Source organism: Sciurus vulgaris (genome assembly GCF_902686455.1).
Source record: "Sciurus vulgaris genome assembly, chromosome: 8".
Lineage (NCBI taxonomy): Eukaryota > Metazoa > Chordata > Mammalia > Rodentia > Sciuridae > Sciurus > Sciurus vulgaris.
In genome coordinates, this window is record NC_136468.1 from 125914034 (window position 1) to 125986122 (window position 72089).

General features: G+C 37.8%; 1 long non-coding RNA gene and 1 pseudogene across 2 annotated transcripts; one reads left to right on the forward strand and one right to left on the reverse strand.

Moving 5' to 3' along the window:
• Positions 1–18905: 18905 nt before the first annotated feature.
• On the reverse strand, positions 18906–23049 carry LOC306668137. The gene is made up of 3 exons (XR_013765753.1): positions 22941–23049; positions 22423–22553; positions 18906–19229 (listed from the first exon to the last, which is right to left on the reverse strand). It is a non-coding gene; the product is annotated as an uncharacterized lncRNA (long non-coding RNA).
• A 14394-nt stretch (positions 23050–37443) lies between these two features.
• Positions 37444–38045, forward strand: LOC306668135 (Parkinson disease protein 7 homolog; annotated as a pseudogene). Its single transcript has one exon. The product of its transcript is annotated as a Parkinson disease protein 7 homolog (transcript).
• Positions 38046–72089: the final 34044 nt, after the last annotated feature.

Here is a 72089-nt window from a genome sequence, read left to right on the forward strand (position 1 = left end):
AAAACTATAGCAAAGCTATGTGTGTACCAGGACAGGAGAGATGAAGTGCACTCCATTACTATCTCTGGAACTGCCCTGCCTTCTAATAGGCGTATTCTAGAAGGTCAGATTTGATTCAAGCATTACAGAACTTATCAGTAAGTCACATTTTGTAGTGTGAAGAGTCTAAAAGTTGAATTAAATAGAATTAGGAAAAAAAAATCAAACTTCAGCAAAAGATCAGTCATGACTTTCATGCATACTATGTGACTTTTCATTAGCAAAATTAAAAATAGCCACTGCAGATCATTGGCTTAATAGATCACTTTATAATTTTTTTTCTTTTTTTTTGCTTTGGGGTTAAAACTGTGTTCTTTAAATACTAAGCAAAAAAGTCACTAAAATGGACAATCTTCAATAATGAATGAGTGTGAGTAGAAACACTCCTAGCAGATACCCAAGTCTTATCCTTTCAACTTTATCTAACAAGCATCTACTGAATCCTGAAGTGGACATAAAGATGGGCGGCAGAATGGGAAATGGCAAAGAGGCTCTCAAGACTTATTTTGATGGTAGCACTACTATACAGTTGTGTGATCTTCTGCAAACTACTTAACCTCTTTTATCCTTAGTTTACTACCAGTAAAATGGAGCTATTACTTTCTACTTTATAGGGCTATTGAAAAAAAGAAGGAAGCTCACAGACCCAGTGTATCTCATAGTGAACTGCACAAAGAGAATACTCAATGAATGACAGTCATCATTACCTGCTAACCTACCACCACCATCACCATCATTTTCATTATCTTGCTTAAAACTCAAATACAGTGTATAAGCTTCTAGTGCAATTAGATATACATGTGAATAATGGTCTCACACACTCACATATGTCTCAGATTAACCTCAGAAACTCACACAATACCCTCACAGTGTCCTCTGACACTTATTAATATTCCCACTGAGGCATCTGACATACAAATAAGACTATCACTGTGACCTCTGACACTCAGGTTATATCCTCAGTGGGACTTCTGATACTGCATTATACGCACACTGTGCCTTCTAACACATAATATCCTCAATGGGGCCTCTGATACATAAACACTGTGACCTCTGACATTCACATAATAGCATCGCTGTGGCCTCTGACTCTCACATGATACCCTCAATGTGGCCTCTGACACTCACATCATATCTTCACAGAGGCCTCTGAAGCTCGTATAATATCCTCACTGGGGCCTCTGATGCTCACCTTGTACCTAACTATGTCATGTGAGACTCAGAACATCCTATGGCCCTGAGAGTTACATCATATCCTCACATGTCCTCTGATACTCACACAGTACACACTATGACCACCTTCACTCACATAATACCCTCACAGTAGCTACTGTCACTGACATAAGATCCTCAATGTGACCTCTGACACTCACAGACTACCCTCACTTTTACCTCTGCACTTACCTAATATCCTAACTGTGCTCTATGACACTCACATAACATACTCCCTGTGACCTCTGATACTCATATAATAAACTCACTGTGGCCTGACACTCATATAATACCCTACTGTGACACCAAACTAATATCCCCAATATGACCTCTGTCACTCGCATAATAACCTCACTGTGATGTCTGTCACTCATCCAATAGCCCCACATGGCCTATGTCACTGATATAATGCCCACAATGTCACCTTTGACAATCATATTATATCCTCACTGTGATCTGTGACATTCAAAAAATACCCTGATGTGTGCACAGACACTTTCATTGTATCTTCACTGAAGCCTCTGAATCTCACCTAATACCCCCTAACTTTGGCCTCTGGCATTCACAAAATATCCTCAGTTGGCCTCTGACACTGACATAATATCCTCAGTGTGTCCTCTCACTCTCAAATACTATTCTCACTGGCACCTCTGTATTCTCACTGGGACACACAATATCTCCACAGAGGCCTCTGACATTCACAAAATATCCTCACTGGGGCCTCTGATACTCACCTTATACCTCGCTATTACATATGACATAGAATATCCTCACTGTGACACTGATAGTCATATAATATCCTCACTATAACCTCTGACAGTCACAGAATAACTTCAGAGTGGTCCCTGACATTCATAAAATATTCTCACATGGACCTCTGACCCATAGTACCCTTGTTGACTCTGACACTGAAATCATATCCTGTGATCTCTGACACTCAGGTAATCCCCTCCAGGTGACGGCTGATAATACTCACTATGACCTCTGATGCTTACCTAATACCATCAATGTGGTCTTGGAAACTCACATACTAACCTCATAGTGACCTCTGACACTGACAACATATTTTTCCTGTGATCTCTATCACTCAAATACTACCCTTGGCATAAAATCAGGCACAATCATAATACCCTCAATGTGGCCCCTGACACTGACATAATATCCTGTTTTTTTCTGATACTCATAAATTTCCTCACTGTGGCCTCTGACACTCACATAGTATTCTCACATGGCTTCTGTCATGCACATAAAACCCTCAGTGTGATCTCTGACACTGATATTGTATCCTCCTGGGACCTGTGATACTCACCGTATACCTCATTATGGCACGTGACACTCACAGAATATCCTGACTGACTCTGACAGTCACAATATATTCTGTGGCCTGACATTCAAAAATATCCTCATTTGGCCATGGATACTGATATAATACCCTCACACTGACCTGTAACCCTCACTCTGACCTCTGACAGAGATAAAATATCCTCAATTGGCATCTGACACTCAAAGAATACCCTCACTCTGACCTGACACATAATACCCTAATTGTGTTCTATGACACTCTGATGACATCCTGTGATCTCTGACACTCACATAATACCCTCACTATGGCCTTGGACAAACACATAATACCCTACTGTGGCCCCTGACACTGACATAATATTCTCACCTGACATCTGACACTCAAAGAACACCTTCACTGTAATCACTGACACTTACATAATACCTTCAATGTGAACTGTTACACTCAATATCATTGTGACCTCCAGCACTCACATAATATCCTCACTTGGCCTGTATCACTCACATTAATACCCTGCGTGTGACCTGTGACTTTGACATAGTACCCTCTGTGGTCTCGCTTACTCATATCATGTCCTCACTGTGATCTTCTGACACTCACATAATACGCTGGCTGATGTGGTCATGGACACTTTCATTTTATTCTCACTGGTGCCTCTGATAGTCAACTAATATTCTCACTTTGGCACGTCACACTCACATAATATCCTCACTGTGAGCCTGATAGTCATATAATATCCTCACATGTCATTTGAAACTCACATAATGTCATCACTGTGACCTCTTTCATTCACTATATACCCTCACTATGGCCTCTGACACTCATAAAATATCCTCACTTGACCTGTCACTGACATAATATGCTGTGCCCTCTGACACTAATATTATACACTCACTTTGACATCTGACATAGCCATAATATCCTGAATTGGCCTCTGAAATGTACATAATACCCTCACTGTGACCTCTGACTCATAACTTGAATGTGACCACTGGCACTCACATAATATCCTCCCTACGTTCTGTGACAGTCATCTTATATCTTCACCTGATATCTGATACTCACCTAGAAACCTCACTGTAGCCTCTGCCACTGCCTCTGGCACTCATATAGGATCCTCACTTTGGTCTCTGATTCTGACATAATATCCTCATTCTGATCTCTGACACTCACATTACATTCACTGTGATGTGAAGACATCAATAATACATCAAATAGAATTTATATTGACCTGATATCAATAAAATTCACATCAATGAATCTATATTGATGAAATAATGCTGATGAATCCACATCTATGAAATATCAGGGAATCTACATTGACGTATCAATATCAATGATCTACAATGATGAATCAATATTGACAATCTACATAGAAGAATTGATATCAATGAATCTACATATATGTATTGATATTGAGATCTACAATGTTGAATCAATATTGACAAACTACATCAAAGTACACAAATGGATCTACATCGATGAATTGATGATCTACTCTGATGAATCCAGATCAATGAATCTACATCTATGAATACTGATTGATGAATGTACATATGAATTGATATTGATGATCTACATCAATGAATCAATATAGATAGATCTACAGTGATGTATTGATATCAATGAATCTACATCAAGGTATTTATATCAATATTTACCTAGAAGAATCAAAACTGATGAGTCTACTTTGATGTATCTATATCAATGAATCACCACCAATGAGTTGATATGGATAAATCAATACCTTTGAATCTACATGGAGGAATTAATGTCAATGAAACTAAATGATGAATCTATATCAATGAATCCATATAATTGAATCTGTACTGATGAATCCATAATTATAAATTGATAGAGCTGAATCAACACCAATGAATCAATATTCATGAACGATGAAACTACATCAAATATAATTATTGATGATCTATGTTGAATCAATATTGATTACTCTATTGATACATCAGTATCTATGATCTACATGATAAATTGATATCAGTGTGTCTGTTTCAATGAATCTGTGTTGATGAATCAATATCAATGAATCTACACTGATTACCTACTTAGATGAATACATCAAATCAATATCAATGAGTTACACTGATATTAATGTTCTACACTTATGAATCAATATCAAGGATCTACATAGTTGAATTAATATTGATGTATCTACATCAATATACTGATATTGATGTATCTACAGGGTTTAATTGATATTGATGTATCTACACCAATGAATCAATATCAAAGAATGTCCATCTATAAATTGATACTGAAGGGCTGGGGAGATAGCTCAGCTGGTAGAGTGCTTGCCTCGCAAGCACAAGGCCCTGAGTTCGATCCCCACTACCACACACAAAAAAAATTGATGAAGAATCTACATTGATGTATTGATATCAATGATCTACATTGATGAATTGATATAGATGACTGAGTTTAGTGAATCAATATTGATGATCGACAATGAATCTATATCAATGAATTGATACTGATGAATCAATATCAATGAATCTACATTAATATTGATGAACCTACACTGATAATCTACTTCAATGAATCAGCATCATTGCATTCCATCAACTAATCTATGCAGATGATCTACAATGATTAATGATATGATTGACATCAATGAAACAAGATCACTGATTTTCATGGATGTATGAAAATCAATGACCTATATCGATGAACAGTATAAATGCACCCGCTTTGATAAATTTTTATTGTTGAATGCACATTGAAGAAGTACACTGATAAATCTATATGGGTGCATCTACATCAAGAATCAATATCGATGATCAAATCAATGGATTAATGATACTGATGATCAACATTGATGAATTAATTTTGATGATCTATAAGGAAGCATCAGTATCAATAATTTACATTCATGAATGGATCTTGATGTACATTTTTAAGTCTATATTGATAACAATATCAAAGAGTCTATATTGATGAAGCAATATCAATAAATCTACATCAATGAAACTATATTGCTAAATTCATATTGATGAATCTGCATCTATGAAATGATACCAATGAATCTACACCAATGAATTGATGTAGATGAATCTAGAGTGATGAGTCAATGTTGATGAATCAATCTTTGAATATGTAGTAGAAGAACTAATAATGAATGGTAGGAAAAAATTCTAAAAGTACAAAATTTCAAAAACCACTTCATTTTCCTTGACACTGCAATCCTTTTAAAAAAATTCTAGGACTTCTCTAAGTTTATTAGAGCCCAACAATCTCATGTTTTTTTGACATTTAATTAGAATGTGTGGGGGCTGTTCGTTTAGCAAAGTTCAAAACACCAAACTTCCCAACTCTCACTAGCCTATGAACACTGACTGTGGTGGCAGCATGGAGCGCAGCACTGGTTCACACCAGTTGTGCCCTTTGGTGAAGGAACGCAAAGCACTATCTTCTAAAGAAGCAACAGTTGAAACAAAATACCTCCAGGTCACTTGGAAACACTCAAGCTTGTTCACAGATAAGAATCTTCTTTCTTCAGACATAAAGGATTATTATTTTATCTGAAAAATTTACTAGACCACTACACACAAATACTGAGTTCCAATAAAAATTTATTAAAAGAACAAATGAGAAAATGTATGAGTGGTGTTCCCTGTTAAGAAACCATGCCCAAACACATCTTTGGGTCTCCAAACCTTTTATTCTATTGCATATACACAAATCAAACTATGCCAGAGTTTAGCATTGAAGGGAGGAAGTGATCAAGGTCACTGAGGAAAACTAGTGTTTCAAAGAACTCGGGAAGGTGCATGAAAAAACAGGCACTGCTTCCTTGCTTTAAGTAAATTAAGAACACTTTCAATCAGCAAAGGAAAGGGAAATCTCATGATCAGATGCTCTAGAAAGGCAAAAAGCAGTAGCTCTTTGTTGACTCCTCTCCTACTGGATACATGGCTATTCCTTGGGCTACAAATTCCTTAACACGAAATAAAGGTTGAAACAAATGAAAGTTGAGGTTACTGTTGTTGGACCATGGCCTCCAAATGAGATTCCTATTTCCAAAATCCTAGAAGGGTGCCTGCTGTATGATTTTCACCACTAATGGTGTATCAGAGCACAACTTCTCAAAGGCCAGCATGGGCACGAATCTCCTGCAGAGCTGGACAGACCAGATATTTTGAACAGGGACAGGGCCACAAATTTGCATTTCTATCAAGATTGTCCAAGGGCAAACCATGCTTGAACTGAAAGGGCCTCAAGTGCTTTGGCCTGGGTGCTAAGGACTCTACAATCTTTGAAGTTGGTCACAATGCTCCCTGGAAACCCTCAGGAAGAACAACTTCTTCCAAGGAATGCAATAGACTGAACTTTCCCACAACTGGTCCTCTCACACTGATGGATATGTTTTCCAAAGAAGACAAAACCAGTCAAAGAGGTGGAGGTGCTGAGGGAGATATGATTCCAGGTACTGCAAGTGAGGTTGAGCTTTATCAACAGCCCATTCTCTCACCAGAGACAGCCTGTGTCCTCCAGGGTACTAAAGAAAGAAGTGACTGATGAGTGAACTTACAGCTCTGCCAGAGGAGCCTATGCTAAAAAACCTGCCCACAGGAAGTTTTTCTGCTAGAAAGTAATGGTGCAGTCCAGAGTTCAGCATCAGAAGGTCCCCAGGCCAGGGAGGGAAGGGTGGCTACCTGGGGCAGGTAGCAGGGCTGCAGAAGGGCTGTGATGCTGAGACTGCATTTTCCCTGTTACTCCCAGGGGGGACACTGGCGCCTGGGGAACATCACCAGAAAAAAGGAGGGAGACTCAGGGCAAAGAGGACATAGTTTTTACAGTCAAATTCAGGTAAGAACAAGGGGTGTGTGAATATTTAATGTGGAGGGTGGGTTCAATCCCTGCTTGGGGGTATATGAAAAGCAAGCAACATGAATGAAATCTGAGCTTTTATCTTAAGAGCAACCCTGCTTACTGGGTAACCCCAAAAAAGAGGACCCTCTGAACTCTGCAGGGATGTCCTGGTATAAGAATGTATCAACTGGGACACCCTGAACATCCTTCCTGTGACCCAGAAATGATATGGAACATGAGTTTCTAACTTGTGTCTCTTCATTTTTTGGGAAAATCATATCCACTGAAACATCACTATGGTCCCCAAAATGTGTATAGAACTCTTGGGTTGGAAATGCCTCATAAAGGAAAAATATTTCACCACAAATTAACACATTACACAGGAGGGAAACAATTTTCCTCTCTTTAAGCTTGTTGCCTTTTAACATGGAATTGACCTATTTTTTCAGGTACCTCTTCCAAACAATTTAATACTTCTATGCCACTAATATTTGTCTTTTACTGATATCTAGAAAACACGTTAAGATGCTTCATTTTCAAAAGAATATACCTAAATATTTTCAATTAACATTATTTCTACTACAAAAAAAGGCCTGTAAGTCACACAACATGTACCATAGAGGAAGGCTGATATAATCCTATTTGGTTTCACATAAATGCTTTAAAATATGGTTCCAACTTCTTTTTTTTTTTTTTTGAACAGTGCTCATTTTCTTTCAAATTACTTCCAAAAATGAAGGTCTCTCTGATGGTAATTATGTGTACACTTTAGCTTATACTTCAAAAAGTATTCCCCTCCTGGGATCTCTGATGGTAATTATGTGTACACTTTAGCTTATACTTCAAAAAGTATTCCCCTCCTGGGAAGTGACTTCTGTATACAAATCATGGAAAGCTACTCAGACAAAGAGGTGGGGATAATTAAAAGGAGCCAGGCTCAAATTTATACCTTAAAAAAAGCAGAAGCAGATGTCAAGTGACTCATCTGTATATATTTTAGAAATGAGTTAAAGATATGCATGTGCATTTCATCAGGACATTTAAAGAATTCCCAACTTTTTACTGTGGCTGTTATCAATGAAAACTTCAGAAACTGAGAAAATGAAAAAACAGTTTAACTTACATTCTGATGTTTTATGCTAGACACCATGACTCATTACAATTGCTCTAACCTCTTTAATGAGATGAAGAAAGTATTTCTCCATTTAGAAATAATTCAGAAATTTTTAGAAATGAAGGCAGATCATATTTTTTTCATCACATAAAATCTGCAAAGAAAGATAAAAGTAGTATTTTTTTCATTTACTACTTGAGCAGTAAAAACTTCAACTTCTCTAAAATGCCTCCCCACCTTTTTGTTTTGAGACTATCACTATCTTGAACTCATGGGCTGAGGTGATCCTTCAGTCTTAAAAAAACACTCTGCAAATTCCCCCTGATCCATCAAAACTTGATTGAAAAGTTCACTCCATGTTAGGAACCAAGCATCTTTCTATGTCCTAGAAACACAGAATTGATGGGTACAGCATTATCATGGTCCCACAGAAGCCCCCAATTCACTGAGAAAGACTTTTAAGGAGTTATGCCTGAGTCAGATTAAATACTGGGGCTGGGTGTGGAAGCATATTAGAGGGGCTGGAGATGGACAGGGTTTGTGGGTAAGGATGTGTGTTCTGCTGCAGCATGGTGTGCTTTGTGACTGCCAGAGTGCCAGGCAGAATGATCCTTACTTCTTAAAGGATGTGACATCTTAATGATCCTTCACCTCTGCCCCTTGAAACAGGAAAATCTATTTTGCACGGTGGATACATTCTCATGGGCCAAAATAAATTGAGAGGAGAAATTTAAGCAGAAATCCCAGGCTTGTTTCTTCAGGAAATGATATTATCTGCTAATAAATTAAACAGAACACTGTCTAACGCAGTAGTCATATATTGATTTCCCATAAGGTAACCACAAAAAATTCCAACAACCCATGTAAATACATGTGATTTCTGTTGCAACTACTCTGTGAACTCCGGTCACAATGACAGATTTTTACAACAAATCCTGGTTCCTAGAGTTATTGTGACAACGTTGCTCTTTGATTATGTAAACATGTCAAAGCATCTAGTCAAGTATGCAGTTATACCATGGATCAAATCACATGATGAAGTTAACAGTTCATAATAAGGACCAAAAAACAGCAAGCCTACATAACACTATCAATATGGGAGCCATCTGACAACCTAGTAGAGAGTTAAAGCCTAAAAGTAATCAAAGGTCACTGAATTAAAATGTCTAGGGTTGTTCGTATTAAATACACCTGTAGTGACAGAAATCCCCACCAGGTGGAGTTGCATCAAGTTTCACTTTGAAAATTCCTTGGTTTCTTGTACTCCCCAATTATTTTTATATCTGTTCAGATTCTGATAGGACTTAACTATTTGCCCTCTCAAAATTCTAATGTAACTGTTCACGTGTTTATAAAGCAAGTAATATAAAAGAAGTCAATCACTTAAAGTTGTTAAAAAAATTAGCTCACTCAAAAAAACCCAGAGCAGTTTAACAGAAAGAAAAAAAAAAAAATCACTCGATTAAGTCAGACAAGGAAGGACAAAAACCTCCAGAAGTAGAAGTACCACAGGCTGAACTCTGAGAGATCTCCAAACTTCCATCAAATTCCAGATTGCTTATTTTTTTCTTTTTCCAAACCACCACCAATACATTTCTCTGAAGGAAAATGGGTCAAAATTTATGAACTTTTAAAATGTGTAGGAAAAGACAGACACACTGCTCTAACTTCTGGGCATTCACAACAGCACAGGCAATCAGATCTGGCACACAGTTGAGGGTGACAAATTCTAATTAGTTACATGATCTGTCACTCAGAGGAAGGGGCTCTCACCCTTTCACAGAAGTAGCAGTGAGAAAAACAAAGGTGGAACACAGCCACAGCCTCCTAGCACAATCCTCAACAAGTCAGTGCCTGGTTGAAGATGGGTGCCCTGTGTACCATGCAGGAGAAGGATTCCCTAGCTGAGTCGAGGCATCTCGGGGGTGGGTCTGACTATTATCCAGTTCCCATTCAATGCAGGCCTCCACTGTCCTGGTCCTCTACACAAGCAGACTCAGCAAATTTGGGAAGAAAGGAATTCTACCTAATTACCCAACCCACTATTCCCTCTCAAGGTAACACAGCTGACCCAACCCACTGGGTGCAGGCCTCCACACCCATCCACACCCCCCACCTTATTTGGCTTATTATTGCCACTCAGCACTTTATTCTAATGTCATTCCCACCCTCAAGGAACAAGTTTTCAGCATTAAAAATTGACTACTAGTCTGACAGTAAGGGATCTAAGGTGATCCCTGCTCCACAATGAGTTGTGCTCTCATATAATGCCCTCCTTTAAGTGCAAATAGAATCTCAGACTTGTCTCTAACTAATGGACTATGGTGAGGGTTGATGGGAAGTCATTCCCTAGATTAGGCTACATTGTCTGGGTACTGATCTGGTGATCGGTAAGAGAGTAAGAGAAAACCAAAACAATTAATAAGGACATTCTCCCCAAACCTTTGCACATATCTGCCCATCTTCAACCCTCCCACCTCAGTTCCCCTCTAAGGAAATCACTATTACCAGTAGGGCCTTAAAAATTCTTGTACACCATCTATACATCAGCAAGCAAATACATGCACAAGGATATATTTTTCTCCCTTTTAAAATGTTATAATTGCCAATGATTAGGGAGGTTGAGGCAGGAGGATCATAGTTTGAGGCCAGCCTCAGCAACTTACCAAGGACCTCAAAATAAAAAATAAAAAGGGTTTGGGATGTGACTCAGTGGTTAAGTGCCCCTGGGTTAAATCCCCAGTACCAAAAAGAAGGGAAAAAAGAGTTACAAATGAAAGCATATTAAACATATCCTTCTTCATCCTTTTCCCTTTATCTTCACAGGTAGGGAGGACTTCCTCAGCCCCATACTCTAGACACTCCACTCTGACAAACAAGGGGTGCCAGTACAAATAGAGTTCACTCTCCCTTTTAATGACTGCACTGAACTCCACCATATGTATGTACCATGATGTTTTTGAATCAGTTTCTGACTAAAGGGAGAAACATTTTGACTTTAGACAGATTTAGGTTTGTATACTTATCACACCACATCAAGTAGAGCCAATTCCTACACGTGGAATTTTAATTGGTCAAAGGACATGTATATTGCTAATTCTGCTAGACCAGTTTTACCAATTTATATTCCCATAGGCAAGCAGTATGGATGCTGCTCTCCTCACCTCCTTGCCAAGCCAGACATTATCAGGCTGACATCAACTAACTTTATATTCCAATGTAAGATCTCTAATCACAGGTCAGTCTCCTCACCATCCTCAAGCTCCTCAGGTAAATCTGAAGTCTTTCCAGACAAAGTGGGATCCTACCTAGATCATGAAGGACACACAGGCTTTGTACAGAGAACAATGAGTCCCAGAAGGGAGATGAGGACTGGCAGTATGCTGGGACAGGAAAGCACGAGACATAGTTGGTGGCAGGCTAGTTGAGGAAACGAAAATAAAACTGCCAAAGTGGGGCCCTCACTTGGAAGGAGTTAGAGGGTAAGTGGAGAGAGCACTAGATTGAGGGTTAGAATGTCCACTGCTGGTACTTGCCCAGTGGTCTTGAGAAAAACTACTTTATCTGGGTGCCCGTTTCCTCACTTGCAACACCTAAAAGGCCAGTCCTTAAACCACTTTCTGTAGCTACAGAACTGTGTGTTCAAAGTAAATTTTAGTGTCAAGACTAACGTCAAACAAGCAGAACTGCAGTGGTAGAGGGGGACAGGTAGGACTTCCTCAGCCCCATACTCTAGACACTCCACTCTGACAAACAAGGGGTGCCAAGAAACTGCTGGGATTATGTGAAGTATGACTGAAAGCAAAGCCTAGATAGCTGAGGTCCTCTTCAGCTCCCAAAACTATATCAACTCCATGGTAAACAACGAGCCTTTAGCCTTCATTTCTATTCCACTTGACTATAACTCATCCACTCAGTCAACACACATTCCCCAAGTACCTACTAAACCTAGTATACTGTTGCAGGAGTGTTGGAAACAGGTTAATGGTACAAAGACCCTTCCTTCTGAGGTTCAATTTCTATTTGGAAGAGAAACAGAAAAATGAACCAAGAGATGTATGTGTCACAGTAATGAGGGTAGGAGGGAGAAGTATAATGAGTGGGGACAGACCACTCTACCCACAAAAACTCACCCAGTCCAGGCAGGGTTTCCACTTAGCCCTTTCAGATCCATATTCTCAGAGACCACTTGTCTCTTCTCTGAAATTCTGCAGCACTTTGGATCATATGTAATTGCCCGTGGCCTATTAGGTATTTTAAGTTACTGGTCTTTTCTTGCTTGGACCAGAAGCCTCTTGGGGGACCACATCTATCTGGGACAGCTATCCCAGGACTGCATATCTGCTGGTTATGGTAACACTGCCATTTTGGAATTGCAAATGCATTCTTAAGCCTTTCTTCATTTTCCCAACACAGTGGACTAGACTTTTCAAGTAAAAAAATTATATAAAAAGAGCAGAATCAAAGGAACAAACTCAACAAAACTGGATATGGTAAAAAGTAATAACCTCCAGGTGGAGACCAGGCCTTTCTGATAGAAGCTAATGCTAAAACAACTAGGCAAAGCCAAAACAATGGGGGAAGGACCTAAGAGTAAGTATGGGGGCAATTTTCCAGGCCAAGACAGTGAACAGGCAAGGATGTGTAGAAGAAAGGGCAGAGTCCCTGTCCCAGGAGCTCTCCCTGTTACCTCCTCCCTGGATTAAGGGTTGGGCCTTCTGTCCCTCCCCATCACTCACCCTAGCCTTTGACACCCTCAGGCAGAGCAATGCTCTACTCTTGTCACTTTCATGCTTAAAACTGTCACAGGCACCTTCACCATCAAAGGGCCCCTCACCCTCTTTTTATAGTAGAAAAATGTGGATATTTAGGTTTCTCTTTTTAATGTCAGGTTTGACAATTCCTACATACCATTTGTACTTCAATTAGCCACAACTAGGGAAGTACACAGACAAAAATCTGTGACACATATGTTCACACCAGTACTATTCACAACAGCCAAGAGTTAGAAACAGCCCAACTGACTGGACAGATGGATGCATAACTATAACATGTTATATCCATACAGCGAAGTACTACTGAGTCACTAAGAAGTAGACACATGCTACAATAAGAATTAACCTTAAAAATATCAGGTAAAGAAAGAAGCCACACACAGTAGGCCACACATCCTATGATTCCATTTATATGGAATATCCAGAACAGGGAAATCCCAAGAGACTTTAGAGATTCATAGTTGCCAAAGGTGGTGGGCGAGCAGCAGTGGGAAGCATCAATGGTACAGGCTGTTCTTCTGGGGTGATGAAAATACCCCAGAACTAGAAGTGATGCCTGCTGCACAGCACTGGACACACTATTACTGAACTAACTGTACATTTTAAAATGGTAAATTTTATGTTATCTGTATTTTGTCACATTGAAAACACTACTACATGATATTCCCAATTTCATCCATTTGCCTGCAAATGCCTTAATTTTATTATTCTTTATGGCTGAGTAATAGTCCATTGTATAAATATACCAAGGTTCTTTATGCATTCATCAATTAAAGGGCATCTAGGTTGGTTCCACAATCTGCCTATTGTGAATTGAGCAGCTATGAACACTGATGTGGCTGCATCTTTGTAGTATGCTGATTTTAAGTCCTTCGGGTATAGGCCGAGGAGTGGGATACCTGGGTCAAATGGTGGTTCCATTCCAAGCCTTCTGAGGAATTTCCACACTGCTTTCCAGATTGGCGACACTAATTTGCTACCCCACCAGCAATGTATGAGTGTACCTTTTCCCACACATCCTCACCAACACCTATTATTGCTTGTATCCTTGGTAATCACCATTCTAATTGGGGTGAGATGGAATCTCATGCTAAGTGAGATAAGCCAATCTCAAAAAACGAAAGGAAGAATGATCTCGCTGATAAGCAGATGATGACACATCATGGGGGTGGAGGGGCAAGAATGGAGGAAGGAGGGACTGTATAGAGGGAAAAGAGGGATGAGAGGGTTGGAGGGGAGGGAAAAATAACAGATTGAATCAAGCAACATTACCCTATATAAATGTATGATTATACAAATGGTATGCCTTTACTCCATGTACAGAGAAACAACATGTATCCCATTTGTTTACAATAAAAATAAATTTAAAAAAATAGTGAACAGTTTAGTTTAATAGTCTTATAAAGAAAAAGGTCAAAAAGTGAAATGTGTAAACTCATGTCCCTGTGGTTGGCAATTAATTGTGTATGCCCAGCTGTATTACGGCAGTTATCTGATCTACTTTGATGGACAACCTAAATCTTTTGATGAGATAAATAAAAAACCATGATGGGTCACCACTCTAAAGTGCAGTAACCCAAAGAACTGGAGAAATTTTTTCTGTCACAAAGGTACAAAAGGACATGTTGATGTACAAAAAGGACATCCCTTCATTTACTAAAGAAGATTCACTATTTTTACATCCATGCAGAATGCTTACACACAAAATCAATGATGATGATTCACTATTGTCGAGTCAAATTTGCCAAAAACAGCAAAACAGATTAAAATTCTGTAGAAAGTCTTTACATAATTTATAACCTCCAATATTGGAAATTATGCCAGGATGAAATACATAACAGCAAATTAAAAAAAAACATGCTATATAATCTGAACAGGATTTTTTAATTTACAGATTTAAAGAAAAAAGCACAAAAGAAAATGATATAAAACAGGTATTGCAGGAATAGATTATGGGTAATTGCTTGGAGGTATTTTCTTAAAACTGGCAGATTTTCACAATCATTAGATATACTTTGAAATCTTGCAAAATAAATAGCTCCTTTATTCCTTGAAAAAAAAAAAAACACTAGTACAAGTTCAATACACTTTTAAACTGTATTGTAAACCTGCATCTACTCATCTTTAAAATATAATTTGGAAAACATGAGCTATGAACACTGGAAAACAAAACCACACACAAACAGGTGAGTACACACTCCCACATGAGTGTGCATGTGTAGATGCAGACTCTCAGAACTCCTCCACCACTGCAGTTACTAAAGACAGCAGTGTTGAGGACCGTGAACAGCAATGTTTTACGTACTCACGTGTTACCCTGACAGAAAATTAGCCTTTACTTTACATGAGGTAATGAAAGTGCAGAGGGCAGAGCCTCAGAACCTCAGTGTGAAGGTAATCTCATTTCAGTACATATGTCTTGGCCGCATCTCCACTGACCCACAAGGACAGGCCAAACCATTTCCTCCTCTGCCTACCCAGAAGAGCACCACCACTCACACAGAACCACCTGGGGCCTCTGCATGTACAAAGCTTCCACCAGAGCCCCCCTCAAGCACTGTCCCTAGGTGTTCTCAGGCCAGCGGAGCCTTCACTCTGTTCCAGAGGCCCTGGGAGGGAAGGAAGAGAACTAGGACCTCTGGGATTCTATATAACCTGCCTCACTCCAGTCACTCTACCCACAGCAATCTTTCCTTAGCACAAGAGGAAAGAACTGCTTTCATGCCCCCAGCAAAACCAAAGGTGCCCCTCATTCTGTTGGTGAACAACAGCAAATGCAAACCTGCAAGCAGTAAGATCAGATCAGTGGAACCATTCTGATTGGCCACCACGGTGTTTCAAACACCAAAACATCTGAATGCATTCTCCAGGGTATCCTGTCCCCAAGGTGTCACAGAGTTCTTGTGACCAATGACTTCAGATCTGTAAGCTGACTCACTCATTACTCTCAGGTATTGTTCTTCCTATCATCATCTGTCACATAAAGAAAACCATGGCTGGAAAACATACTGAGAGAAATAAAAGACTTAAACACATACACCTCATTTGAATGACCCTCACTTCAAAGGTTTAAAAAAAGATTCCATATATAATTTCAAAGGTAAAAGTAACCTTAAAATTAAAATAACTTCAAATCACAGCACACCTAAATTTGAAGAAGGTTCCTTCTCAGTATTTGCCCTTCTAAATAGGGAAGGGGCTCTAGCAATGTGGGGACCAGTCAGGCATATGGTCCCTGCTGTCAGCTTGGATTCCTGTGATTTCTGAACAAAGGTCAGGGACATATGTTTTAGGTTTACCTTCATATTTCAACTGCAAAATGAGACATTCAGTGTTGAGTTATTTCTGTTCAGCTGACACTACTACTAGGGTCAGAGAATAAACACTAAAAATAGAAAAGGAAGGTGATGCTGACTAAACATATTATGCTTGACCTGACAAAACAAGGGGTGCTACTGCTTTCCCAACGCTTTGGCTCTCTGGATTAGCAGAAAAAGATCACTGGTTATCTTCATTTGTAAAAAGTCTGTAAAGATGCCCTGCAAATCCACCTGGTACTTGCCACGCCATAAAATAAGATCTGAGTTCATATTCACAAACCTCAGCAACAAAATATAAGGGTCTTAATTTGGCATGTGGAGTGTTTTTATGGCAAAATTTATTTTAAATCAAAGGCCTGAAGAACAAATATTTACATTTTATAGTAATCAAGGGCTGGGGAGATAGCTCTGTTGGTAGAGTGCTTGCTTTGCAAGCACAAGACCCTAGGTTTGATCCCCAGCACCGCAAAAAAAAAAAAAAAAAAAAAAAAAAAGTAATCGAAATAGAAAGATAAACAATTAACTTATACTGCACATGAAACATTTTCCACAAATAACCATAGCCTTAGCTCAGTTACTGAGTACTTTGTATAAATTAAAATTCTGCCTTCTTAATCACATTTGAAAAGTATAATGGACTCATGTTAAACTCAAGAGAGAAGACTTGTAAACAATCTTTTTTCAATGAAAACACACACCTATGTAAACCAGGTATACTGGAATTTCTTAAAATGAATCACTTGCACAGAGGCAAGATTAACACAGAAACAAGTTACCTTCTCTCACTCTGAGTCTGTCTCTTTGCTGAGGCTGAAGTCCAGGCTTATTTAGTATGCAAATACAGGTCATATAGGAAAGAAAGAAAATCATTTTTACGTGTAAAAGGGGAAACATTAAAATGCCATCAACTGGGATTTTACTTAGTGCTGGTTCAACTTGACTTTGATCTGCAATATCTATGTGGACAATTTCAACAGTTTTCCATGTGTTTGGATCCAAACTGTGTACTTATAAATGACAGAGAGAAATGAAACAAGAAAATCTAGATTATTCTTATTAGCTAAAACTATTACACTTACATACATAATCTCTATCTTGAATCTTAGCATACATTATGGAGAAAAAAACTGCAAATTATGTATCAAGTTTAGCTGTGTGAAATCTTGAGGGATCTGGAAATTATTAAGCCCTTAAGCACTGCCCAAATAAGGAGGACACTGAAAATGAACAGAAATCTGTCAGTATTTTTTATCCTTTTGTTAGTCCTTAGAAATAATTTATGTAACCAAATGCATCTAACCTGTGTTTACTCAAATGATATACAACTAAGTCTTGAAAGCTGTTAAATCATATGCTAGCATGGGAGCCTCAGAATCAGGCTTCAAGCAGCACCATATGCTCCAAAGCCTCTCCTGAATTTGTTTAACCCAAAGTGGTTTATTTTCAGTATGATTGATTCCTCTATACTTATGTTGGTCATATATTTCTGAAATTCTATGAAGCAATTCAGTACTGTTTTAAAACTGCCAATACACCTACTTGAGAGCTGAAAATGCCAGATTAACCCAAATAAAGGTTAAAACATACCAAATCATCTCATTTAGACCCTAAATTTTAGAGAATTACTATGAAAAACAACATGAAATGTCAAATCACTTGAAAGAAAAATAAAGTCAAGTACTGTAAATTAAAATTCAAAACTTCTATTAAAAGGCATCAATTACAAAATAGAACATTAAAAGAACAGTAAGAATAGAATTTACCACAATCATTAACTTGCAATCCTCTAATAGTATGTCCTATGATTAGAACAGTGTAGTTACCAAACTGGGGAGTGCATCAAAAATCCAACTATTGGAACCCACTTTAGAGCTTGTGACCCTTATCTACATTCCTAATGAGTTCCCAGATGCTACTGTTGGTCCAGGGACCACAGGTTCTCAGTGCATCCACCAAGTATGCCAGATGCCCTTCCAAGTTTCCCATCAAGCCTCAAGGATTACACATCTGAGTTGTCACTGATGTTCCTGAAGTATGCTTTGGGGATAAATGTGTATTACCTTATAATAAATCAGGAGCTTGTCAACATTTTGGTAAATTATTCAAAGTACCTTCTCCTCTCCCTCCTGACTTCTGGTCATTTATCTGATATCAACACATAATCCAGTAAAGTGGAAGAGGTGAAAATGAAAGCAATCAACTCTCCTATGTTAGAGTAGCTCTGGCAAATATACAGAGATGAAGGCAATCTACACTACTGGATAAAACTGAATTGGGGGTTATATGTGTGAATTTTGATGATCCACTCTCTCTGTTCCAGATAGAACTACTGATAAAAACAGCAACCTCACCGAAGTCGACTCAAGTGTCAAGGCAAGGGACTGACAGGGAAAGCCCTTTGATTCTGTCTGCTTGCTTGTCTCACCTAAATCTGACACAGTTTGAGGTGGCCAGTGGTTAGTCTAATGAAGGTAAACTTCACTTTGTTGATGACAAAATAAATTAAATGCAGTAACTACCTTTCCTAGGGATTTCTGTGTTGCAAGTGAAGGACTGCAACTTACATTTTCTAATGTTCCCAAGTCTTGTTTGTGTCATGACTCAATTTTAATGAAGAAATTATCTTTCATATATTCATTCTGTAAAAACCCAAGAGGAAAATGACAGTGATCTTTCACCAGTTCTTTGGGGCTTGGGCATACAGGAGCCTTTTCCAGCACAAGCACCGTGCCATGCTTGGACTCTACCAACAGATCTAACCTCAAGTGCAGAAGAATCATTAACTACTGGTTTTCATAGACTTGTCAAACAAACCAAATGCTATGTGCTTCTAAGGAATTTAAACACTCTTACTTGTCACGCAGCATAAAATGCTAATAAAGAAGTTGTGAGGTTTGGCCAGTAAATATGGCATTAAAAGGAGGTATCAAAAGCAAAATAAATTCAATAGGAAAATTATGAGACGAGACTGGAAAAAGCCTGTTAACCCTGGGGACATGTGGTGGAGCATGGACTGGTGGAAGGAGCACAGGGGAGGAGTCACTTATGCAGCAGTGGGTGGTTTTAGTTTAAAAACAAAAAAGCAGAAAGGCTGAAAATAATTACAATGTGGAATAAATAAAGGTGAAGAGTATGAAATATAGAAGAGTTTTACTCAAATGAGGCATAATGCAGAGGCAGGCAATAAAGCAAGAAAAATTTCAGAATATTATCTGTCAAAATATTCTGATCCAATATTTTACATCACAATGACTAACAGAACATTTCATAGCTAATGTCTTCAAAATACAGTTTGTACACAAGTGACACCAAAGGATACCTTAGATTATGAAGTACAAATAAGACATGGAGACTAACTTTAAAATAATGCTAAGAAGAATAATGTCACAAAAGGAAAACACTATAGAGTCAATTTAGCAAATGACATCAGCTATTTCAGATGTCTGTTATCTCCCTCTCCTATCATATGGCAACATAAATAAAATACTGTTGAAAGTACAACAAACTTTCAACAGTGCATGAGCTTTCTTTGTGATCTCAAAGTATTCATTTGCTCACCCTAGAGCCAGCACCATCATCAAGGACACTAGTGTGGGCTGCCATTTGGAAGCAAATCTATGCCCTTCACAAAACCCATGAGTTGAACCCCATGTAGTCACTCCTATGCCATCACCTCCACCCTTCTCAAGAACCTGGGCACTGGGAGTTCTCTCACCTCAACCTCTGGGTAGAGGGGTGACATGCTGCTGGGGACAAGGCTCACATGTTCTACAGTAGGAGTAGGTGTTTCAGGCTCTCATGAAACAACAAGAAGTCCTTGGGAGTAATCATCCTCACAAATGTAGGAACTCTGCTGTGAGTAGAGATTCATTAGATATATTTCACCTGAATCACCAATTTTTCTGAGTTATCATTCAAAGAAAATTGTTATCAAATATTATCACTTTTGTGTTTGAACAGGGTTCAAAACTGTTATCAACAGTTTACTTCAATCCCAGAGTAACTGTAGAAAACTAATATAAAGAGTAAAAAATGATTGAGAAGGAAACAGCACCATTCTCCACCACTACAGACTCCCATAAGTAGCAAAAAACAAAGTTCCTCTGGTTTAATTATTCTAGTGACCAAGCCGCAGCACAAAACCAGCTCCAATCTCTTCAATTTGAATAAACTTCTTCCTTCCAATAAAGATAGCTTAGAGAAGTATTTTCCTTACATTATCAAAGTAAAGGCACAAAAATCTATCTCCAAGGACTCATAATTGAAAGTTAAAATTTTATTAGAGAAAATAAGGGTCACTGTAAACTGAAAATACAAAGTGGGAATATGATGCTATCTTGCAGATTAACTTAAAACACACACACACAATCTTACTCAAGTTGGAAGGGTTTAGGAAGCTGGAACCAAGCAAATTTCTCAAATGCTCCAAAAATGAGGGTCTAGGAACTACAGACTGCAAAGAGGACTGATACAACACTAGGGTTAGTCTAGTCATGCCACAATCCTTAAGTCCTTTAAAATACACTTGTAATAAAGTCATATACATAAATAGTATGAAAATGTCTCAACCAAAAGGTAAATTTGGTCTTGAAAACAGAGTAACAACATTCATACAGAAAGAACTAAATAACCATGTCCAAAAAAAGTGACCAATGTGCTAATAAGTAGTGGCATGCTACTAGGTTTTCCTCTTGTTCTCATTTTAAGAATAATTTCAGTAGAGACCAAAGACATGCTTACTAAATCTGCATGTAAGAAAACCTGTGAGGATTTTGAGTGACAACACCAAGACTCAGAACAATTTTAACAATCTGATTCAACCAGCTGAAACAAACAAACCCTAACAAAGATAAATATCAAGTTTCATTTTAAGTTCAAACAGATAATTGTGCAAAGAAATAGGGGTCCAGACTTATCTTGACTGTGTTGTAACATGGTAAACTTCAGGTAATATCAAGACTCATACAGCTGTGTTCAAGTCTACATTAAATAGTGCCAGACAGCTGCACTTTTTTAGTGTCTCCATTCCTGGCCCCTTGTTTTCTGACAGCTGTCACCTCTTAGGTTATCAGTTTTTTGTCCCACTTCCAATTTGCTGCTTATAATCTCCTGACAGCCCTAGGAAAACCAGACAGCAAGCAGGAACTGTGTACAAGTAACAGAAGGACCCAGAAACTTTAATGAGGTTTGCTACACATATCTTAATTTCACAAACAGCTTTTGCTTTTTTCATCTCTGGCTCTACTGCAGGTGGCTGCAACTGCAGGACACAGGTCCTCTGTATGTGATATATTTCTATGGCACAAGCAAATCAAGGAAGACAATAAGCTCTCATGGTTAAATGTTGGTCAGACTGTGTCTGGAATACTGTTTTCAGTTCAAAGAAACAACTATGACATATACAGCAATAAGACTAGTTGGTAAGGAAGTCTAGGGGTTCTGTTATATTAGGCCAAATAAATGTGTGGGATGTTTAACCTTATGATCTTTGAAAATGGAACAAAATGTCTTGGCATGTAGCAGAGTTGGTCGGAGAGCCACCATCAGAAAGTCTAAAAGACTGCTACAGGTAGGACGAGCCAGATTTGATATTCACTTCCCAAGTGGGAGAAAGTGTGAACAACAGTCAAGCATTAAGGGAGAGCAGATTCTGGCTTAAAGGAGACAAATGTTTAAAATGAACAACAGTAAAGGAGTTGTTTTTCTAGGTAGTGAGCTATTTAACCTGAAAAGCATTTAAGGCTGGAGTCTCATTTCTCTGGGATGGTGTAAAAAGAATCCATGCACAGGTTAAACTTTACTCTTTTGGAGGACTGAATGCAGGGTGCTTACCACAGTGCAACATCTCCAGCCCCTCCATAAATATTTTGAGACAGGGTCTGGCTTAGTTGCTTAGGGCTTCTCCAAAATGTTGAGGTGAGACTTGAACTTGCCGTCCTCCTTCGGATTTCATTCTTCAAACTCTGCCAAAACAAAGCAGTTTAACAGATATTTGTTTGCAATTGATTATCTGTAATACACCAGAATTCATTTTGCTACAAAACTGAAATAAAAACAATGAACAGGATCAAGATATGAGTTTAGATTAACGTATCAAAGTAAATTATGACAATAAAATGATTCAGAATCACCCCCTAAACAGAACATGGCAAAACCATACTGCTAAAATGATAAAAGAATACATATTAAACTTGAATGGTTTTAAAACACAGATCTCTAGATTTAAAGGATCTTTCACTTTAATTCCAATCATTCAACTGACAGGACTCTTGAATCTGAAAATAAAATTATGCCATTTATGCAAGGGAGTCTTTGCAATTCCTACAACCCTAAGTAAGGAAAAAAGCTACGTCTCCTGAATCCCAATGATCGTTTGTACTGAGTGTCCTTGTTGTTCCAGGACCCCAAAGATGCAGTTGCAGCAGGTCTTATAAGTAAAGAAACAAGAAAAAAAAAGAAGAAGAAGAAAAAAAAAAAAACCTCAGCATTGAAATTGCAGGGTACAGAATGTATTATTTGTAGACTGGTTAGGATGTTCTCATGAAATTTTTAGATGGTTTCATTCACCACATACATGCTGTGCATTTTGTTTTTATGATACTTCTCAAAGAATACATATCTTGAATTTCATGAAAAAAATGTTTCCAGAAACTGTTTCTCTACTACCCAATTGTTCAAGTTTAATAAGATAAAGTAAGGGATATACTTTCAAACTAATATTAAAATAATTTTTAGGTGCTGGGGATATAGCTCAGTTGGTAGAGTGCCTGCCTCACAAGCATAAGGCCCTGGGTTCAATCCCCAGCACCGTAAAAAAAAAAAAAAAAAAAAAAAAAAAAAAAATTATAAGGAAACTACCTTGAACCTTATGAATATAATGACTTTTTTTTCCAGGGTAGATTCAATAAGGTTGATAAGTGTTTGATCCTTTCCAAGAATTTTGTTACTGGACACACTAAAAGGATATGTTTATAGTCCATTTACCTACAATACAGTATTGAGGAATTATTTTTAAAATATATTATTGTATATTACTATACATAAGAATACTGCATTTTCTAAAGGTTTTTACAAAGAGATTCCTTATTTCCACCCTTAACCATTTCTGCCATAAAGTCTGAAAACCAAAGTCATTCTGTATATTAATTGTCTCATAATACTGAGTTCCAAGACAGCAAATTCCTTTCCCCTACTTGGTTCCCCTTAAGAAGGAGGGGGAAAATACATACACACACACTACTTCACAGTCACCTCAATTGTCATTTTACAGAAAATTCCCTATAGTTTTATTCATTCCAATTTCTCTTCAGCTGCCATCTCCTTCCTTTATCTTAAAGTAATTGCTTCTTGTTTACATTAGTGATGATTTATTTTAACCTAGACATTCTGTTGGCTTTCTTTTACACAATGTGAAGAGGGTATGCCCCAGAATATCACATTTTGTTTTCATTTCAGCAGCACCTCTGCCCCCTCTCCATATTCCCCTCAAATATTTACCCTGAATGTTCATATAATCTTAATCTCCAACTTGAATCAAACACAACTCCTGTTATTCCCTCTGCCTCAACTAAGCATCACTCATCACTCTTTCTTACCGACAATAACAAAAATGATGACAATCTCAAAGTTACAAGGGTCCTAGTTTCAATTCTCAAGAGTAAAGTCCCTCCATAGCTAAAAATTCCTAACATCTTAGTTGTCCCCTCAGGGTGCATACTAACTTGCTCCCTGTCTCAGTAAACAGGACATACACTGGGGGAGGAAAAGTAAGAAAGACAGAGGTTGGGACACATTTTCAGGGCTTGGTACACTATGTTATGAATCAAATGAATTAATCAGGTAAAAAGGGATCCTGAAAGGTTATTCCACAAGGTAAATGATGTAACTACAGTTGTCCAGAGGTGGTTAAAAGCACTGAGGGTCAGGAGAATGAGGAAATCAAGTATTTTGAGAGTCTCCTCAAGTGTTATTAATAAAGGCCTGAATCAAGGGGACTGTAGAGAAGAAGGGACAGAAAAGAAAGAAAAATATTCCCTGAAGTTTCACAAAACCAAAAGGAATCATAGTTGAGTAATTTCAACAAATACAACAAATCATTTCAACAAATGATTCCCATTTTTGTTTAGTAACACATTCAAAGAACATTCTTTATAAAATGAAAGTGATTAAGACATTCCGAGTGATGAGTTAAGAAACTTCAAGATTTGCACAGTAAAAAAATAAATGAGAAAAGGAACTGACAGGCTGTGATATTCCAAAAGCAAAATTCAATTTTCAGAGCAATTTGAAAATTTACAAACTTCTCTGAAAATCCTTGATTTTTTTTTCCATTTCACTAATGGCAACTTCATCTACTGCTTTAGTAATAAATGCAAGGGAATTAATGCAGACTGAAAGTCATTTCTGACCTTTTAGTTTTATCAAAATTATAGTTTTGTAGGACAAAAAAAATTGCCAAAGTATTTTAGTTTACAAATATCTTTAATATAGGAATGACCTATTCACTGCACCTGGCCAAAAACAATTTTAGAAAGCTGACTGGAAAAGTGGGAAGACATCATTTTCTCATTCAACATTATTGAGTACTTAAACTATGTTAGGCCATATTCTGTACTAGAAACAGGGAAAGCTTAAATAAGAAATAGCATTTACCTAAAGAAAAATCTGTTAAAAAAATTCCTAGGAAAGACATACAAGAGAAGTAAACATCCAGAATGGCAATGTACACCCTATGAAAAATAATTAGACTTTGGGCACAATTTAACTTTCATTATCTCAGTGCATTTAAATTTTTACAGCAAAAGGAAAGATTTGCAAAAAGGCTAGTGTACAAATTCTCAGTGGTAACTACTTTCCAAGAGCTAGTTTGGTACTACTTATATAATTGTCGAAGGATCAACTGAACACTTAATTCACATTTTTGGAAGGACAAGGTAATTCCAATAGAAGAAAAATAATGAGTAGGTATATGACATAAAAACATTCATACAACTTTCTATGTGGTTTGGTCCAATCAATTTCCTCCTGTATTATATCTTCAATTTGTCTTAATATCCGCTATTACCTACATCAGATATTAAAATAACAAATGCATGATACACTGCTAAAAAAATTGGAGAAAAAGTTTCACATAAACCCAAAGTTCAGCATTATAAATGAGCTTTCATTAGAAAACTTCATTCTACATAAAAAGGCAAATATATCTTTTCACAGAATCCTTGTCACTGAAAAAAACTGTAGGTTTTCATGAATTCATTTAATAAGTGTTTGTTGAGCACCTACAACGTGCTAGGGACTATATAAAATCTGGGTCTATGAGAGTCAGGAGATGGGCAAATTTGTGGAGCTTAATTGAATTAAGAATACATTTAGGGCTGGGGTGTGGCTCAGTGGTAGGGTGCTCACCTAGCAGATGTGAGGCACTGGGTTCAATCCTCAGTACCACATAAAAATAAATAAATAAGTATATTAAAAAAAAGAATACATTTAGGAAAATAGGAATTCACTGTGGAGGTGTTATTTGAGCAAAGACCTAAAAAGGTGAGTAACTGAACTGAGGGAAGCACACTTCAAGCAGAGGGAACAAAAGTAAACAGCTCCTCAACTCAGCTCACATGTAGATCAGTGAAAGAACAGCAAGAAATCTTTTCAGGCTGAACTGGACACAGAAAAAGTATTAAATGGGGTTACAGCAGGGAATGAAACAGTGTAAGACCTTGCTGGCTATTGTATTTTTATTCTGAAGAGACAGTGTGTCTTTGGATGGTTTAAGCAGGAAAGTGACATCAGTGACTTTTTAATAGTTGGACAATTACCTCTAAAATTAGGGAAATTGGAAACAGATACTTTAAGTCAAAAACATTTTTTTAAGAATTTAAAATGAACACATGAATTTGGGAGGAAAACAAATAAAACATAAACAACGGGTCATACTAAAAATCCCTAGCTGCCCATGAAAGGGATAGACAGGTCAGAAACCAGGTGTGACAGCTTAACATTTACTGCCAACCAGATTTTCTGCAATGTTAACAAACCCTGATAGTGAGAAAAACTAAAGTTTTCAACAAAATCATTTGGCCGCTGATGAACTCTAAAAACCCTCCGTTTGACAGGGCATGTGTTTAAAGACTCATCTTCACCTTCTGAAGTAGGTGGGGTCCGGAGACCCAAGCCATCTGGGGACTGAGACTCTTGAGCAGGGAGAAGGCTCTCCAGTGATGCAACTGAGCTGCCCAGCAAAGCACGGCTTATCTAGTGTACTGGCTGCCACATGAACTTCAAGGCGCCAACCTCTGGAAGTCAGGGTTGCCTCCACCTAGGAATCACATCTCCCGCGGGTGAGAAGACGACTCCACCCTGGGCAGACAAATCACCATCAGGCCACTGCGTTTCCCAGACCCCCGTAGGAAGCTGCGGTTCCGCCCACCAGCAGGCCTGAGAAAACCCCCAAGCAGAGCCTGGGGAGCATGGTCCTAGTGGAAACTCCCCGTCGCGCCTTCCAGAGGCACGCACTGGGGCCCGCAGGCCGCCACCCGCGTGCAGGGGGAGAGGACCGCCATGTTACCACCGCCAATACCCGGAGGGTCTGGGGGGCGCACCGCTGAGGGCCCTGAGGTGGACCGGGAGTGCTCACGGGGAGGCGGGGAGCCACTGGTCGGGAGCTCAATACGTCTTAGGAATATCTGCCATTTCTCAGTCAATGACTCTCCCACCATCACGGTCCCAGACCCTTTTCGCGCCCACCAACGTACTCACAAGTCCTGGATCACAAGGATCTTCCGGGATCTCCCGCGCAGCTGCAGCCGCTACCTCCTCCTAAGACGCATGCGCGATCCCACCTCCCAGCCACCGCCACGCCTGCGTGTTCCTTCCACAGAAACCCGTTGCATCCGCACACCAGCAGGGCGCTAACTCCGCCCAGTTGTACGCCCCACCCCAGGCATGCGAGCCCTGCATTGCAACTGCTGGGCACGCTGGAGCACCAATGCCTTCTGTTGCTCCTGCTCAGTCTCCTAGCGCGCACTCCCTTGGACCTTCAAGCTCCTCAGCTGTGGAGGGCGCTGGAGACTTGTGTGCAGCCTGGGGTTTCTGGTGTTTCAGTTGGTTCCCTGAAAGGTGTGTTGTGACTGTCAGTGCTGTCCTCTCACTGCTCTAAGAGGAGGACCTTCTAAATTAAGATGTAAATCCTGAACAGCAAGATGGCAGAATAAAGGAGGTCGCTTTCCTTGCTGCTCTGCAGGTTGAAGCCAAGAAAGGCAACTTCTACACAAGGTCGGTGAACAAAAAAAGGGGGAGGGACTTCACTGGAACAGATACAACCATTTTTAATTTTGCTTTAAAATAAGTCTCTTTTAAAGAAATGAAAAATTGGGGAAAAAATTGTTTTATCACCTATGTATCATTTACTCAGACAAATCTTTTTTGTATCCTTATGTACGTAAGCATAAATTTAATTTATTTCATAAATATATAAGTGCATAAATACTTAGATCATATGATCATATGAACAGGACATAAATTAATACTTAGTATATGAAGTTTACACATCATCTAAATACATGATTTAACATTTTGATATAAGTAGGTATGATATATAAATAATATAATTTCTAAGCAAATTATGATAGTATAAATATAAAAATAGATTTTATTAAACACAGTGACTCATGAGTTTGTACTATTAATTCAGATCCAAGACTACATAGCCTTTACATAACTTCCTTTATATCTTCATCTTATTCCAAAACACTGAGAGTCCTTGTTTCCTCTGAAGAACTTAGTATCAGTGTTGCCCTGTCTCCATCCTCTTTTAATTCTTTTCCACAAAAATATATAAATTTTCATTTTTATCATTTTATAAATTTAAGGATATCAGAACTTTTGTTGCTAAATTATTTTAGTTAACTTTATGTTTTGAGAAATACAGATTTGAAAATCATAGAATTCTAAAAGTTTTAAAGAGCATAGGCAATACTTGCTTCAGGCATTCCTAGTGTGGAAAAGAGATACCACTTAGAATCACCCAAGGAAGATGGGGCATGTGGCTCAGTGGTAGAGTGCTTGCCTCTCATGTGTGAGCCCTGGGTTCAATCCCCAGCACCTCTAAGAAAATAAAAATCACCTGAGGAATCTTGCAAGCTATAGTGAATGCAGGGAGATGTGTTACTATGTGGTACATCAGTACATTGCATTCAAAATGCAAAAAATACTTTTCCCATTCAGAAAACATTGAGGCCCTCATGTTTTCAAGGTGCTAATGATACTTACATAATCAGATATCCACAGAAAAAGAATGTAGATCACTCCATATTTTACTGAGTAAAATATTTTGTTGAAGGAAATTGATATCAAAATGGATGTTGAATTTCCTCATTTCATATTTTATGGCAGAATGTGGCTTAAGAAAATAACCAGAAATTTCAAGAGCTTCAGATAATACTTTACAAATGACAAATAATATTTAAAACAGTAACTTGAGATCTTTTTTTAAATTCTGTGTTTTTTTTTTTTTTTTTTCCTGCAGAACTATGCTGAGTTGAATAGCTCCATAATCTTGTGATGGGTTGGTACTGGCTCTGTGACTAGAGGTGGGTAATACTCTATTACCACTACTGGACTCAAAGACCGTGTAACTGTCATGTATGCAAACATTTTTTAGTCTATTTGATGATCATCCAAATACATGCATATGTGCTAGCTTCCACTCTGGACTATTTCTGTTAAAGCCAACATTTTATAATGGGAAGAATATTGGCTTTGGAGCCAGGAAAACAAATTGCACCATTTATAGTATTTGAGCCCTGTCTTTGATACCATAGTAATATGTACTTTTAAAGGGTTTCATGAGATTTCATGGAAAGTTTCTTTAAAGCTTATAACACACAGCAGGCACTATATAGGGCTTGGTTTTCTCTTACTATCTTAGGTCTCAGGTCTGTGCTTTGTTGCCAGGCTGCCCTCAAACTCCTAGGCTCAAGCGATCCTCTTCCCTCTGTCTCCAAAGCTGGATTATAGGCTTGTGATTCACTCAGATTCTGAAGAGATGTTCTTCCTCTATCTTTTAACTAATATTTTCTTTGACAAATGTCTCATATCTGTTTTTTTTTCTATTGCATGGATACCATTTAATCTGTATTCATGCCAATCCTTAATCTCATGAATGAACTATCACCTTGTATTTATTGCAGTAGTATAAGGAAGTGATTTTTCTGCTTTTTGTTCACATTTAAGAATTCAGAATAAAATGATTCCGACATGTGAAGAGATGAAAGACTAATAGGATGAGCATCTGTGTGAGTCCCACCTGAGAAGTGGAACACTGCCAGTGAAGTCAGGCTTATGTCACCTGCCCAGGCACGTCCCCTTCCTCCTCTTGATGCCTCCTTCCCCAAAGCTCACCATCCTGGATTGTTACAGGTGAACTATTATTTTTATACTAACACATGTCTTTACCCTGGAGTCATAAAAATAATCTGTATTCTAAATTATTTTAAGTTTTGCAGCCGGGAGCAGTGGCGCATGCCTGTAATCTTAGGAGACTGAGACAAGAGGATCAAAAGTTTAAAGCCTGCCTCAGCAAAAGCAACTCAGTGAGTCCCTGTCTCTAAATAAAATAAAAAATAGGGTTGGGGATGTGACTCAGTGGTCGAGTGCCTCTGAATTCAATCCCTGGTACCCTCTCCCCAAAATTTTAAGTTTTTCATTTTATATTTGGGTGTTTAATCTACCTGGACTTAATTTGGGGGCCAGGTCTAGGGATCGATTTTTATGGTTTTTTCCCCACATAGAAAACAGTTTTAGCACCATTTCTTAAACAGTTTGTCCTACAGTGCATAAATTCTGACATATGTCAAATTTTTCCAGGTTTTCTCCACATGTGACATTTTTATAAATTTCCTATTTTTGAAAAATATTTTTTTTTCTCCAGGTTTTGGTTGTGCTCTGTGACTGTTAGATCAAGATTATCATTCATGTTTTTCAAATCTTCCTTCCACCTCAGTGATTTCTGTGTGTGTGCTTGATATAAGAACTGAAAGAAGTGTCTTCAAATTTCCCATTACAGTGATTAATGTGTTTTCTTTTTCCATTTATAGTTCTGTTGATAATTTTCAGGTGCTTTTACGATTCTGCTGTTCAATTGCAGAGAAATCTTTCAGGTGATTTGATAGTTTGATATGTAAAGCCTTTCTAAATCTGGTATTTATATGGCCATACCAAGTTGCTTTGGCATAGTAGTCTCCTGGAATCCAAACAGTTTATTCATCCTCTTTGCTGTAGAAGAGTCCATTCTAGGAATATACCACTTTTTATCCGTATTACTATTAATAGTAATTTTTGTTTCCAGTTTTGACTGTTAGAAATAGTGCTATTTGATTTTCAGTGACATTTATACTGGTTTCTATTGTATGGATGTGAAACAGTGGGCACTAGAAACTGCCAAATAATTTTCAGGAGTTTTAAATACATGTTATGCTCTACAGAAATACATGAGCATTCTGGTCATTCCATGAACTCATCAACATTGGAATTCTTGATCCTTTTAACTTTTAACTATTATGGCAAATGGATCGTGGTTCCTCATTGTGACTTTAACTGAATTTCTCTAATAACTAATATGCTTATTGGTTATTCTAATATCTCCATTTGTGAAGAGTCTGTTAAACTCTTTCACTGAGTTTTAAAAAATTGTTCTTAAATTGAGTTAAGTGTTTACTTTTGATATATTCTGTATATAAGTCCTTTGGTACTTGTGTAATTTACTTAATATATGATTTGTTTAATGATTTTTAAAATACAAAAGTTTTTAATTTTAATGAATAACAATTTTTCAAAATTTTAGACCTTATAATTCATACTTTTGGTGTCCCAAGTAATCTCTTCATACCTCAGAGTTGCAAGGGGTTTTCTCTTAGGTATTCTACTAGAGATTTTGTGGTTTTAGTTGTTCTATTTGGCCTTCAGTCCATCTCAAGTTAATTTTTGTAGCATGAAGTAAGATTCAAGTTTGTTTTGTTTTGCATGCTTATTCAGTGTCCATATGTATCTATCCTTACAGTGGTAAGTGCAGCTTTGCTTACTAATAGTTTGTAGCAAGTCTCAAAATCAATCCATTTTGTTCATTTTTCAGAGTCATGTTGACCATTCATTTGCACATAAATTTTAGAAAGATTCCTATATAAACAAATCTGCTGGGCTTTTGAATGAGATCGCATTGAATCTACTAAAAATTTGGGGAGAATTGACCTCATTACAATATTGAAATTTCCAGTCCATTAACATAATATACCTCCATATTTTGGGTCTTCAATCTCCCCCAACATCGTTTTACACTTTTGATTGCATAGATCTAAAGCATATTATATTTGTTCCTAAGCATTTTGTTTATTTGATGCTTTATGGTTTGGATGTGAAGTGTCCCCCCAAAACTCACATGAAAGAATGCAAGAAGGATTAGAGAAGAAATGATCGGGGTATGAGGGTCTTAACTCAATCCGTGAATTAATCCCCTGATGGGATAAACTGAGTGTTTCTTTAAGGCTGGTAGGGTGTAGCTGGAGGAGGTGGGTCATTGGGGGTGTGGCTTTGGGGTATATATTTTGTATCTGGTGAATGGAGTCTCTCTTTGCTTCCTGATCATTATGTGAGCTGCTTCCCTTTGCTACACTCTTCCACTGTGATGTTCAGCCTTACCTCTGCTCCATTCCCTGAGGAATGGAGCCAGCATTCTGTGGAGTGAGACCTCTGAAACCTGAGCTCCCAAGTAAACTTTTCCTCTACTACAATTGTTCTGTTCAGATCTTTCAATCACAGAAGTGAAAAAGCCGACTAAAACAGGCACTGTCACAAATGGTATGTTCTTGCTTGAATTTCCATTGTTATTATGTACATACACATTTATTCTTTCTGTATCTTCCTGGTTCCTGTTATTATGAAGTGTTTCTCTTTATTTCTGGTAATATTTTTGTCTCTGCATCTACCTTATGTAATATAAGTACAGCTGTTTCATTCATCTCACTCATACATTTGCAATTTTTGATGTTTTCCCATCCATTTACATCATAATATTTTCTCTCACAGCATTTAACTAGGTCTTAATTTTTTAATCCAACTGACAAACTCTGCCTTTTGTAATGTTTAGATCACTAATTGTTAACAGAATTATTGTTAGAAGTCTTTTGTGTGGGATTTTGTCACTACTGTTTCCTTTGTTTTTATTCTTCTGTTTCTGCATTGTAACTCTTCCTCTTTGATTTTTACAATGGTTGCTGTAGAAGTTAAAACATGTAAATTTACTTATCTACTTAGTTAAGATCTATATATTACTGCATATAAAATGTTTTATTTACTGTTTTATTCATTCAGTTTTATTTACTGTACTCCCCTGTCCTAGGTATTTATCATACATGATTTATTTTAAAGTGTGAATAACCCCCATTATACAATGTGATAAATTTTGCTCTTACAATCATACATTTTAATGAGCTTAATGGGAAATAATAATATTTTTATATTTTCCATTTATGGTCCTCTTGCTTTCTTTGTAAAAATCTGTTTTCACCTGGTGTCCTCTGCCTTTTGCCTGTAGATCTTCCATTTGCATTCTTGTAAAACAGGTCTGTTGACAATGAATTTTCTGTTTTCTTTCAACTAAAAATGTCTTAATTGTACCTCAGTTCTTATGGGCTATTTTTTGGATATAAAATTCAGGATTGATTTTTTTTGTTCTTTTAGAACTTTAAAGTTGTTCCTCCTGGTCTTTTGGTCTTCATTGTTTCTGAGGAGTCAGAAGAGTTTTTGATAATTCCCTGCGAGTAATGTGATGTGGTATGTATGTGTGTTTGTGTTTCTTTTCTCCAGCTACTTTCAAAATTTGTCTCTTTAATTTTGGATTTTATTATTTTTATAATGTAATGCTTGGACTTCTTTTGTTTTTGTTTCATTTCCTTTTTGTGATTCACTGAGCTTATAAGTTTATGTTTCCTTTAATTCTGAATCTGGTTTTCACCATTATTCATTCCAACAATTTTTTTTTTTGCTGGCTATTTTTTCCTCTTCTGGGACTCCAGTTACATATACAATATGCTTTTAAATATTGCCCATGAGTCCCTGAGGATCTGTTCATTATTTAAAATATTTTTTCTCTCTGAAGATTGTCTAATTAGACTAGAGGAAGGAGAAGGAGGGGAAAGTGGGACGGGAAAGGGAAAGGAAAGAGGGGGGATCATGAACAGGAATCAATTTCTATGCAAGTATGAATATGTTGGGATGAACCCAAGTACTATATATAGCCATGTAGCCCTAAAAAATGGCTGATTTCGGTCAATGTCTTGAAGTTCTTGTGTCCTTCTGTTATCCTCAAACTGCACTTAATCCATCACATGAATTTTTATTTAAGATAGTTTTTTTAATTTAAAATGTCCATTTATTCTTTTTATATAGTTTCTATTTCTCTACTAAAATTTTTAAAATATTTTTCTTATAAGCATATTCTCCTTTATGACTTTGAACGTTGTAAAAAAAAGTGGTTAAATTTGGTGCATGTGATTTTCAGTGTGGGGGTCCTTTCCTGGTCTATATTCACTGGATATCTCTGGGGTATGGTTCACATTTTCCTGTTTCTATTTATGTAACATCCTTTTTCCCCTGCAGCAGTAGGGATGGAACTCAGCCATGGCCTTGCAGATACTAGGCAAGAACTCTACCATTGAGCTACATCCCCACCATTCTGTGGTATACCTTTGGATTCTATTTTAGATGAGAAGGATACATTGTATAAACTTGGATTTCCTTATGTTCTTCCTACAAGTATTGGGTTTTTTCAGTTTTTTTCTTTGGTTCTTTCTTTCCTTTTTTAAATTAGGCCATTAGGTTGGGGGAACAGGAATCTCTTATTCAGTTGACAGCAACTGAGAATTTACCCCCTTATCTGGGATATAAAGGGGCAGCAATCCCACATTAAAGACGTGTTTTAAAATAGCTATCTTCAGCTACTAATATGATAGTTCAGATTCTCGTCATATACTTACACATACTGTAGAAATAGCAGTTCTAAGTAATGGGGAAAGATAATTGAACACTATTGATAATATAATTCATACATATTTTTGGCCTGTGACTTTTTGACCAGTATTTTAGTGGATATTGACAAACATACTTTACTCACATTTCTTCTAAATATTCTGGAATCTTGTCATTTGAATTTTGTGTTTTGGCATATTTCCATGAAAACTAGTACAGTCACAAATAACTAAATCAATACATATTTGATATAAAATATAAACTTTTGATTGGACTCTGAAAAAACACTTATTCTTTGTATTATATTCATGAATATTTCCTCCATGCATATAGATATTAATATTGATAGCTATTGTTTTATTTGTTGGTCCCATGTAGACTCACTGAAAACATATTGGAATTCTCATGAGGCTATTGAAATTTTCATTTCATGAAGTACAGTGGATACAGGCAAAGTTGAATTACCCTAAATGGCTTTTCAGTTTTTGCTTGGTAGCTTTCAAAGTGACTTGCCACTTAATGCAAAAGGAAGATTAACAGATGGCAAACCTGTGATTGCAACCTTTGCCATTTCCCTTTGTCATTATGTAAACTGCTTTATCAGTCTTCAAGGCCTTGTCCCCACAGCTTAGCCCTCCTGGGAAATCTGTGGTTCTGCTAATTGGAAGTTGACCATCTTTGTGTCTAGGCATAATTTGAAATTGTTCTGTCTTTGTTTTCAAAGGAAATATTATTATAACCTTACTGTCTTATTTGGTTAATCCCTTCTGAAGAAATAGTGGTGAGAAAACAGGCTCTGAGAAAAGACTATGCTTAAGTAACAAAATTCTTCATCTTTCAGAGATATTATTTCCTTAAAAGTCATTGTTTTCTATATATATTGAATATATAAGTACTTAATATATAATAATTTTCTTTTCCCCACTAAAAATCTGATAAAAGGATTTGAAATTCCAGTTTCACATGTGGAAACAATAATTATTAGACTATGACAAAATATTTAATTTATATACTTATTTTCTTTCACAGACATTAATAGGCTAACATTCTAACTAGAAGTAAAAATTTGAAATGATGTAAAATTTTCCTATGCTAGATTTTAAAAAGTGACCAATTGCTCTAAAAATAATGTGAACCATTTCCAAAATTGATGTATTTGAAAGTTAAATTAATTTTACATCTTGGCCATTTTTTTAAGGCCAAGAAAATCATTAGTATGTGTATAGTTTATGGAGTTCTAGAATTGGTAGAACCTTCAAGATGAACGAACCTATGTTTTCATGTTTTAGAAAAGGGAATGGATCTTAGATAGTGCAAGCGACTTGTTTAAGGTCACCGATTTACAGAACTAGGAATTGATTACAGATGTCTTTAAGCTATAGCATGGGATCAAGTCAGTATCAATGTAAAACTAAATTGGATATCTGCTATATTACTAAAGTATCATTAAATATTTATTTTCAAGTTAAGTTTAGGTTTATTTCCTTTGTTCATGTGTAGTCTTGCTTTTTGTTTTGCAGATATGATAGTGAATTATTTTTACTTAAATCTTTTACAATAATAAGATAAAGAGACTCACAAACTTTGCATTTTTGTATCTTCTGCCTGTTCTCTAGAATCTGGGAAATGACACCTAAGTTTATGTGTGCAATTGTGAAGTAGTGAACTAATGATAATTTCTGAGTCACTCATAGCTCTGGGAACTGAGGCACATTTATAGACTGTTTTCCTAAAGCCTAGTACCTAGTATGCCCATCTACAAAAATGTCATGAAGATACTAGCATCATCTATAAGTACACTGGAAGTGAGATATTTTTATTACCTTACACAAAATTACGGTGGTTCAAGACTATATTGACATTATAAAATGACACCTGGAAATGTACTTCAATTTTGATGGCCACTGCTCTTTTTTTAATTTTTTTTTTTTTTTTTTTTTTTGTGGTGCTGGGGTGATGACGAGTTCTTAAGAAAAATTAGGCAACAGAACAACCAGGACAGGCTATTTCAGGAGGGGTAGGAGAAAGTGTTCAAGCTTGAAATGAGATTGTGTTCTAGGTAAATTAAAGCCTAATATGATGCAATTTAAATAAAACTATCATTAAGTGAATAGATACATTTTGAAAAATGGGTCTATTTACTATATTCAGGGAATACTGCCTAATTAGAGCTTTTTATGAAGCTTATTACACGAATTTAGAAGAGAGGAAAGGAAGCACTATGTCTCCCCCCAGTGGGTGGTCAATTTAGGGATACAGCATCCTAAGTATAAGGTGAGGATGAAGAATTAAAAAAGGTTTACATAAACATATAGATGGTTGGCTCATGTGAATTGGAGAGTGAGAGAGAGAAATAGAAGTATATTGTTGAAGAGCTTATCATTAACTATTTGAAACTGAAGAAAAGCAGTCACATCATGTAGTGATTCAAAATATCTGACCAAGAAGATCCTGACTCAGAGAAGTCTCATGAACAAAAAACAATGCTTGTTATATCTCTTCCTTTTTTTCAATATAAAAGAAAATGAATTTTTATTTCCATAAAAGTGGTGTAAAAATTATACTATTTGAAATCTTTAGGGTTCATTTTGAAGACTATATAAATGCCAACTAATAAGGAGAAAAAGTGAGGCTCAGAAACCTGGCAGAAGTTTTGTACAAATTCTAAATTGAACAATCATAAACATGTGAACATATTATTACAATGAAGCCTGTAATATTGTAATTTATTAATGATAAAATAGTAAAAATATTTTTAGATTATTTAGAAGTCTACCATACAAGTTGGTCATCAAAGTTCCTTATCTAAAATTAAAATTAAAAAGGATGAGCCTTTGTTCCCCCAGACTTTAAAACATACATCAAAATGGCTTCAAAAAGAGCCCTGGTTGTCCTATGCAAAGGAGCAGAGGAAATGGAGACAGTCATTCAGGGAGACGTCATGAGGCTGGCTGTGATTAAGGTCACCTTTGCAGGTCTGTCTGGAAAAGACCCAGTACAATGAAGCCCTGATGTTGTCATTTGTCCTGATGCCAGTCTTGAAGATGCCTGAAAGGAGGGACCATACGATGTGGTGGTTCTACTAGGAGGTAATCTGGGTGCACAGAACTTATCTGAGTCTGCTGCTGTGAAGGAGATCCTGAAGGAGCAGAATAGGAAGGGCCTCATAGCTGCCATCTGTGCAGGTTCCACAGCTCTTTTGGCTCATGAAATAGGTTTTGGAAGCAAAGTTACAATGCACCCACCTTGCAAAAGACAAAATGATGAACTGGAGTCACTACAGCTACTCCGAGAACTGCAAGGAGCAGGACGTCCTGATCGTCACCAGCTGCGGGCCCAGGACCAACTTTGAGTTCGCCCTCGCCATCGTGGAGGCGCTCAGCGGCAAGAAGGTGGCCGACCAGGTGAAAGCACCCCTGGTTCTTAAGGATTGACGCCTGGCCCTCCAGAGGAGACCACGCAGTTCCTGCCCACCAGAGCCCGGGCGGTTGGTCGGCACAGCAGAGGCAGCCTGCTGTGTGACATGACCACCCCATGTTCCCAGCCTGTGCATCTGTGTCTGGACATTTCTGAACCTTGTTTGCAAAATATTTTGAAGAAATTTGTATTTTTAGCATAGCTTTCAAGTTTTAAAATACCTCATTTTTCCCCACTCCACTACCACAGGAAACAGTTTCCTCCAGTCGCAGCAGTGGACCTTCCTTTCATCCTGAAGCCTGACTACGTTGAAAAATGCAGAAAAGGTAAACTGTAAAATTGCAATGAAAAATCTGAACATGGTTTTCTGCTTGGATAAAACATAGACCATACTGCAGTATACATGCAGTATCCATGTGTAGCCTGTATGCTCTATAAGTAGAAAGTTTAGAACTATAAGAAAATCTGGATGACATTATCCAAACCATAAAATAATGTAACTTTTAGCTTTAAATAATTTTAAATAACAAAATATTAGGCCAGGTTTTTAGTTGTCAGCCTGGGCTGTTTACTGTTAGGTAAACCAAGAACAGAAAGGTTAAGTTTTATTCAAGGTCACAGAGCTGGTAAATGGAAGATATAGGATTTGTCTATAGCCTAAGTAGAATGGTCAGAGTCCAGGTTCTTGACCACTATTATTACTATATTTATTTACAAATATAGGATGCAATATTGAATTTCATTTGTTGATTAATAAGACTTTTACTCATAGTTCATATAATTTTGTTTTTCTTTTAATAAATAGAGGTATAAAATAATGAACTTTAAAAGTGTAACTTCTTATTTTTGCTGTTTTATTTTAGGGAAAGCAGGCCAGAAGTTGAATACTGTAAACTAAGGATTACATAGAAATAGATAATCACTTCCAGGAGGGACCCATCAATGAGAGAAAAGGCATAAAAATCCAGAATCACTAAATACATTTAGGATTGACGCCTGGCCCTCCAGAGGAGACCATGCAGTTCCTGCCCACCAGAGCCCGGGCGGTTGGTCGGCACAGCAGAGGCAGCCTGCTGTGTGACATGACCACCCCATGTTCCCAGCCTGTGCATCCGTGTCTGGACATTTCTGAACCTTGTTTGCAAAATAAACAGGGCGTTTGCAACACTGGGGGGAAAAAAAGGATGATGAAGAATAGATGTCTATTTTGAAAATGTTTCTGAATCACATATCTTGTAAAACATACATATTCAATCCCACATGAAGAACCAAGCAGGTTGAAAGGAAACTGAATAAAAAGTTAATTCAAAACCTAAACAATTAAAATTTCTACAGATTCCTTCTCATCTTTCTTTTTTTTTTTTAATTGCAGTGATACAGGAGGGAGTTTAGATCTTTTTGAAAGTAGCTGCATCCATGAATACATAGTTCTCAAAAGGAGTGATCTCCTACAGCAAGTGTGTTCCAACTTTATCATTGTCAATTATACTCTGGATTTGAAGTTTTTAAATTCCATATCCTACCAGAACTAGTTAAGAGGAGTCTAGATTGGACCTTCTGATTGAATGCTTCTGATGTGCCCCTCTAGTTTTGTCACAGCTGTCTCATTCTCCCAAGGTTTCACGTCTAGTGAAAGTTGCATGTAGGAAGGAAACTTCTTTCTTCCTCAGTTGCCCAAGCGACTAAGGATGGGTATCAGTTTGAATGTCTGAAATTTCAAGCTGCCCTAGAAAAGTGGAACTATCATATAAGAAATGCAAGTTCCTTTTATATAAAGAAAACTGTCCTTTCCTCATTTCATTACGCTACTGACTTTTGGCCCCTTAATCAAGCCCATGTAGTAATTCTCTGTAGTATAAATAGATTAGTCTAGATTTGTTTTTTTTTCTCTTTTAGTTAAAATATAATTTATTCATTAATCGCTTTTAACCTACCAAAGAAATATTTTAGTTGCTTTGATAATAACTGGCATGCTTCAGTTGAATATTCATAAATCATTCTTTTTATTGACTTTCTAATGAACATTCCCTAACCATCATAGTCTTACATTAGCATCCATTCAACTACTTGTTTCATTTGTACTAATATCATAGTGGTTAATTATAATAATGCACAAAAGCTAGCATGTATTGAATGTCTACAGTATGCTAAAGTACTATGTTATGGTTTGGATGTGAGATGTCCCATAAATCTCACATGTGAGGCAATGCAAGAAGTTTTGGAGGAGAAATGATTGGGTTATAGCCTTAACCTAATTAGTGAATTAATCTCTGATGGGATTAATTGAGTGGTAACTGGAGGCAGGTGGGGTGTGACTGGAGGAAGTGGTTAATTGAGGGCATGGCTATGGGATGGAGGATATATATTTTTTATCTGGAGAGTAGTGTCTTTCTGCTTCCTGGTGATGTGAGCTGCTTCCCTCCACCACACATTTCCACCATGATGTTCTGTTTCACCACACTTCAAATGGAGTCAGCCTTCTATGGACTGAAATGTGAGCCCTCAAATAAACTTCTCCTCCTCTACAATTGTTCTGGTCAGGTCTTTTAATCAAAGCAGTGGAAAAAGCTGACTAAAACATGGTGGATAATCCATTTTAGAAAACTGGATTGATCTGACAGAATAATCAAAAGCAAATATGAAACCCCTATAAAAATTTAAGATTAAACCTAAAGTTAAGTGAAATTAGAAATCTGTTTATTCATGGTGATGATAGTTAACTCAATAATTTCACAAGGGTGGAACATTTTTATAAATTTGATTAGAAATATAATAGTTATCCCTAGCATTTTACTACAACTACAACTCTAACAATTGAAAACCGCCATGTTAATGAAAGTTTCCATGGAATATATCCAATGGAACTAGTTTTAATACAGCATATAATAGCAAATGTTTTTTGCAGAAATTTATTATATACAAGTTCATCACAGAATTTTATCAGTTTTTTAAAAAAATTCTGGGGATTACAGTACTGTAGGCATAAAGTCATAAACTGTTTTCCGGATGAAATAAACCTTAAAGTTAAAACACTAATTTCAGTTCCCTGTTGGATTAATTTCAATCAGTAAGCACAAAACAGTATTGTGATAATGGTGATAGTGGTTCTGATTTAATTCACTGAGAGTTAAATTGTTTATTCTGTATGTTATTAAAAGTGTAACTTCTTATTTTTGCTGTTTTATTTTAGGGAAAGCAGGCCAGACGTTGAATACTGTAAACTAAGGATTACATAGAAATAGATAATCACTTCCAGGAGGGACCCATCAATGAGAGAAAAGGCATAAAAATCCAGAATCACTAAATACATTTTTTCATGGAATTGTTACTTATCAATATTGTTTGAAAGTTCATGTTTTATTTGATATGATTTGTGGTTTTAAGGGTTTCCCCTTATTATTAAACCATGCAAATGAAACTATTCTATTTCAGATAGTTTTGAAATACTTTCATAATGCTCAAAGTTGATCTCACCCTTTGGCTAATAGAAATAACAAGCACTTAATGCCCAACTGTATTCTATCAGTAATCTGTAGTATGCTCAAATAAAATCATGTCATCAGTGCAGTGTCAACTGTAAACAACCAAAATCAAGCAAGTTTGCTTCATAAGTAGGGGATTTTGTCAGAAAACTTGGGAGTCCAAGTTAAGTTACGAATGTCAAAGATGATAAGCTTGTGTTACCATTATAGAAATATAATTTTATATAATATTATGAATTTAGATCAAGGTCTTATCTTTATACCAAAAATATCTTCTTTTTCACACGTCTAGGAGGGAGGCTTCAACTCCTCATGGTTTTGGCTCAATTAGGCTTCTCATTTCTAATTTCTTTAAGAATCAATGAATACTACTGTGTGTTTCCAACATTTCTAACTAGTACATACCTAGAGTTAGGTGCAGGTCAGCAAGAGCCTTCCTGCACCCTTTGGAGTTTTTATATTTACTTCAATGGCCAAAGTTCTGTAAAGAATTTCTAATTAGAAATTTTTGGATATTGTTTAAATCCCCACTTCTATTATTTTTTCAGGCCTCCCGAGTCAATGACATTCATCGTAATTTACATTTTAACTACTTTGTGATCCACTTAACTCCCTCAACCAATTCTGACTTTTAAAAATTAGCATTTTATACAAATCAAAACCATTCTAAGATTTCATCCCATTCTAGTCATAATGGCTATGATCAAGAATACAAACAATAATAAATGCTGATGGCATTGGGAGAAACTTATTCTCGTATGTTTTTGGTGGGACTGTAGCCTAGTACAACCATTCTTGAAAGCAGTGTTCCACAAAAATCTAGGGATGAATCCATCATATGATCCAGCAATCCCACTCCTTCATATTTTCCCCAAAGACCTAAAATCAGAATACTATAGCTATAGCAATATAGACACCACAAAGTTTATTGCAGGAAAATTCAAACTAGCTGAATTATGGAATCAACCCAGATGCCCATCAATAGATGAATGGATTAAGAAACTCTGGCATATATATATATATATATATATATATATATATATATATATATACAATGGCACTCTACTGAGCCATAAAAAATAATGAAATTATGGCATTTGTGGGTGTTTGGGTGGAAATGGAGAATATCATGCTAAGTGAGATAAGCCAAACTCAGAAACTAAAAGGTTGACTGTTTTCTATCATATGTAGAAGTTAGACTAAAGTAAAGGAAAGGGGGAGGGGAAGGATATTGGATAACATAAACAGAAGGATATCAATAATGTTGAAGAAGGAGATTGAAAGAGAGGAATGGGGAAGGGAGGCAATGCAGAATGAATTCTTTAAAACTCAAGTTATGTGTATATACAAATAAACTATGGGAAAATTCACTTTAAACATAGATAAAATGAACCAAATAAATAGATTAGTGAAAGGAAGTCTAGTAGAGTAGAGGATGGGATAAGGGAAAGGAGAGGGACGACAGGAAGGAAAAGGGAGAGGGATAAGGAGGCAGATCATGAATGGAAATCTAATTCCATGAATGTATGAGATTGCCTGGGTGAACTCAACTACTGTGTATAACTACAAAGCTGTAACATTTTAACATTGTTTCATTCATGTTCGCATTTGAAGATCTGGCTTCTATTTCTTTCAACTCTTTCTGTTATGTCTATGAATTCGCAGTGTTTCAAGGGTTACTTCAGTCTGATTGTGGTGATTCTTTTCTCTTTACACTGCTTCCTTTGGAATTCCAAGTTAGTTCCTCTCCTTTGAGGCTCTTTGAAAAATATCTGCCTTTATATATTTTGAATGTGCTTATTTGCAATGTGTTTACATTGTTTTCTTCCAGCAAATGTGTCAAATAAAATTTTTATTTTCTTTTGTGAAATCAGGTGGCTAATTTATACAGCCTTGTTTTGTTTTTGGAAACATTTACCTACACTTTGGCAAGAGCTATTTAGATATATTATAACTTTAATTCTCCCACTGAGTAGGATTTAGATAAATGGGATTAGAGAGGCACAGAAGGAGTTGACAACATTTACTAAGTTATGTACTTTGATACTGTTTGCCAGATACATAGCTCTTATTTTCTGCTTCTACCTTACTGTGTGTGCCAAAAACATATTGATCTATTGAGATACTAATGGCTTAGAAAGAGTGATTCCATCCTCTAGGGTATATAATGCACTTACCTTTATACCTGTAAATATTGTCTGTATTGATTATTCATAGCCATTTTGGACCCTTAAGTAACATACATAAAGTACATATTCTATCACTTTATGAAATCACATCCAAACTCTCATCTCCTACCTTTTCCGGTGATTGTCATGAATCTCATTCATCAAACTTCCTAGATCCTAGGAATTTTCATTCGTTCATTCACTTTTTCATTTATTCATATTTTTATTTGGTAAACATTTGTAGGATGCTTGGTAGATAAAAGGCACTTGGTGGGTGGGTCCTAAGATCCTTAGAGGTGCTTATGGTTTCAGTGTGTATCAAGGAGAGGAAGTGAGAATGGGAATCAGAGGTTGGAGATTGGTAGGTAGACATAATTGTAGGGCATTGCAGCACAGGAAGTAACTTAAATAAAATATTCTTGAATTACAAAGAAGTGAGAGTTGTCTAGGGGAGTTAGGGCAGACTTGATGGTGAAGAGCAGATAGTTTTGGACCTTAAAGGATGAACAGGGGTTTGCTGGGTAAGTGCTATGCTCTAAATTTATGTGCCCTTCCAAATTTAACATGTTGGAAACTAATGTACATAAAGATAGTATTAATGGGTGGGACTTCTAGGAGAGTATTAGGTCACAAGGGCTTTACCCATATACATGAAGTAAGTCCCTTTATAAAAAAAAAAAAAAAAAAAAAAAAAAAAAAACCAACTCTCTTGCCTTTCTGTTTTGTGATGGCTCCATGTTTGTTCCCTCCAGAGGATGCAGCTACAAGGTGCCACCTTAAAGAAAAGAGCAGTCCTCACTAGATGATGAGCCTGTTGGCACCTGGATCATGAACTTCTATAAATTTGAGGAATAAATTTCTCTTGTTTATCAATTACCCAGATTGTGAGTGTTATGGGAGCACAGATGGATCAAGAAAATGAAGAAGATTTACATATACCAGGCAAGGGAACAGTGATGATTCTGGGTTGTGAAAGGCCGTGAACGGAATCATTGTTGGGACCAAGGCTGGGGGTTGTGGAGAGAGTAAGAAGAGGTGGCAGGTAAGGCAAAGAAAGAAATTATATCAGATTGAGGAGAGCTTTAAGAGAATTAGGACCTTGCTAATGTTTTTGAGTATGGCCTTGAAGCAGAGGGCTGTGTAGCCAGATTCTTTTAAATTAATCAGGATAGTATTGTAGAGGATGTATTAGAATGGGTAATGGGATCAACAGGACTATTCTGAAGGGCTTTGAACTAGTCAAAGCAAGAGAGGTTAACAAAGGGTTGTTGAGAAGCAGAGCAAAGATTTAATGCAGATCTCTCTGGCTCCAAAACTTTGCTTTCCCCAAAACTTTGTGATTGTTATCAACTGCTCCAAGGTGCCCATAAATGATGACAAATGTAGGAATCTCTTGTTCTTTTTCTTTCTCTGTTTACCTTACATGTGATCTTCATGGGAGTATAAATAGTTTCATTGTAATTCTTTTTCAGTTAGAATATTCTCACTATATTATAGAAGCTTCACTTTAATTTCTCATTCACTAATTTTTAAGTAACTTCATAAAAGAAAAAAAATAATTTCTAATTTCTTTGTGCTTAGAAAATTTATTCATATGGCAGGTGAGGTGAGGAAATGCTATTTCTGGGGAGTGGTAAATGTATTTGGCTTTTTTTCAAAGACCCCAATGCTTTGGCATCTTTTATGATTTACTATTTATTAGTGTAAGTCAGTTTGATTTGCATATATTGTGATATCACTATAACATTTTTGTTTGCACACCTAATATATGGGTCTAAGTGTGTTAAAATATTTGATAACACAGTAATGAGTCCATTCGGCTTAGAATTTCACAATTTCTTGCTCATTTTTTCTTCAAAACTACAAAGAAGCATTTTTATCTGATTTGAAATCTGAAAATGAAAAGAAATACTTGGGAAATTGTTGCAGAAATCAACCCAGCTTCTTTATCTACTGACTAAGTCACTGGATTCTCCCCCCTGCCACCATATACACTTTAATGGCATGAAATTGTGTAGGAACACCACCAAAAAAATATTTTTCTATATAGAGTTGGGAGAGAATCAGCCTAGTAACAAGAGTTGTAACCACCCATTAACCTATTAAATCTACAGCTTTCAAGGGAATTATACTTAAAATGTCTTCTGATACACTGGACTGGAGAAGAGAGGGCAGTGGAAAGTAGTAGGACAAATTTCTGTTCCATTAACCTATTTTTTAGTGTGAATTAATTTTTAATGCAATGACAGATTGAACTTTTCTGAGCTAGAGAATGATGTTTTTATCTTTTGACTTTTCAACTACACTCAAATATAGTCAGTCAAACCACATGTGTCTAAAGTGGAATAAAAAGTAAAATGAAACTATAATTTATTTCAATTAAAGTATTATGCATACATAAAAAGAAAAGTGTTTGGGCTGTGTGTGGTGGTGCACATCTGAAATCTGAAATCCCAGCAGCTCCTGAGGCTGAGGCAGGAGGATCATGATTCAAAGCAATATCAGCAACTGTGAGGCACTAGGCAACTCAGTGAGACCCTGTCTCTAAATAAAAAACTAAATAGGGCTGGGGATGTGACTCAGTAGTTGAGTTCCCTTAAGTTCAATTCTCAGTACCCCCCAAAAAAGAAAGAATAGTGTTTGGGTAACTTGGATTTGAAGTAATTTCCAGCAGGTGGGCAGACATGTGGTTACAAACCTCTAGAATCTATTTTAGATTTATTTTCCTCCTGAATAATTATCACTCACATTATTACGTATATAACAAGGTAATAGGGACACTGTAGTCTATGGTAATAACATTGTTATGAGTGATGGCAGGTTTTTACTTCACCAGTTTTTCTATTTCCTTATTTGGGATGCAATGGAAATATTCAGTTAACTTTGACAGAAACATGTATTCAACATTTTATATTTTAATTATTTTATTTATTTGTTCTAACTAGAAGTTTTTCATTTGCACCTTGATTTCTTCTACTACCCATTCATCATTCAATAGTGCATTATTGAGTCTTCATGTGTTAAAAATTGTTTCTATTATTTTATTATTTTTTTCTAATTTCACTCCATTAAGATCTGATAGAATGCAGTTTATTAACTCCTTTTTGTATTTACTAAGAACACTTTTGTGGCATAAGCTATGGCCTATTTTAGAGAAGGATACATATGCTACTGAGAAAAAGTGTATTTGCTCATTGATGTATGAAATATTGTATATATGTGTGTTAAGTCTAAATTATTGATTGTATTATTTAGTTCTATAGGTTCTTTATTTAGTTTTTGTTTAGAAGATCTGTCCAGTACTGAGAGAGGTATTTAAATTGACCCAGTATTATTGCGTTGTGGTCTATTTGATTCTTTAAATTGAGAAAGGTTTGTCTGACATACAGAGATGCTCCATTTTTTTGGAGTACAAATATTTATAATCGTTATGTCTTCCTAATGTAAATTCCCTTCTGTAGAATGAAATGAGCTTCCTTGTCCCTACTGGTTAACTTTGGCTAGAAGTCCTCTTTATCTGATATGAGGATGGAAACCCCTGTTTGTTTAGGCAATCCATATTAGTTATATGTTTCTTCCCATCCTTGCCTATGAGGTAATTCATTGAAAACAGCATATCCTTGGGTCTTAGTTTTTAAATCCAATCTGAAAGTCTGTGCCTTTCGATTAATGAGTTTAGTCCATTCATATTCAAGGTGAATACTGAGATGTGGCTTGTATTCCCAGTCATTTTGGTTTATTTCTGACTTTTAATTTCAGTTAGTTCCTCTTTTGACTATTCCATTAGTGTAGGTCTTCCCTTTGCTGCTTTTCACTTTTTTTTTACATCATCATCATGGAATATTTTGTTGAGAATATTGTGTAGTGTGGGTTTTCTAATTGTGAATTCTTTTAACTTTTGTTTATAATGAAAACTTTTATTTCATCTTCAAATCTGAAACTTAATTTTCCTGGAAATGAAATTCTGGGGTTGGCTTCCACTTTCTTTCAGAGCTTGGAAAGTGTTATTCCATGAACTCCTATCTTTGAGGGTCTGGGTTTAGTAATCAGTTGAGATCTGAATTGTTTTTTTCCTAAAAGTAATTTGCTTTTTTTCTCTCATGGCCTGTATGATCTTATCCTTATTCTTTATTTCTGTTATTTTCATTATAATGTGTCTTAGTGTGGGTCTGCTGTAGATTTGTACGTTTGGGGGTCTGTAAGCTTCCTGTATATAATTTTCCATTTCATTCTTTAGGCTTGGGGAAATTTCAGATATCATATCATTGAAACTATTGTGCATCCTTTTGCCTTGCATCTGTGCTCATTCTTCTATCCCAATAACTCTTAAATTTGGTCTTTTCATGTTACCCCATAATGCGTGAATATTTTACTCAAGTGAGCTTGGGGCTCAAGAAGGAAAAAGCTGTTGGTGGCAGTGCTAAGTTGGGTGATCTTCTGTGCTCCCACCTCTCTCAGGCTCTCCACAATCCATAGGACCTGTGGGATCTGCAGGGCCTGCAGCTTTCAAGGCACCCTGCAGTCTTGTTGCTGACAAGCACCAGCTGTGCCATCTAGTAGCCAAGGTGGGTAGTGCTGACAAGTGGGAGTCCATTGGGCCCAAGGCCAGGAAAGGAATCAGACAGTCCATTGGCCACATGGGCCACGCCCCAATCACACCCACCCTACACTTCCTGATGTTGAACTATTGGCATGGTCTTTGTTGAAAAGCACACAACCCTGTGTCTCAGTTTCTTAGTCTTCCTTCACACCACAACACCTCACATGCCTGTCTTGAATCATTTCTGAATCCCCCTGTTCCAGAAGGTCCTCTGCCTAGCAACACACAGTGACCTCACTGTGCTGTCACTCAGCCGCTTTGTGATATCAGAGGGCCCAGCTTGTCATAGCAACCACTAAGTAGGATCCTTGTCACCAAGACCCAGAATGTCCTGCAGAAAAGAGTAAGCAAGTGCAGTCTCCTAGCAGATCCGGGAATCTCCTGGCCTTTGTATCCAGACAGACACCAGCCTTTTCTAGTTTGAGCATTGAGACTCTCATGTATTTGCCATCTGTTCACAGGAGCTTAGGGAACACTGGCATTTCGTTTGGAAGAATAAAACTTGGATAACTGGATTTCACATGAAAGTGGATGTTGGCATATTATATGAAGTGACATTGTGAGATGTAATCTCAGTGCCATGACTCCTCACAACAGTTGCACAAAACAGCACCAACAGGAAGGTTGAATATTTGAAGATAATTTTTTCCATATTTTTTCCATTTTTCTTACTTTCTTTTTGTAAACCACTTTTATACCTGAAGCACTTATCCAGGAGCCATATGGTTTGCCCATTTTACATTCATATGTACACACAGTGCCTGGCTAAATTTTTAAGGGCCTCCATATTTGCTGAGAAAGTCTTTGAACTAGATGTTATCCTGCCTCAGCCTCTCCAGTCCCTGAGATAACAGGCAATAACCTCCACCCAAACTGGCCTTTTTATTCAGGCCCTTTGCTGGGAATTTGGGAATTGTTTTAGGTGGTGAATATCCAGGAGGTGTGAGAGGGTGTCATAAATGAAGGTTTTTTTTTTTTTTGTTTGTTTTTGTTTTTCTGAAGGATAGGTGCTTAAGACCTCAATTTTCCCAACAGTCTTCTTAAGTAGGATGAGCTGAGAATTTATTACATCTATGTGTATCCTGATTATTCACCCACCCTGTGCCACCCTGAATCATAAAGGTTTATTTTGTAAGAGTTCATCCACAAACCTTTCTTTTCCTTAAAGGCAGGGATAAGTTTCCCTGTAGGTGCACATCCCAGAAATGTGTCTTCAAAGTTAACTAAGCTTCTGGCAGTATGTCTTTCACATAACAAACAATAAATTCATATTGAATTGATGGGTTTTGACTATAATGGGTTTTTCTGCAAAGTACTGCAAGGAAGCCAGATGAGAAGAAGATGCAATCACATGCAGTTCTGAACTTCCTCAGACATTCCTGTCATTGAATGCTGTTCACCAATTTTTCCACATTTGCACCTGCTGATAGAATGTGGTTGGCAGTGGAACAGAGTTAAAATGGAGGCATGATTCCAATGAGTGTTCAGTAGGAGGCTTGGGTAGGAGTCTCTAGTACTTCTCTGTTTCCCTTGTCTTCCCTAAGCTTAGGCATCCCTCTGGAGGCACAGCTCTTAGAAACTGATATGTAAGAGCATTCCCATGAAAGAGCAGAAGAAGTGTGTTTTTCAACCTGTTGGTGAAGAAGACAGGAGGTTTTCAATCTGTGTGGCATGAAATTTCATGGTACAGTTGCACTGTTCTTTGGCAAGTAGTAGCATTGTTGGGCAAGCCCCTGATGGTACAGTTACGTGGCCTGGTCCAGGTGGGTAGTGTTGAAGTCAAACTGAATTTAAGCATGGAAAAATAGTGAAGATGACAAGGCAGAGATTTTCCTTGATGCTGTATGTTCCCACGTCTTGTACTTCATCCTAGCAAGATTAAACCCTTTCCTGTGGAAATGAGTGAGTAGGCTGTGAATCCATATCTTGGTTTGACCTGATGTGTCTCTGCAACATAGCAGTCATTGATACACTTGACTTCCATGTCACTGTGTACAACCACTCAAAAGCCTTTTGAATATTTAGTGGCATTTTGAGCAATTGTTAAAAGCTTGACATGCATGATGTGTACATTTTGAAGTAGAAGGCAGGAATTTCTGATTCTAATGAATTCCTAGGAAATGTGAGATTGGGTTCCTTAGGTAAAGGCATCAGACATGAATACATGATTAAAATTCTTAACATTTACATCAACTGTATCAAAGTCTCTAGGGATGGGCACCTTGTACTAGGATCTAAGCAATTCATCAATAATAAAGTTGCATATACAAATGCTTTCTGATATGATATTGCGGGTGAGTACCACAAAATGCTTATTGTGGAGTAAAACTTTTTTTTCAACATTTTCAGATAGGTTCTACATTTTTGCCTTGAAGTAGACTTTTATCCTGTTAAGTATTTATTAAAGGGGAGCTTTATTTATTTTCAGAGGCATCATTCTATGATGCCCTTCAAAATTGGCACTTGTGTAAATTCCAATGCCTGGGGTCTGGTACCATTGGGTAAGGATTGCCTTCAAGTACAGGATATGTGCCATCAAAGCACATATTTTAAAATAGAGGAATCTCCTGGTATTATTCAGGACATGGTAAATCTTACTATTTTTATTCAATGTGTTAAAAGAAATGAGCTTTCCTGTTTCAAAACCTTTCTGTTGGGTCTGCTCTAGAGTTAAGTATTTAGCTCTTCTGCTTTGAATATTAAGCCTTGAATCATCATACATGTCCTGCCTTTCAATGAATTGCAGAAATAAAGTTGTTTATGAAATGGATAATTGTTCTCACCACTTCACTCTCAGGCACTGGTTTCAATCACCTCACAAAATGTTTGAGCATCTCTGTGCCAGGGCCTGTGATACTCCATGAGATCTCTTTCCTCCACAGTTGCCTACAGGATCCTATGGCACTGGAACAGAGGACCCTTTGTCTCAAAGTCTAGAGTCAGGCCAAGGGTTAGATCAACATGTTAAGACAGATTGGTGAGATGTGTCTTCTTCTAATAGATTAAGGGACTGTTGGAAACATCAGCTAAAACAGTTACTGGGCATTGTACAGTTGTAGGGTAGAAGCAGCATCTGCAGGGGATCCTGGCTTTTGCAGCAAGTTCACAGCATGGGATGCTGGCTTGTTCCCTCTCACCTTCCCTTCCTCAATCATGCTGAATGACACATTCCTTCAGACACTCTCTAGGAAGCATAAACCACCCAACTCCCTTTTGCCTCCATACTTCAGAGGTTCCAGCTGTCACCTGAGTATGCTTTCCAGGAAAGGAGGGCACCATGCCATACTGTGCATGATGTTTTCAATTTCAAGCTTCCCCTAACACACACAGAATGGTCCACACAATCGGATATCAATAGGCAGTGATGATTGAGGCTGTTGGGGTCCTAGACCAGTTCTCTTAGTGGGCAAAACTTCGAGTGAGCCTGGGCCGGGAGGAGCAGTGCCAGAGGGCAATGCCACTGGAGCCAGTGCTCAGTTCAGTGATCTTCTAGTGCCCCTGCAGGCCCTCTGGGATCCATAGGACCTGTGGGGTCCGCAGTGCCTGCAGTTCCTTGCGGGTTTCATGGCACCCTTCATGTCTGGCACTGACAAGCACAGGTTGTGCTACCTATTGGCTAAGGTGGGTTGTGCTGATAGTTGGAAGTTTGTGGGGTCCAAGGACCCAGAAAAAGCCAGGCAGCCCATTGGCATGATGGGCCACGCCCCCAACACACCCACTCCCTACTTCCTGCTGTTGAAATACTGGTATAGTCTTATTGAAAAGCACATGATGCGGGGTCCCAGTTCCTTCATCTTCCCTCACACCACCACATCTCCTGTGCCTGTCTTGAATCATTTCTGAATTCCCCTGTGTCAGAGGCTCCTCTGCCTGGCAGTGCACAGTGATGTCATCCTGCTGTCAGTGAGCCCCTCTGTGACATCAGAGTGCACAGCTTGTCATAGCAGCTGCTAGGTGGGATCCTCATCTCCCAAAGCCCAGAATATCCTGCAGGGAAAAGTGAACAAGTGCAGTCTCCAAGTGAATCCCGGAATCTCCAGGCTTTTGTATCCAACGTAGATTGATGCCAGCCTTTTTATTTTGAGCATCCTAACTGATGTGTTTGCCATTTCTTCACAGGACCATAGGGAACCCAGGCATCTCATTGGAAATAATCAAAACCAGGATAAGAGGATTTTAATTGGAAGTGGATGTTGGCATATTTAATGAAATGACATTCTAGAAGCTAGTCTCAGTGCCATCTCCTTCTTAAGAGTTTCAGAAAACAGCATCAACAGGAAAACTGGATATTTGGGGAGAATTTTTTTTCTTTTTTTTCCCATTTTTTTTTCTTTGTAAACCACTTTCATCCCTGCGACACTTATACAGGATCCATGTTATTTGCTCATTTTGTATTTATATTTATAGACAGTGTCTGGCTAAATTTTTCAGGGCCTCCAAAATTTGTTGAGGCTACCTTTGAACTTGAGGTTCTCCTGCCTCAGCCTCTCCAGTCCCTGAGATGACAGGCAAGAACCTCCAGCCAAATTAGCCTTTTTATTCAGGTCAGAACTTTGCTGGTAGGTGTTTTTGGTGGTGAATATCCAGAAACTGGGAGAGGGTGTCATACATGAATTTTTTGTGTCTGAAGGTCAGGTATTTAGGATTTCAATTATCCCAAAAGTCTTAAGAAGGAATGGGCTGAGAATTTATTACAACCAAGAGGACCCTGCCTCTCCACCTGCCTCACGCCACTCTGGATTATTTTGCAAGAGTTCATTCTAAAACATTTTCTTTCATTTAAAGAAAGGGATAAGTTTTTCTGTAGTCACATATCTAAGGACTGTCTGTCTTCAAAGACAACTAAACTTCTGGCAATATGGCTTTCACCTTAGAAACAATAAATTCATATTGAATTGATGGATTTTGACTATGGAGGGGTTTTCCTGCAAAGCTATACAAGGAAGTCAGATGAGAGAGGGTGCAATAACATGCCATTCTGACCCTCTTCAGACATTCCCAACATTCAATGCTGTTCACCATTTTCTCCTCTTTGGAATCATGTGAATAGAATATGGTTGGCAATGGAACAGGATTCAAATGGAAGCATATTTCAATGAGTGCTTTAAGCAGGAAGCTAGGGTAGGAGTCTTCAGTACTTCTCTATTACAGTTGTCTTTCCTAAGCTTAGGAATCACTCTGGGAGGCACAGCTCTCAGAAACTGATAGGTAGCAGCATTCTAATGATAGTGCTAAAGAGGTGGGTTATTCAACCTACTGGTGAACAGGAAAGGAGAATTTTAAGATGTGTGTGGCATGAAATTTCATGGAGCCCTGCACTGGTCTTTGGCAGAGTGTCATTGAGGGGCAGGTCCCTGACTGGATGAACATTAGGTGACATGCTCCAGGTGGGCAGGTATAAGTCAACCTCAATTTCAGCTGGGGAACCTAGTGGTGATGATAGGGCAGAGATTTTCCTTGACACTCTATTTTCTCCATCTCTTGTGCTTCAACGTAGCAACATTAAAACCTTCCCTGTGGACAGATCCAAGATGGTGGACTAGAGGGAGGCTGCATGCCTTGTTGCTCCTGGCCACCAGGACCCCCAGACCAACTGACTGCACCCTATCACCAGGACCCCAAACCGACTGATTGCACCCGGCCTCCAGGATCCCACAACCACACCAAACACACGGGACCTCCAGGAACCCTGCAGGACCAACTGCATCCCATTACCTGGACCTCCAGCTGACGACGTCCACCTCTGAGCTGCAGCTCCCCATCTGCCAACACATTTCGAAGCCAGAGAATCCATCTTGGATAATCCTGGAAGCTGGAGCTCCGATCTTTGGGTGGGGCAAATCCCATCCTGCAACGACTGCTGGAGGCTTCAAGCTCATTGTCAGGTACCTCTCATGCACCAGGCTACTGAACACTGGGAGGTTTCATTAGTATATGACAGTTATACAGTAGATTTTCTTTTTTCTACTTTTTAAAAAATTTGTTTTTATTTCTTTACTTTTCTTGCTCTCTTTTCCTTTTGTTGACCTGTTCCCTCAGAGTCTCTTTCTCCGTTTTTTGCATGCTAACATCCAATTTCTTTTGATTACACTCTCATCCTTTCTATTTTCTAGAACTTCTGTATATTCTTTTCTTATCCCATTAACAGCCACATTCTACATCCCTCTGCATCCTCTTTGTCCTCCATTAGAAACTGCAGATATTATTGCAAACCTGTGTGTTTTACTGAAGATGATATTTGAACTCATTTTGTTTACTATGACAATTTTGTTATTGTCTCCATAGGGGCTATTTTGTCTAGGATTGCATACTGTCTGATTTGGGCACTGCTAATATTGATCTCCCCGTAAAGAAAGGGTTTTGGAAACCTATAGGGCCACTATAAGCCTATAGGGGGAAATCTGCAATGTCCCAGATCTGTACTGCTACAGGGGAAGATACATGAAAAAAGAAGGGAAGAAAATGATTCAAACAAATCTAGATTCTATATCAATAGAATCCAATGACAGTATGGTAGAAGAAATGTCAGAAAAGGACTTCAGATTATACAAGATTAAAATGATTCATGAAGCAAAGGATGAGATAAGAGAGCAAATGCAGTCAATGAATGATAATACCAATAAGCTGAAAGAGCACCTGCAGGAAGCAAAAGATAATTTCAACAAAGAGATAGAAATTCTCAAACAAACAAAAAAAAAAAAAATGGAAATCCTTGAAATGAAGGAGAAATAAACCAAATAAAAACTTTAATGGAAAGAATCACCAAAAGACTAGACGACTTGGAAGACAGAACCACAGATGATGAAGACAAAATATTTAATCTTGAAAATAAAGTTGCCCAAACAGAGAAGATGGTAAGAAATCATGAACAGAATCTCCAAGAACTATGGGACATCATGAAAAGACCAAATTTAAGAATTATTGGGATAGAGGAAGGCACAGAGATACAAACCAAAGGAATGAACAACCTATTCAATGAAATAATATCAGAAAATCTCCCAAACCTGAAGAATGAAATGGAAAATCAAACACAAGAGGCTTACAGAACACCAAATGCACAGAATCACAACAGAGCCACACCAAGGCACATTATAATGAAAATGCCTAACATTCAAAATAAAAATAGGATTTTGAAGGTCGTGAGAGAAAAGCATCAGATTACATATAGGGGGAGACCAATACAAATAGCAGCTGACTTCTCAACCCAGACTCTAAAAGCTAGAAGGGCCTGAACCAACATATGTCAAGCTCTGAAAAAATATGGTTGCCAACCAAGAATCCTATACCCAGCAAAACTAACGTTCAGATTTGAAGATGAAATAAAATCCTTCCATGATAAACAAAAGTTAAAAGAATTTACAAATAGAAAACCTGCACCACAGAATGTTCTCAACAAAATATTCCATGAGGAGGAAATGAAAAACAACAATGTAGGTCAGCAAAGGGAGGAACTACCTTAGAGAAAAACCACTCAAAGGAGAAACCAAGCCAACTTAAATGCCGAAAATAAGCCAAATGACTGGGAATACAAATCATATCTCAATAATACCCCTTAATGTTAATGGCCTAAACTCACCAATCAAAAGACATAGTCTGGCAGAAATGATTAAAAAGAAAGACCCAACAATATGCTGCCTGCAAGAGACTCATCTCATAGAAAAAGACATCCACAGACTAAAGACGAAAGGATGGGTAAAAACCTACCATGCACATGGACTCAGTAAAAAAGCGGGGGTTTCAATCCTTATATCAGATAAAGTGGACTTCAAGCCAAAGTTAGTCATAAGGGATAAAAAAGGACATTTCATCCTGCTTAAGGGAACCATAAATCAGGAAGACATAATGATAGTAAATATTTATGCCCCAAACAATGGTGCATCCCTGTACATCAAACAAATCCTTCACAATTTCAGGAATCACATAGACCACAACACAATAATTCTGGATCACTTCAATGCAACGCTGTCACCACTAGATAGATCTTCCAAACAAAATCCAACCAAAGAAACCATAGAACTCAATAACACAACCAATAACCCAGACTTAATAGACATATATAGAATAATCCATCCATCAATGAGCGGATTGACTTTCTTCTCAGCAGCACATGGAACCTTTTCAAAAACAGACCATATGTTATGCCACAAAGCAGCCCTTAGGAAATGCAAAAAAATAGAGATACTGTGTTGTGTTCTATCAGATCATAATGGACTGAGAGTAGAAATCAATGACAAATTAAAAAACAGAAATTACTCCAACATCTGGAGACTAAATAATATGCTATTGAATGAAAAATGGATAACAAAAAACATTAGGGAGGATATTAAAAAATTCTTAGAGGTCAATGAGAAGACGATACAACATATCAAAATCTCTGGGACACTATGAAAGCGGTACTAAGAGGAAAATTCATTGCATGGAGTGCATTCCAGAAAAGAATGAAAAGTCAACAACTAAATGACCTAACATTGCAGCTCAAAGCCCTAGAAAAAGAAGAACAGAATAACAGCAAAAGTAGTAGAAGACTAATTAAGGAAATGATTAAAATCAGAGCTGAAATCAACAAAATTGAAACAGAAGAAACTATTCAAAAAATTGACAAAACGAAAAGTTGGTTCTTTGATAAAGTAAACAAAATAGACAAACCCTTAGTGACACTAACTAAGAGAAGGAGAGAGAAGACTCAAATTACTAAAATACATGATGCAAAAGGAAAAATCACGACAGACACCACTGAGGTACAGAACATAATGAGAAGCTACTTTGAAAATCTGTATTCCAACAAAATAGAAACTACCGAAGACATTGACAAATTTCCAGAGACATATGCTCCTCCCAAACTGAACCAGGAGGACATACACAATTTAAACAGATCAATATCAAGCAATGAAATAGAAGAAGCCATTAAAAATCTACCATCCAAGAAAAGCCCAGGACCAGACGGATGCTCAGCCGAGTTCTACAAGACCTTCAAAGAAGAACTCATTCCAATACTTGTCAAAGTATTCCAGGAAATAGAAAAGGAGGGTACCCTATCAAACTCATTCTATGAAGCTAATATCACCCTCATACCCAAACCAGGCAAAGACACATCACGGAAAGAAAATTTTAGACCAAAATCCTTGATGAATATAGATGCAAATATCCTTAACAAAATATTGGCAAACCGTAACCAAAAACATATTAAGAAAATTGTGCACCATGATCAAGTGGGGTTCATCCCTGGAATGCAAGGATGATTCAACATTCATAAATCAATAAACATAATCCATCATGTCAATAGACTTAAGATAAGAATCATATGGTTATTTCAATTGGCACAGAAAAAGCGTTCAACAAAATACAACACCCCTTCATGCTGAAAACACTAGAAAAAATAGGGATAGTAGGAATACCTGAACATTGTAAAGGCTATTTATGCTAAGCCCATGGCCAACATCATTCTTAATGGAGAAAAACTGAAACCATTCCCTTTAAAAACGGGAACAAGACAGGGATGTCCTCTTTCACCACTTCTATTCAACATTTTCCTCGAAACTCTAGCCAGAGCAATTAGGCAGACTAAAGAAATTAAAGGGATGTGAATAGGAAAAAAGTAACTTAAGGTGTCACTGTTTGCAGATGACATGATTCTATATATAGAGGATCCAAAAACCTCTGCCAGAAAACTTCTAGACCTCATCAATGAATTCGGCAAAATAGCAGGCTATCAACATGAATAAATCTAAAGCATTTTTAAACACCAGCAACGAAACAGCTGAAAGGGAAATGAGGAAAACTACCCCATTTGCAATAGCCTCAAAAAAAAAAATACTTGGGAATCAGTCTAAAAAAAGAGGTAAAAGATCTCTACAATGAAAACTACAAAATACTGAAGAAAGAAATTAAGGAAGAACTTAGGAGATGGAAAGATCTCCCATGTTCTTGGATAGGCAGAATTAATATTGTCAAAATGGCCATACTTCCAAAAGTGCTATACAGATTCAATGCAATTCCAATTAAAATCACAATAATGTACCTTAAGAAATCGAGCAAGCAATCATGAAATTCATCTGAAAGAATAAGAAACCCAGAATAGCTAAAGCAATCCTTAGCAGGAAGAATGAAGCAGGGGGGATCGCAATACCAGAACTTCAACTATTCTACAAAGCAATAGTATCAAAAACATCATGATATTGGCACCAAAACAGACAGATAGATCAATGGTACAGAATACAGGACATGGACACAAACCTAAACAAATACAATTTTCTCATACTAGACAAAGTTGCCAAAAATATGCAATGGAGAAAAGAGAGCCTCTTCAACAAATGGTGCTGGGAAACTGGAAATCCATATGCAACAGAATGGAACTAAACCCCTACCTCTCACCCAGCACAAAAAGCAACTCACAGTGGATCAAGGACCTTGAAATCAGACCAGAGACCCTCATCTTATCGAAGAAAAAGTAGGTCCAGATCTTCAACTTGTTGGCTTAGGATCACACTTCCTTAACAGGACTCCCATAGCACAAGAAATAAAAGCAAGAATCAATAACTGGGATAGATTCAAACTAAACAGCTTTCTCTCAGCAAAGGAAACTATCAGCAATGCAAAGAGAGAGCCTACAGAGTGGGAGAATATCTTTGCCACTCATACTTCAGGTAGAGCACTAATTTACAGAATATACAAAGAACTCAAAAAAGTCTACACCAAGAATACAAGTAACTCAAGCAACAAATGGGCTAAGGATATGAACAGACACTTCACAGATGAAGATCTACAAGTAATCAACAAACATATGAAAAAATGTTCACCATCTTTAGTAATAAGAGAAATACAAATCAAAACTACACTAAGATTCCATCTCACCCCAATTAGAATGGTGATTATCAGGAATACAAGCAACAACAGGTGTTGGAGAGGATGTGGGGAAAAAGGTACACTCATACATTGCTGGGGGGCTGCAAATTAGTGCAGGCACTCTGGAAAGCAGTGTGGAGATTCCTTAGAAAACTTGGAATGGACCTACCATTGGACCCAGCTATCCCACTCCTCAGACTATACCCAAAAGACTTATAATCTGCATACTACAGAGATACAGCCACATCAATGTTCACAGCTGCTCAATTCACAATAGCCAGACTGTGGTACCACCCTAGATGCCCTTCAATTGATGAATGGATAAAGAAACTGTGGTATATATATATATATAATGGAATATTACTCAGCTATAAAGAATAATAAAATTATGTCATTTGCAGCCAAATAGAAGAAATTGGAGAATATCATGTTAAGTGAGATAAGCCAATCTCAAAAATCCAAAAGACGAATGATCTCACTGATAAGTGGATGATGACACATAATGGGGGTGGGAGGGGGTCAAGAATGGAGGAAGGAGGGACTGTATAGAGGAAAAAGAGAGGTGGGAGGGGTGGGGGGGAAGAAAAAATAACAGAATGAATCAAACATCATTACCCTATGTAAATGTATGAATTTGCAAATGGTATGCTGTTACTCCATGTACAAACAGAAACAACATGTATCCCATTTGTTTACAATAAAAATAAATTAAAAAAAAAAAACCTTTTCTGTGGAAATGATTGACTAGGTTTTGAATCCATATCTTCATTTGCCCCGATTGTCTCTGCAGCAATAGCAATTGTGGAAAAACCTGACTTCCATGTACCTATGTACTGCCAGTCACAAGCATTTTAAATATTTAGTGGCATTTTGAGTCTGGTCAAAGTTTGACAGGCATGATGTGTACATGTGGAAGTAGGAGGCTGTTTATTCAGTTTCAGGGGGATTCTGTGGAAATTTGAGATTGGGCTCTTTAGGTAAAGGCATCAAACATGAATGCATGATTAACAAACCTCACATTTAAGTCAGCTGTATCAAAGTCTTAGGGAAGGGGCAGCTTTCAGTTGGATGTAGGCAATTCCTTGATAATAGTTGAAGTCGCATATACAAGTGCTTTCAGATATAATTTGAGGGGTGAGTAGCTATTCCAACATGCTTAGTGATGAGTAAAACTTTTCTGTTCCAACCTTCAGGGTAGAATATACACTTTTGCCTTGAAGTAGACTTTTATCCTGTTTAAGTGTTTATTGATGGGAGCCCTATTTATTTTGAGAGGCACTATTATATACTGCCTTTCAAAACTGGCACTTGTGTAAATTCAAATGCCTTGGGGTCAGTGCCCTTTTGAAAGGAGAGTCTTCAATTTTAGGTCATGTGCCATCAAAGAAAAGTCAGCCCTTTGGATTCTGCAGTCCATTGCAGCCAAAAGATGGAGCCCAGAAGCTGCAAGTACATTAGTAACTCTGAATGGAGAATTATTGTCAGGTCTTATCTTTGCTGAAATTCATTCTTGCCCCCTTAGTACTTGCTTATGATACTTTGAAGCTGAGGAATCTCCTGTTATTATTCAGGACATGTTAAATCTTACCATTTTTGTTCAATATCTGTTAAAGTTAATTAGCTTTTCAGTTTCAAAACCTTTCTGTTGGGACTGCTGTAGAGATGAGGCTTTAGCTCTCCTGCTTTTGAATACTAGGACTTGAGTCATTGTGTATGTTTTGCATTTCAGTGCAGTGCAGGTGAAAAGCTGACTTTAAGAAATGCATGAATGTGCTCATCACTTCTCTCTCAGGCATTTGTTTCAATTACCTCACAGATATTTTTTTGATCATCTCTGTGCCAGGACCTGTGACACTCCATGAGATCTCTTTCCCTCCAGTGTTGCCTACAGGCTCCCTTGTCAGTGTGACAGAGGGTCCTGTGTCTGAAAGTGTAGAGTCAGGCCCAGAGGACAGAACATCATGGTGGTGAGTTGTGACTGCTTCTAACAGCCAGAGCAAGGGATGGTTGGAAATGTCAGCAAACAGAGTCACTGGGCAGGATGTGGTTGCAGGGTAGAAGCAGCATCTGCAGGTTCACAGCATGGGATGCTCTCTTGCTCCCTCTCTCTTTCCCTTCCTCACCTATGCTCAGTGACACACTCCCTCTACCCTTCTCCCTCTTGCCTCCATTCTTCAAAGTTTCCAGCTATCACCTAAATGAGTTTTCCAGGAATGGAGGGGCACCACACCATACTGTGAACGATGTTCTCAATCTCAAGCTTCCCCCAAACATACATGGGATGCTCCACACACTCAGGTATCAACACACAGCACTGCTTGTGGCTGCTGGGGTCCTAGGCCTGTTCCCTGACTGGGCAAACCTTGAGTGAGCCTGTGCTTGGAGGAGCACTGCCAGAAGCAATGCTGCTGGAGCCAGTGCTAAGTTGAGTGATCCTCCCATGCTCCCACTCCCTCAGCCCTGCAGGATCCATAGACCTGTGGGTTCCACAGTGCCTTCAGCTCCCTGCAGGTTTCAAGGCACCCTGCATCCCTGGTGCTGACAAGCATGGGCTGCACCACCTAGTAGCCAAGGAGAATCGGGCTGACAGGGGGGATTTGGTGGGGTCCAAGGCCCAGGAGGGAGCCAGAGAGCCCATTGGCCAGATGGGTCATGCCCCCAACACACCCACCCCCCCAGTTCTCATTGAAAGATTGGCATGTCCTTTGTTTAAAGGCACAAAGCCCTCTAATCTCAGTTCCTTCTTCTTCCCTCACAGCACCACAGCTCATTGGCCTGTCTTGAATCTTTCTAAATCCCCTGTCCCAGAGGCTCTTCTGCCTGCAGCACACAGCGATGTGAGGGAGGGCAATTCGACTGGGGCCTGTGCGTAGCTGGGTATTCCTCACATCCTCTCGCTGTTCTCAGTTCTCCTGGGTCCACTGGTCCTGTGGTTCCCCGGGCTGGCAGCAGGATTAGGTCTTCAAGACATCTAGCATGCCCTTAACTTTGGACTGCTCCTCCTAGTGGCCATCAAGGGTAGTGCTCACAGATGGGTGTCAGAGGGGTCCCAGGCACCACCGGAATGAGGGAGATTGTCAGTAGGCCAGATTGTCTGCCCCAACACACCCATGCTCCACTTTCAGTGTGTTAAGAAATTGGGGTCACCTTTTGAAAAGCACATTCCCCGGGGGCTCTGTCCCTTCATTTTCCTTCACACTATCACAGTTAATGTTCCTGTCTTGTGTCTTTTCTGTAATGGTCAGTCCCAGAGACTTCTCTGCTTGCCCAGACTCGGTGACTTCATAATGCTTTCATCAGTCTGTCTGTGACATTAGGAGGTATCTGGAGAGAAGCCAGCATGTCACACCATGCACTAAGCGGACCATTGGCACCCAGTGCTCAGAAAGACCTGCAGGGAAGAGAAACAGTTCAGTGATTTTCTTCACAGAGAACAGAAATGATGGCACCCAAATAAGTGGGCACATTCATGGTTTGTCTCCACTTTCTCTCCCATGTCTGAATGCCATTGGTCCAAACGTTGAGGCAAAACCCCATTGTTTGTACTGCACCTGACAAGATAATTCTAGTGAATGCAAAGTTTGAGAATTTGGTTGAAAACTCTCAAAGAGAGTATGAGGGAGTGACATTCCCTTATGACTGCTGGAAGGGCCTGGCCTATGAATGGGCCTCTGTGGTAATAGAAAGTGGGACTGATTGCAGAGGAAGGAGATTTGCATTTAGTATTCTTTGGTACCTTTTAAATATTAAAATAAATGTATGTTATTTTTCAAATATACAATAATAAAGAGGTCTAATATTCCCAAACTGAATACATAGACACTTCTGAGGGATCTACAATCAGCATAGTTACTCTTTATGATAACAGAATTCACAATATGGGATTCTAAATATTTATTTAAATTGGTGCTATAGAATTTGTTGACATGCAGATGTGAATACTTCAAAGTTTTTGAAGTGAAAATTTACAAGAAGTGCTAAAGTTAAAATCACACTTCTCAATTTCAAAACTTACTACAAAGCTACAGTCATGACAAGGTGGTACTGACATAAGAAAAGATTTATCAACCAATGGAATTGATTTGAGAACCAATATAAACACATATCTGTGGTCAATTTATTTTAACAAAGGTGCCAAAGCCCTTTGATGAGAAGAGTCTTTTCAACAAATGGTGCTATACAACTAGAGAGTCACATGCAAAGGAGGGAAGTCCAACAATTAACCTCAGGTCACATACAAAAATTTACTGAAAAGAAATTAAAATGTAAATATGAGAACTAAAACTTTAAAACTCTCAAGTTAAAACAAAGACATGTATTTTTATGATTTTGTAGTAATCACCATTGCTTAGATATGACATTGAAAATACAAATGATTAACAAAACCCAGATAACCTGGACTTCATCAGAAGTGAAACTGTATTTTGCAGGGTGGGCAGCAAAGGACTTTATTTAGATAGTGAAGACAATCTACAGAAAGGGAAAAATTATTTTCTCATAACTTACCTGATAAGTGTCTTTATCCAGAGTGAATAAATTATTCTTGCAATTCAATAGAGATAAATGACTAAATGTGGGCAAAGAACTTTGAGAGACATTTCTCTAAAGAAAATGTACAAATTGTCAATATCGTGAAAAGATGCTCACTAGTCATTAGGGAAATGCAAATTTAAACACCAGAGAGATACCACTTCACTGGACACACACCGTCCTTTAAAATTGCTATACTGAAAAATGAAAAAAAAATTATTACAAAAAATTTGGAGAAATTAGAGTGCTTATACTTTGGTGGTAGGAATGGGAAATCGTGTAATTACTAACCAAGATCTCATGATCCAGAAATCCCACTCTTGCATACATATCCAAAAGAACTGAAAAAGATGTGTCCATGCAAAAATGTGTATATGAACATTTAAAATACTATTTATAATTATCAAAATTGGACAAAATCCAAATGTCCATCAGGTGATGAATGTATGTACAAAATATAGCCTGTGCATACAATGGAGTTTTATTCAGCTATGAAAAGAAATGAATTGTTGATTTCATGCTACACAGATGAACTTCGAAAACATGCTAAATATAAGAAGTTGGTCACAAGGGATTGCATACTATGATTCTATTTATTAAAATGTACAGGATATTAAAGAAGAATAAAACTATGGCATTTGCAGGTAAATTGGATGGACCTGGAGAATATCATGCTAATCGAAATAAGTCAAACCCAAGAAAACAAAGGCCAAATGTTTTTTCTGATAAGTGAATACTGATCCATAGTGGGGGAGGGAAGAATGAAGGAACTTTGGATTGTACAGAGGAGAGTGAGGGGATGGGAGGAGATGTGGGAGGGACAGGATGGTGGAATGAGATGGACATTATTACCCTATATACATATATGCTTACACTACTGCTCTGACTGTGCATCATGTACAGAGTGCATTCTACTGTCATATATAATTAATTAGAACAAATTTTAAAAATATACAGGATAGAGAAATCCACAGACAGAAAGTAGATGACTGCTTGCCTCATGCTTTGAAGATGGCAGGCAATGGGATGTGACTAACAATGGGTATGGGGTTTCTTTTTGTTGTGAATGAAAATGTTCTAAAACTGATGGTGGTGATGATTGTACATTATAAGTAAACAAAAATTCTCTGAATGGTACACTCAAACTATGACTTTTATTATATGAACTGTGTATCAACTTTAAAATTTTAAAAAAGAAGATTCCAATCCAAATATACTTATGTATCTGGTTGGTGGAATTTCATATTTTTAGTTTTTTTCAGAATTCAATTCATTATCTAAGTTATATTCAATCAACATTTATAATTTTTAAAAATTTTTTAGTCATAGATGGACACAATACCTTTTAATTAATTAATTTATTATTTTTTATGTGGTACTGAGTATCCAAGCCCATTCCTCACACATGCTGGGTAAGTGCTCTACCACTGAGTCACAATCCTAGCCCCAACAATTGTAATTGGAAAATAAGGAAATTTTTGAAACTCTAATATAAACATGGACAATTTTAATAATCACTTATAAAAGAAAGGATATAAAATAGTTGCACATTTTGCAGGTATGCAACATAAATATATAATACTAGTAATGGAAAATAGAATAAAATGAAAATAAGTATGCAAAAGTGATAAAAATTTGCATGAATTTTAAAAACTTTAACCTTTTGTGGATGATAATGTTTATCTTTATAAGTATGGGAAATGACCACATTTGCCTCACAAATTGAATTGGGGTTTTATTTGATGTTGAAAATCCTTATGACAACATTGTCAAGGACAGGTGCCCTCTTCATTCTTCAAATCTTCACTGAATACATTTCCCCTGCTTCTTCCTGGAACGTTCCCCTCTCCTAATTTTCCCTGTTGTTCAATCTGAGTTTTCTTTTTCCAATTGTGTTACTTTATCCAAAATTGTTCATTTCCTATGATGTCCTAAAGTTTTTAAGTTTTAACTTTGAATAATTTTTCTTAATAATTTAAACTTTTTATTTATTGTTTTTTGAATTTTATTTTTTTGAATCTTTAATTGATTATATTAGTGGTTTATAAATATCACATTTATTTGTATCTCATTTTGCATACTAAACATTCTCTTCTAATTTATTTCACTTCATTTTCATTGCTTTTCTATTTTAAACTTTGTGTAAATTAGGTAAAACTGCCATTTTTCTTTTTCCTTCTTGTTACCACGGAAAGATAAAAGTTCCTCTGATTCAGCTTTATCTGATGTATATATGTATATATATAAAACAGATAGAAATATAACAGATATATATGTATATATAGGTGACACCCTGCTGGGTGGTGAACAACCCCAAGGGCCCAGGGCGGGAGTGCCCCTCGGTGGAAGGGGGACCCTTCTGGACAGGAAGGCGGCTCAGGGACCTCAGGGACCGCCTTCCCTGAAGCGGGCAGGGTCAGCGAGTTGTCCCCGGGCCAAGCCGGAGAAGCCGCTGCGGCCTCTGACCCACCACTTCGCCCAGCCCAGCAGAGCGCAAACTCCGCCTCTCACTCCTCTGCATGCGGGGCTCTTGGTTCCACCCAGCGGACGTCGCTCTAGAGCTCGCGCCCAGCACCCAGAAGACCATTCTCCTCGACAACTTCGGGACCGCCAAGGAGCCGACTTCCAACTTCCGAGAAGCAAGGGTGAGTCCCCGCCACTTCCCCAGGCAAGCCGCCCGGAGGCCACCGGGCCTGGCCTCCCAGGGCGTCAGGATGCTTCATTCAGCACCTAAGGCGGTAGCCCTAGGCGAGCGTCCTCCGCCTCTGACGGCTTTCCCTGGCCCTGGCGCCATGCCTGGCCGCCCACAGCCTCTGCTCCTAATGTTGGTGACCCCAGCTGGCATTCGCCCTCCCCTGCCAGGCAGAAAACCCAGCCGAGCAGGCACGTGGGAGGCAGGAAATCAAGGCATCAGCAGAGTAGCTGGTCGTGCTCAGAAGCGAAGCAGGTGTGGGTCTGAAAACAGGCAGTTTGTGCGTTACACCTGTGCTACCAGCGCTAGGAGGAGGACGGGAAGGAGGAAGGCTGAGAGAAAGGAGAGGAGGAGCGCGCCAGCAGAAGCCAGGACAGCCACCACCAGGTAGAGGAAGAGTTCTTGGGGTGGGACAAGCCCTCCTACCACTTAGAGTATCTTCAGTCCCCTTTTTACAAAATGGAATACAAAATAAAGGAAACAGAAGGACTAGAGGGAAAAAGGAAGAGGGTAGAATGTGGGCGGGGGGAAGCATGAACACAAAGGACCAGCGCATGCAGGGGAACCAGTGTCGTGGGGGCAACTCTTCCCAGTGAAGAGCGCTGCCATTTGGGCAGGTGCCATAGCCGCCGCCAGAGGCGGCATATGACACAGCTGCCCGTGGGTGGGGCTCTCTCGGCGCTGGGAGCGCATACCAAGGTTCAAGTCTGGGGACCCAGACGGGTCCCCAAAGGTGGCAGCAGCGCTTCTGGGAAGACGAGTTGAACTGAAGTGCAGCTTCAGGTAGGGACTTGAGAGCCTAAGGACAGCAACTTTCTGAACGCTGAGAAGAATACCAATCGATGGTGACCCACACTACCCCAGCGTTTTGGAGAGGCAGGGGGACCAGCGTGGGGCAGCCACCTGCAGTTCAACTGTCAGATGAGGACTGCACTTGCCACCCAGCACTTAGCAAAGCCAGTTGCTGTAGTGGATGACCTGGTTTATTGGCTTATTGCTTTACTAAAGAGTAAAATATTTTTGACTCTAGTAGGAAATGTTTTTGCTAGAGGAGTTAAAAGAAGGAACTATGGAGGGAACAAAAGATGTTCTTCTGTCAGTTTGGGGCCGGGGTGGGACTGGAACCTCTGGAAGGTGGTCTGCTGCAGAGTTGGAGCTCCAGGACTGAGAGTGGGACGGAGTTCCTGTAATGGGACATGAATAAGGCAAGAGGTGGACGAAAAGAGAGCCATGGTCACCCCACCCAGCTTACTTTGGCTTTGATTTTCTCTCTGTCTGATGTGGGATCCAAGGCACCAAGCTTCAGGACTGGTGGAGCTGCTGGGTTGAGTGTGTGTGTGTGTTTGTAACCCTGCCTGTGCACCCTTCACTCACCTTAAAAAGTTTTATTGTTTTTATAAATACACGTTTGCTAAGTGGCAAGAGAGGGCAGAGAGACAGTGCTGTATAGAACTTGTATAGACTCAGGGCTCAATGCCAGAAAGAAGGATGCACAGAGTCTGCCCAGTAGGGCAGGCCAGACAGCATTCTGGGCCCTGGAACACTTGGGTGGTGGTTGTGAGCTGACAGGGGATCTGGTCCAGGCCTGGTGGGTCCTGGGCACGCCAGAATCTTCCCAGTCTAGTCTGAGATCCTGGGTGGCATGGCAATGTCACCTGGGTTCAGCACACTTTGTTCAGGGCCTTGTGGGCAAATTCAGGCAGCACAAAGGCTGCAAGGTTCACATTCGTGTTGTAGTAGTTCAGCTTCATGTGCTTCACCTATGTCTGTATCAGCCGCTGCCAGCACTCCTGGAAATTTGTGCTCTGGGTTTTGCTGCATAGCATGAAGCCAATTTGGCCACTGTTGTAGATGGGAATGGTGCAGCAGGCATAGGCCACCGTCAGGAAGAACTGCCACATCTCCTTGATGAGGTCCAGGTGCAGCTTGTGGCAGTCGCACTGGCAGCAGAGGATTGTAGCTTATTGGTAGAGTGCTTACCTAGCACGGGTGAGAAACTGCGTTGGATCTCCAGTCCCATGTTAAAAATAAATAAATAAATGTTAAATTCTTTAAAAAGAGAACGTTACACAGAATTATGGAATAACGTCACAACTAAGTTACTGACTTTGACACAATATACTTGTCTTAGTTTCCTTAATTTTAACAGCACACATTTGTGAACATGTTTATGTAAATGTGTAAATTGAGTTTTGTTTACTGCTTGTCTTTGTTGTGCTACTACTACAGATACTATACTGACCAGTTTCACCACAAGAATCCCTTTTGCTGTCATTTTATAACCTCAATCACCTCCCTCCCAGCTCCCTTTGCACTCAAACTCCAATTATCAATAATCTGTTGTCTATTTCCAAAATGTTTCCATCTCAAAATGTTACATCATTGGAATTATACAGTATATAAGCTTTTGAATTTTAATTTACAAAAAAATAATTCTGATGAATATGTATCGATGGAGTGTTTCTTTTTATTATTATCTATAAAATGAAGGTATCACAATTTGCCTTATAATTTATCTTTCAAAAATACCTGATTCTTTTTTGGGTTTTGCTATTATAAATAAAACTGTTATGAACATTTGTAGATAGTATTGGCATTTCGATGACTAAACTGAATCTGTAGATTAATTTGGGTAGTGTAACCATTTTAACAATATTAATTATACCAATCCATGAACATTTGAGGTCTTTCTACCTTGAAGTGTTTTCTTTGGATCATCTCTTCTAGTGTTTTGTAATTTTCATTGTAAAAGTTTTTCTCATCCTCAGTTAATTCATTTTCATGAAGGATATTGGCCTGTAGTCTTCTTTATTGTTGTGACCTTGTCATATTTCAGTACCACATGATACTGTCTTCATAAAATGAGTTGGAAAGTGATCCTTTCCTTTCAATTTTATACAATAGTTTGAGAATTAGTGCTTTTTTCCCCCCCAAAAAATCTGTTCAAATTCAGCAGTAAATCTAACTGAACTTGGATTTTCTTGCTCAGTCTTTCTATTCCTATTTCAATATTATAACTTATTACTGATGTATAAGATTTTCTATGTCCTTTTATTTCAATTTCAGTGGTTTTTGTCTCCAAAATTTGCCTATTTTTTAAGATTTTAAAATTTATTGGCATATAGTCTTTCAAAATATTTCTTAGTGATCTTTTAAATTTCATTCATGTCTGTTCTAATGTCATCTTCTCCATCTTTAATATATTTGAGTTTTCACCTTTTCTTTTGGCTATTTAGCTAAGGCCTTTTGTTTATCTTTTCAAAGGACCAGCTCTCAGTTTTACTAATCCCTTGTATTGTTCATTTAGTCACTACTTGTTTATACTCTGAGCCTTTCTGTTTATTCCCATTAATTTGGGAGTTTGATCTGTTTTTTTTAGTAAGAATTTTAGGTGCATATCATGAGGGTATTTATGTAAGAGCTCTCTACTTTTTTAATGTAATCATTCTGTAAATTTTTTCTTTTAGGCTACTTTAGGTATATCTCACAGATTGAAGTGTGCTTTGTTTCCATTTTCATTTAATTCAAGGAAACTTTAAATTTCCCCACTGGTTTTTTCAATGACCACTGTTCTTTAAATAATGTGTTACTAAATTTCCATGTATTTGTATAATTTCTGCATTTTCTCTTGTTGATTTCTAGTTTTATTCCATTTGCGATGAGATAAGATGTAATAAATTATTTCAATTCAAAAAATTTGTAAAGAAGTACTTGTGGAATATATGTGGTAGATTTTGGAAAAAGATCCATGTGTCGATGAAAAGAATGTGTAATCTGCATATGGTAGATGGAATATTCAGTGGATATTAGAGAAATCTACTTGATGTTATTAATATAACTATTGTTTATTCATTGATTTTTGTCTGGATTTTCTATCTGTTGGTGAGAGTGTGGTATTAAAGGTATTCATCATTCTTTATCAAGGCCTATATCACTCTTTATGTACGGTACTATTCATTTTATGAAATTGGGGGCTCCAAATTTCAGGACATTTACATGTGTAATTGTTATAGCTTCTTGATGTATTACTCACTTGATCAATATATAGTGAAATTATTTGTTTCACAGATCTTGTTTAAAAGTCTGTTTTGTGGAATATGATTACTGCTATCCATGTTTTAGAATTCCATTTGCTTTTAATACTTTTTCTGTCTTTTCACTTTCAGTCTGTCTGCCTTTTAGATAAGTTTCTTATATGTAGCACACTATTAAGTCTTATTTATTTTTTCATGTATTTAGTTAGCCTGTTGTTTAATCAGAGAATTAAGACTATTTAATTTCAGAATTATTATTAAAATGTGTTTGTTCCTGCCATTTCATTGATTTTCTTCTGGTTGTTTTGAATATCCATTGTTCATTTATTCTTCTTTTATACCTTCCTAAGTTTGATGACCTACTACATAAGTATTTGATTCCTTCCTATATCTCTTTAGCATGCTTTGACTGTGATTTATTCTTTCACATAGTCTCATGACTATGATTGTCTTTATTTCTCGTGAGTGTAGATAGGGTTCTCTTAAATATCAGCTATAGTGCTGTCCTGGTGATTATGAATTCCCACTGTTTTTGCTTATCGTGACATGTTTAATTATTCTTCAATTCTGAATGATAACCTTGGTCTTATATTAATGTTCTTTGACAGTTATTTTCTTTCAGGACTTGAAGCACATTATTTCACGCCCTTATGGCCTGTAGAGATTTGGCTGTAAAATCTGTTGTTTGTCTAATGGGTTTTCATTTATTGTAACATGACTCACCTTCTTTTGCAAATTTAATATTCTTTTCTTCTGCATTTTTGACAATTTAACTATAACATGTCATTTAGTTGTTCATCTCTGATTATTTCTATATTGGGGCTATAAATACCCCTGAAACATGGATGTCCATGTCTTTACTAATACTTGAGAAATTTATGGCTCTTATTTCAATTTATATTTTTCCTATGCACTCTGAATGTAGCTTTTCACCTTCTGGTATGTCAATTATATGAATGTTTGATATTTTAATGGTGCTTTGGAGGTTTCTTCTTTTCATTTATTTGTCTGAATATAATATTTTGGCAAAATCATCTTTGAATTCAGATATTCTCTCTTCTTTTTGATCTAGTCTAGTATTTTGGTATTCAACTGAGTTTTTATCTAACAAAGTTATTGAGTATTTCATTTCTAAGATTTGTATTTGGTTCTGTTCCCCTGAATTTTCTCTTTATTTGATATCTCATTTATATTCTGTATCTTTTTCCTTAAGTCTCTGAATTGTTTATTTGTATTCTCTCAGATTTCACTAAGGTATTTTTTGTCTTTTTTTTTTTTTTTTTGGTGGTACTGGGGATTGAACTCAGGGCCTTGTGCTTATGAGACAAGCACTCTACCAGCTGAGCTATCTCCCCAGACCCACTAAGTTTTTTTTAATCGTCCTTTGAATTCTTTGTCTGGCATTTCATCCACATTGGTATTTTTGGAATGATAGTATGGAACTATAAATTTTAGAAGATGACACATTACCTTGTTTTTCTATATTGCTTTGTGTTGCTATGGTAAGATTTGCTCATCTGCTGGGAAGTATGTTTCTTGAATTTCATGTGGTGCCATCATAGTGCAACTTTCTTCTGTCAATGTGACATAGGTTTGTTGTATAAAGTGAGTTTATTTCAAACTGGACTCCACAGTGTAATCTTCTTTTATGTCCTTCTTTGCAATTTATGGATTTACATACAGAGTGTACTGCATCATGGTCAGAGAGACCTCTGT